The sequence below is a fragment of the Tasmannia lanceolata genome, unplaced genomic scaffold (assembly GCF_043159265.1).
Source record: "Tasmannia lanceolata isolate RefF3 unplaced genomic scaffold, GAP_Taslan_0.1 ptg000003l, whole genome shotgun sequence".
NCBI classification, from domain to species: Eukaryota; Viridiplantae; Streptophyta; class Magnoliopsida; order Canellales; family Winteraceae; genus Tasmannia; species Tasmannia lanceolata.
This window is the reverse complement of record NW_027518680.1, coordinates 4,837,467-4,892,737: the sequence shown is the minus strand read 5'-3', so window position 1 is coordinate 4,892,737 and position 55,271 is coordinate 4,837,467. Positions and strand designations below refer to the sequence as shown.

General features: G+C 38.3%; 1 protein-coding gene across 1 annotated transcript; it reads left to right on the top strand.

Moving 5' to 3' along the window:
* Nucleotides 1-10,107: 10,107 nt before the first annotated feature.
* LOC143848627 (putative linoleate 9S-lipoxygenase 5) lies at nucleotides 10,108-15,535 on the top strand. Its single transcript, XM_077357619.1, has 9 exons — nucleotides 10,108-10,513; nucleotides 11,256-11,545; nucleotides 12,097-12,337; nucleotides 12,791-13,129; nucleotides 13,216-13,301; nucleotides 13,389-13,496; nucleotides 13,656-13,960; nucleotides 14,080-14,343; nucleotides 14,674-15,535. Exons 1-9 carry the CDS (start codon nucleotides 10,315-10,317, stop codon nucleotides 15,440-15,442), a joined length of 2,601 nt encoding a protein of 866 aa, XP_077213734.1. The 5' UTR covers nucleotides 10,108-10,314; the 3' UTR covers nucleotides 15,443-15,535.
* Nucleotides 15,536-55,271: the final 39,736 nt, after the last annotated feature.

The following is a 55,271-nucleotide window of genomic DNA, read 5'->3' as shown; positions in this document are numbered from 1 at the left end:
GGACTTGGCAGAAGACATACTTTATGATAAAAATAAATTCAGAAATATTTAAAGATTCCATGATGATGATAATTCTAAAATACTATAAAGAACCATAAGACATGTTACCGTATCTTTTCCAATTGAACACCAAAAGGTGTCTTGTGTTAGTGGAAGGACATAAGTTCCTAATAGAACTGAAACTAATGATGAAACTCATGAAAAATGTTCATACTATTGATTGTAGGTGATTCTACAAAGGAATATATCTGTCATTGCAGGTACGTAATCTCGTACTACTTTACTGCTGCGATTTACCTTTCGAACACTATGCCATTGTTGATTGTGAATCCCAAACTCTCTGAATCTTTTGAGCCAGTGATAAACATTAGACTTAACTTGGGTCTTGCATGCTAGTTCCGTTATTGTTTGAAATCTATTGAATCTTATGGCAAAGAGACTCTTAATGAATGCTTTCTCAATATTTGAAACCTTTGTGAACCCATTTGTGATTCCTTCCCACTTATGAACTTTGACCATTGTGTGACCATCTACATTGAAAACCTTATGAAAAATCCATGTGAATTACTATCTTTGAATGTCGTATGAACTCTATTGAACCCTGTTACCTAGTACATATTTCAGATGGAATAATTTGGATTTGTGAAACCCCTTTCAACTTTTCTAACTATATGAATCTTTGAACTATCAGACATACTCTACTATATGAATCTACTTTGGAACCAATGTGAGACACCCACTTTGAACTTTGACCTTCTTTTGAACTGTGTGAACTTTGAACACCTATTGAGAGTCTTAGGTCATTTGAACTCAGAAAAGACCCCGTCAGTGGGGCATGGGCATTAGCCTATATGTGAACATAAGAACTGTGATCCCGCCAATGGGGGATAAACATTGGCCCTGTCGACATGTATGTGAACCCAGGAATTAGTTCTGACATCGTAGGTGGTCAGTGTAAGCAATAACTCGCTTTGTGGAACCGCGGGCAGTCGGGGTAAAAATAACTCGCTTTGTGGACCCGTGGGCAGTCGGGGTGAAAATAACTTACTTTTGGACTAAGCCGATGATATCAGGGTGGTATCGTAACCATATTAATTACCTTCAGTGATCCTTTGAATATTGTGACCTTCGATGTGATACTAGACTTGTGCCCTTATGAACCTTTGCTCCCTCCTTAATGAATTTGTGATAATCGCTTTACTTGTGGCTTATACCCTCTCTATGTAGTTGTGAACCTTCATTTTGTAGCATGCAATGATCCCACTTTTGTAGTGCGTTATTATGTACTGAGCTTTTCAGCTGACTGTGGTTATATTAATATTTTCAGAGTTTGATCATTGTGGAGTTGGCGAGGAGGCGCATAAGTGATCTCTGATTTATGATTTTCGTTATCTTTAGTACTTTTACATTATTTAGACAGTGAGTATTGTTAGGATTATTGAGACTGTATCATTTGATTCCGTACTTTGATTATTATTGGATTATGGGTTAGATGAGAGAAGTCGAGATTTTAACAATGGATTGGTGTAAGTCTTTTAAGTTCAGTTATTAGATTATTGCAGATGGTTTTGATTATTGCTTTGCTAGCCTTGTATGCTTGTGAAGCTTGCTTTGCAGGTGTACGGCGCTGTTGCACCCTTTAAGCCTTGTATTGTGAATATGAATGCGTGTGTGGCTTGGGGGCGTGACATTTACACTTGAGACAAAAAATAATATTTGTTCTGATGATTGTAATTGGTGGAAATTACCCCGCTAGAAGTCGTAAGTTGCTTCAAGCCTCACCCCAATAATGATGTTTGCTTCAAGTCTCTTATTCTAGAAGTTGTAAGTTGCTTCAAAAAATGATGTTTGCTTCAACGTTTACCCTGATATTTTTTGCTAGCATGTATAAGTGGGGGACTTTTGGATTGAACAGGCCTAAAAAATGAAACTTCGACAAAGAGGCAAAGTCAGAAGTTGAATTTTGGCGTGGGGGGAGAGGTGGGGCAGAACTTCTGGGATTTGCGAGTGTGAAACAACCAATTACTCCAAAGCCTTTGGAGATGGTGTTATGTAATCTTTTATACTTTAACACTCTCCCTCACATGTGGCTCCTCCTTTTAGGGTTGGTCTACACGTGGCACCTTTGGCCCTCTTTTGGGTTAGCCATTACATGTGGATTTTTAATGCCAAGGAGTTTTGAACTCAGGACCTTTGCTCTGATGCCCATGTGAAACAACCAATTATTCCAAAAGCTTAAGCCGTTTGAGATGAAGTTATTTAATCTTTTATACTTTTAACAGGGGAGAGTTATTTATTAAAGTTTTGAAAACCTTAGAATGTCCCTCGATTTCTTCCTCGAGCTGATTTGTGATGGGCTCCTTTGGTTCAAAAGCCTTATGTTCTTTTTATCATATATCACAAGATAAATTGTAGCGGGTTTTTTTTTTTCGAATAATTTTAGTTCTAAATTTTGCTTATTATCCTTTTTTTTGGTTGCTTGGTGGAAGAGATATCAGGTTATGGAGCTGAAATGTGGGGTTCCCATTTTTCTACTATAAACTTATTTGGTTTTATGTTTTGTTTGTTTATCTTTCGCTGGATTGCTTTCTGGACTAGGTATTAGTAGGCACATTTGAAGTGGTAATTGTCCAAAAAAAACTAAGTGGCTTTTTGCCGAGGTTGCTAATTTGATCAACACTTCTAGGTTCTTCATTCATCTAATATTTATTTTAAATATATATTTTTTTGTTTCTGTGTTTCATTAATGACTTTCCTGTGGTTTGTTTAACTTGCAACTATTTCTGCCTACTCTTTGTTAATAAATAACCACTTCTATGGAAGAATTAGAAAAAGGTCCACTTATTTTGTTGATTCTAAATCATTCATTTAGTGGTCTCCATTATAAATAGGTTATAGTACAAAAAACATTTTGAGAAGATGATTCTAGCTCTCTCATCTAATTGATGTAAAATGAAAGGTTTAGATTGGAACGACCAAAATTAATTGAAAGATAAACCAATTTTAAGTGTTTACTCTGAAGTAGTTTAATGCAAAATGGATTACCTCTTGGTATTACCCAGCTCAACGGATTCTAGAGTTTTCCTTTTGTTTATAGTTTATCTAGGCTAATGGGATAGATACTAGATAATGCTTTTATTTGTTAGGACTGTGGATGATAAGTTAGACTAGTTTGATTGTATTCGGTAACTTAGTTGTGGTAACCGTGCAAACAACCTGTGTATATATAAGCTGTGTATATATAAGCCTATGGCTACGAGAATAAAGTTTATCTTCCACGGTTTTCGAGATTGCAACTTCTTTCTCATTTTTTTATTCTTTCCTCTTGTTAGTTTTCAATTATTTTGTTATCTTATTCTTCCAAATTATCAAAGAAAGGTTTACAAGTGGTATCAGAGCAGGTGTTCGATCAGAATACCGGTTTGTTCTTGGATTTGCTTTGAGAGGGATATCGAAGTGGGAATACCGATTTATTCTTTGGTTGCTTCGAGGTGATAGCGGAAAATGTTGGTATGTTGGCGGGGATTGAAAAGCTCAACGATACCAATTACATATGTTGGAAGTCGTGCTTGGAGTCGTATCTTCAAGGCCAAGATCTATGGGAGATAGTGAATGGCAACGACACTGAGGTACCAGAAGAGGGAGCAGATACATTACGGAAGTGGAAGATCTGTGCCGGAAAAGCATTGTACGAATTGAAGGCATCGATACAGAAGGAGTTGATTGAGCATATTAAAGATGCAAAAACTCCAAAAGAAGCATGGGAGGCACTCTCATCTCTCTTTTCACGGGCGAACGATGCACGATTGCAGTATTTGGAGAACGAGATCGGCTCATTAACGCAAGGTAATTTACCTGTTTCTGATTATTTTATGAAAGCTAAAAACTTGTGTAATGAGATATCTCAATTAGACGAGGAGTCTAAGATTAGTGAAAGCTGGATGCGGGGAATGATTATCCGTGGCTTGAGGCCTGACTTTAGCGGATTTATCATCGTTATACGTGATTGGCCAACGCAACCGTCTATCTTGGAGTTGGAGAATCTCTTGATTAATTAAGAGATGTTGGCAAGGCAGAAGTGGAAGAAAAATTGTTTGTGAAAGAAAGTGATGAAGCGCTTGCGGTGAATAGTAAGCGGAAGTGGAAGAAAAATAAGAAGCCAAACGATGGCTATAAGAGAGATGATCGGGCTAATAACAACGAAAATTCACAAGAAAATTGTTATGGATGTGGGAAACCTGGTCATATCAGAAGAAATTGTCGTACTAGGATTGAGACCGATGATGGGAATTTTATCGTCGAATCCAAAGACAAGGAGGATGATGACGATGGTGAATGGGATATGCAAGCTTCTTTTGCTTGTGATGTGGCGGTGGAAGAGACTGCTACGGAATATGATTTTGAGGGGGAGGATTCTTTTGCACTGAATGTTGCGGAATCTCCTATTGTGAATAGTCATGATTGTTAAACAAATTTGGTTGGTGATCAAAAGACACTTACGGAAAAGTGCAATGTCTCAGAGGATCGTGAGTTGGAGGAGCCACTTACGGTAGATTGTAATGTCTCAGAGGAGATTACTGCCTTGAGGAAGAATGAAACGTGGGATCTTATCCCACCTCCACAGACGTAAAGCCTATTTCTTGTAGATGGGTATTCAAGGTGAAGGAAAAGGCGAATGATTCGATTGATCGATACAAGGCGAGGCTAGCGGCACAAGGTTTTTCCCAATAATATGGGATTGACTTTGATGAGACGTTTAGTCCGGTAGCGAAAATGACAACGGTTTGTGTGTTGATTGCAGTGGTGGCAAGCAAAGGATGGAAGTTGTGGCAGATGGATGTAAAGAATGTATTCTTACATGGTGAATTGGACCGAGAAATTATCATTGAGCAATCTAGGGGGTTCGAGAGTAGCAAGAATTTGCAATACGTGTGCAAGTTGTGGAAGGAGGCTCCGAAAGCGTGGTACAGTGAGATAGTGAAGTTTCATGATGCTTTTGAAGGGTTGAGCTACAAGAAGTTTGTGAAGTCTTGGAAGGAACTTAGCGTTGCTAGTGGAGAGTTAACTCTGAAGGGGAGTGCTAGAGTCATCACTTGATTCATGCACGACGTCAGAGGGGTCGGGCCAACGGGGTTTATTCACGACGGGTTTGAGTAGTTTGACGAGTCGGTGTTGAAGGGGAGAATTGTGAACGTGTCACCACCGACTCTTCATGAAGTATAGGTCCTTGAATTTTAGAAGTTGGTTTTAGTATCTATTTAAAGAGAATTTATATGGTGGGTGGCCGTGAAAACATGTGAAGCCTAAAAAAAAGTAGGTATGGCCCACTTTTTTTATGATCCAAACAGTTCATCTGTTTGGGCACAACGTAAATAGGTTGTGCCCAAAAAATCATTTCCATAGGTTGATCCTAATCCTCTGATCTGTAGAAGATTCCATAAATGATTTTTGAAAATCTTCGTATTCATATCAGTTCAGATCGGAGGGTTAGGATCATCCTATGGAAATGATTTTTTGGGCACAACCTATTTACGTTATGCCAAACAGATGAACGGTTTGGATCATAAAAAAAAGTGGGCCGTACCTACTTTTTTAGACTTCACATGTTTTCAAGGCCACCCATCATATAAATTCTCCTATTCAAAACCGGTTGGATAGCTACTGTTTAGAGCTTTCCTTTGGTTTATAGTTTATCTAGGCTAGTGGGATAGATATTAGATAATGCTTTTATTTGTTAGGACTGTGGATGATAAATCTTCCACAGTTTCCGAGATTGCAACTTCTTCATTTTTTATTCTTCCCTCTTGTTACTTTTCAATTATTTTGTTATCTTATTCTTCCAAACCATCAAAGAAAGGTTTACAATCACTGCCCAATGTTTGCCACCAACTTTAAAAAAACAGAGTGTCTTCCTGTATGGTTGGTTTATAAGTTTTTTCAGAGAAACAGAGAGGACACTGCTTCATAATTCATAAGTACGAAATCCTCCACCGACAGAATATGGCCACGTGACATTGCCTGGAAACCAACGTGGGTTACATGGAGTCACCACATTCAGCTTTTTTTTCTTGTCTTTTCTTGTTTGATAAGTTACTGTCTGCTATTCTTCAGCTTTTTTCTCGTATTTTTTCGTTTGATAAGATACTTTCTCCTATTCATAGTGCACATGTGTTTCACGCAACCAGGCATTATCCAATCTTATGTAATATTTGCAACTTTGAAGTCTTCCCAACACTAAAGTCCTCTAATCCGTAGCTTTTCCTTATTTTATCTTTCAATTATTCACAACCTAGCTAGAAGCCAATATCAACCCTACTCTATGGTCCTAAGCTTTAACAAGTAAAGAGACAAGATACAAGCTTATTTAATGTAGACCACACTGCATTTTTTGTTTTTGTTTTTTGTTCGCTATTACTTTCACATGTGCATGCGGATGCTTCATAAATTAAATGCTCAGATGATTGGCACTAAAGAGTAGTGAAAACGACCATCATTGACATATCCAAGGAAATTTTTTTGCATCATTCAATCCACTCCTTCCAAATTTTCGAGATTTTCATATACTTTCTTTCTTATTAGACTTTGGAATTCTATTTTTTATGCTTGTTTTCTATAATTTTCTTTTCTCTTGATGCAAATACTAACCCATCTAATGCTCACAAAGAAGAATAAAGAAAATGAAATCAACGCCATAAACGTGGGGTGCAAATGACATTGCATACAGACCCAATTGGGTCACATGGAATTTGTGTGTAAATCGTTTATAGAGTGTGGACAATTCATGTGCCCCACGAAAGTGACTTTATCTTACTGTTCTTCAATCAATACATTTTAAAGCTTTCAACATCTCTTCTTTAATTTATTATATATCTTTATTATTTGTATAGAGAGAAGGAAAGATAAGCAAAGTTTATCTCTTGGCCAAATGGTTGGCATCAGGTTGATTAAAAAATTTATGGACCTAACGTTTGAAAATTCATATTAGACTTCGTCTTGAAATCTTAAGATATGTTTGGCAACCATGGAATTTTTTCCTTGGAAAACAATTTTTTCAAGTTTTACTAGCCTCATTTCTTTCAAAGTTAAGCCTAAAACAAATTTTATGTCCATTTCCCATTTAAATTTTTTGTTTACGCACATTTTACTTAGAAAGAAATGGAGCCCGAGTTAAAATTTCAAAGTTAAGAAATTTTACACCCAATTACTTAGAAAGAAATTGGGTGTAAAATTTGTTTTACACCCAATTTACCTGAAATTTTGCTTGAAAATTTCTACCCAAAAAGCATTACCAAACCTTAGAAAAGTAGAGTTGATAAAGTCGTGACATTCAATATCTATCTCTATGACTGACTCGGGCGAGTCAATCCGATAGTATCGTTCCTTACGCTAAATGGTGGACAATTGACAGGTCGAAGTCCAACAAAAGCAAACAAGTTTACGTGTAAAAAAGAAACCCACGTTGGTTGGATTTTTTCAGTAGGTTTCGACAACGAATGGGAACTATTTTTTAAGGAATTTTTAGCGACAAATCCCTAATTAGGCCCTCTTTGTTAACGATTGTGACAACCGATTGTGGCCCCAAACCGATAATCAATGGACTCCAGTTTTCAATCATTATCGGTTTGGGGACCACAATCGGTTGTCACAACCTCAATATCTATTGAGTATTGACTATATACCAATTTTTTTTTTGGAAATATACCGATTAGTCATTTTAAATCATGATTTGTTCAAAATAATATTACTATTTTTAAAATATTTCCAATAAGTCCCCATATGTTAATAGAGATTTTTGCTAGGGACCATCGCAGAAAGCATTTTCGTGAGCGGGCTGTTGCATGAGAGAGCAGCCACCTCAGATGAATTAAATGAATAAGACAAAATCTGAGCCTCTGTCGCATTAATTTTGACATGTTAATGTCGTTTGTGTAACTCTAAAAGCATTAATTTTTTGTCCAAGATTTTTTACTTATTCATTTCTATGATAATGCAATCACTTCCCAAACAAAACAGCCCCTTCTTGCATTTCGTGATTCTCCGCTTTAGTCTGCGTCTTTTTTATAGCCGGGATCCAACGTTGATTAATGTCAGCTCCAGGTTTTGGGCGGCCCATCTAATTAGTTCAGCTATCACTGCTGGAAGAACCAGAATATCGAACCATAAATGAAGAAAGGCATGAGAGAAAAGCTGGCTAGTGATTGTGAGACCCCAATTCTTGACTGGAAGGGAGACCAAAGGCTTCTTTTGTTCTGTAGACCGCCTAGCAAAATGAAGATTCTTTTTCCATCACTAAAGCCAAGAATAGAGACCGTAGAACGGGAAGCGCCTTCTAAGGCACTCACAAGAAGGAAAGGGGCCTATGTATTTGCATGACCCCTGCACATTTGATCCTACCTACCGAGCTACCAACTCATTGATCGAGCAGATATGAGCAAGAGCCGACCGACCACATATGAGCGAGCTACCCCCAACCAATTGATTGGGCGAGCCACTCATATAAACAAGTCGACCAAATCCAAATTGAGCAAACAAAAGACTCTACCTTCACTTATTGACATTCGAACCAACAGGCACGATCTCTCTATTCGTGGGCACCTAAATTAAATTGAGAATTGTGTGATATTTTGATATTCTTGAATTTGACTTGAACAAACAAAAAACCAAAAATAATGGGGCCAAGTGGCCAACTCACAATGACTTTATAATTTAATTAACCTTACACTTCCCAAAAACCTGTCAGCAGGCAATTAAAAAAGAAAACACAAAGTGAGTTTGCTCCATTAACAAAACCTGGTAGCGCAAATATCGGTAGCTAAAAAATGATATACCTTTTTGTTCACGTTCATGATGTATTACGTTAATAATATTTTTATTCAAACATCCTGATGTATATATTGAATCTTATTTTGCCCTTAAAAAAATAAAATATTAGAGTGCAGTTTTCAACGGGCCACACACACACACACAGAGAGAGAGAGAGACGTGAAAAAACATAATTTAAATGCGTCCTTATCCGCAAATAACATTATTTAAATTTAACCACAGACATTATATAACTAATTTTTGGAGCTATTAGGACTATTGCTTTCAATTAATTATGTTAAACTTCAAAACGATTTGCACATCTCATTAATTATCTGCAAAAAACAATTTGAGAGGTATCTATGGACCATACATAAAACGATCCAGACCATTCATCCAACGGGCCTCTCCACAAAGGTGCATGTGATGGCCCACCATCTTGATGATCTAGAGAAAACTGTGAAGATTTCCTGATAAGAACTGTTTTTTAGGGCTATATCATTTTGATGGCAGCCCCTCAAAATAAAGGGTATTATCATGTTGAAATTCTGTGGGTCTACCCTGATGACTTTGCTTTTTGATTCATTATTTATAATTATTATACTTTTTAAAAGGGAAATTATACCGGATAAAATCCCCCCCCCCCCCCTTTAACGGTTTCTGTGAGAATGGTTCACTGCTTGAGGATAAATTCACCTCCATTAACATTTTTCGGGCCTTTAAAACTTAACAGATCAACGTTAAAGGGGGATTTTATCCGTCAGGGGGATATCATCCCCCCTTTTAAATCATAAAACCAAATTGTTTTGTGTGTCATAAACAAAATGGGTGAATAGTTTAACATTTTTAAAGCATTGTTTTGTAATTATAAATTTTTTTGTGCATCATTTTGTAATTAGTACCTTCGATGTGTAGATTTTGCCACATGATGGGGTAATTTCACTGTCCCCTTCCTTATTGGCCGTTCCTTTTTCATGGCCAATCCCAAAAAGGAATTCTTGATAGGGCAAGATAAGGCACTCCCACTTTAGCATAGTATGTAATCTAGCTCGTTGGACATGGACGGTCAAAACCTACTTTTAGGCAACAATTTACATTTAACAACAAAAGATACACGTTACTGAAGTTAGGAATGCATAGGAGATCCAAAGTAAAGCCTATCAAATAGACAGTTCAGATCATTCAAAGGTGGGGAAGCATTCACCTACTCCCATTTAAAGTATTTTAATAGAATCAAAAGCACATGTGAGACTTCAATAAAGTATGTAACACGAGGACTTGTTCTGGTACGTACGCCTATTTCGTTTATGCAAAAGGAGATAATGAAAATAAAAGGTTCCTAGAGGGAAACTAAGGGGAGGCTTTGCCTATAAGTAGCCATCACTTTCAAATCACAAACACCATCTCTCTCTCCTCGTTCTTTCTTGGGTTCTTCTTCTTATTCTCCTCTTTGAAGCCACTTTTATTTTCTGCTATTCTCTTGAGTTTTTATTCTTGTTTGATTGAGAAACCATGTTGCATAACTTTGTGGATGCCTTGACGGGGCGCCAAGGAAAAGGGAATGTTTTGAAGATCAAAGGGACTGTGGTTTTGATGAAAAAGAATGTTTTGGATTTCAATGACTTCAATGCATCCGTCCTTGATAGACTTGATGAGTTCGTTGGAAAAGGCGTGGCTTTTCAGCTCGTTAGTGCTGATAAAGGCAACCCAGGTGAGCTTAATCTCCTTCTTTTTGTTTAGTTTGCTTGGTTTCTTAGAGATGGAAAGAATTTGGATCTACTTGGAAAAAATAGAAAGAAAAAAAAATGTGAATTTCTTCCTAAGATAAATTGGGAGAAGAAAAAGAGAGATAGATATTGATTGTTAGGTGGAAAACAAGGAAGCATAAAGTTAGGCATGATTATTGGCTTATGGCTGCACGGATTGAATGGTAAAAGGCTAGGGAACCATATACTATTTTCCAAATAATTAAGTACTGAATGATTTCTTATTAGCAAATGGGTAGGACCCATTTTCCAAATTTTCCTTGCAAAGTAAGTTTTCCAGCATTTAGCTTTCATTTTCCATGGATTTTTTTCCACAACTCCATTCCTTTCGACATAAAATAGGGACTAAAACAAATTTTTTTGCAACCATGAATTTTTTTCAGTAAATATTAATTTGCCAAGGTGTAAGAAAGGGGTAGAAAGAGTGGGGGGAGGGAGAAAACTGACAAGGCAGTAGTAAGGAGTAAGGAGATGTTTTTGCTAAGTAGATGAAAAATAGGAAAAATTAAACTCTATTTTGAATATGGTTTTTATTTTCCCTGTTTTTCAACAACTTATCACAATCTACATGACCTTAATTTTTAATTTAACCCCTTCAAAGACATGGAGCTCAATCTGAGGCGGCCACGGAGCTTAGACCACCTCTTGATTTGAATTAATTATTTCTAATCAATTCATTTTCTTTAGATAATGGCGGGCAAGGAAAGGTGGGAGAAGCTGCCTACCTAGAAGATTGGATTACAAAGCTGACGTCGCTAAACGCGGGAGAGTCTACCTTCAATATTACGTTTGAATGGGACCAGAGTCTGGGGATTCCTGGGGCTTTCATTGTCAAGAACTTTCACCACTATGAATTCTTCCTAAAGACACTAACCCTTGAAGACTTTCCTGGAAAGGGCCGCATTCACTTCATCTGCAATTCCTATGTCTACCCTGCTGCTAATTACAACTATGATCGAGTCTTCTTTGCCAACCAGGTAACTAAGTCAATTTTATTAGCTAAACTAAACATACTTATGATCTATATTCACTGAACCTTTATATTGTGACAACATCATCTTAAACCTTGAAAGATTCATGGGGACTTCCTTTTAAAATCCCTTGGTAAAAAATTCATTAAACATGCATTAATGATCTGTCTTTTTCTCTTGTACTCTCAAATAATTAACTAAAAAAACATACATTAATGATGCACGCGCCTGTGTGACAACATCTCCTGTGTGTATTATTACCCTTCAATCAAAGATGGGAAGTGGGGCCCTACTTCATTTTAAGGATGGCATCAAGTGAGCTATATGCATGATTGAACCCAATTCGTTTAAGAAAGCCAAAACTGGAATCAAACTGCTTATCTTGCATGTTACTTTGTATTTTAGCTAGTTTTCACAAACTAGTGATCGTGGCTTTCTATTGTTTAGACAGGTTACTCCACCCAGTTCTCTCTTGTATCAGTTCACAAAATGTTACATACAATTATCTGAACACCATGAACAGGAAATAAAGATCATTTATATTGGTTTATTGGCAGAGTTACCTTCCTAGCGACACACCTGCACCTCTACGTAAGTACAGGGAAGATGAACTTGTTAATCTTAGAGGGAATGGAACAGGGGAGCGTAAGGAGTGGGATCGAGTCTATGACTATGCCTTCTACAATGATTTGGGGGCTCCCGACGATGGCCCTGATAAAGCACGCCCTGTTCTCGGCGGTTCGAAAGAGTATCCTTACCCTCGCAGGGGAAGAACAGGACGTAAACCCACAAAGACAGGTGAGACATTTCAAGACCCTCTTCCCATTTCCATCATTTCCTTCTTTTTTTCTTCTTTGCATTTCTTTGCTTTGCCAATTGGGCTTCAATTTAATTTTTCATTTTAAAGAGTTCGATGCTACAAACATGTACAGCCTTAGTTATATAGCCCCCTGTAACTGCTGTTTTCTTATAAATTCAATCCATGTGCAAAAACACCCAAGACTTTGATCCTTTACGACTAGTTTTCTGCTTTTTTTTGTTCCTTCCAATATTTGATTTCAGAGTTAGCAATAGCATCACACCTAAACCTAAAAATCCAAGTTACATTGGAGTATAGTCCTAATCTTATGGTGCTAGTGGGCTTAATTACACTCTCATCTACAGTGTAGGCTATGCATATTGGATGAGTTTTCTCTATGAATAATGCTAATGATTTAGCATCTTTCTAATCTCTCTACCACTGTCGAACAGATCCAAAAACAGAGAGCCGATTGTTTCTTCTGAGCTTAGACATTTACGTCCCAAGAGATGAACGTTTTGGACACATAAAGATGTCGGATTTCCTGGCATATGCTCTCAAGGCCTTGGTTCAGTTCTTGGTACCGGAGCTCAAGAGTCTGCTTGATGCCACACCCAGTGAGTTTGACACCTTGCAAGACGTACTAAATCTGTATGAGGGAGGGATAAAGTTACCCGAATGTCCTGCGGTTGATGCAATTAAGAATCTTATCCCCTTAGAGATGATCAAGGAACTAGTTCGCACAGATGGCGAGCGATTTCTCAAATTTCCCATGCCTCAAGTGATTCAGGGTATGTTTTTCACTGAATCTATACAATGGCACATTACTGAATTTCTGATCTCTTTTGGTGTTGTTCTCATACAATTATTTTGGCAGAGGATAAATCGGCTTGGAGGACAGATGAAGAATTTGCTCGAGAAATGCTTGCTGGAGTGAACCCTGTCATCATCAGCCGTCTCCAAGTAAATTAGAATTTTTTTTTTTTTTTGAATTTTAAGTCTTTGCTAATTGTTTGAAATCACTCTAAATAAATCATCTTTAATCTGCAGAAATTCCCTGCTGTTAGCAAGCTTGATCCACAAGCATATGGGAACCAAAACAGTTCGATAACCGCCAAACACATTGAGAAGAACCTACAAGGATTAACAGTAAATGAGGTATTTCTACTGTTCAATTGAAGCAAATATCAATGATTTGTCTTATTTTAAGCAATTTTTCTAGTAGTTTAAGAGCTCAGATGGAACCCATTTAGTTGTATTGTACATTAGTAATGTGCTTGTGATCAGTCCAACAATGGAAATTTGATTTCTCTGCAGGCACTTGAGAAGAACAAGCTCTTCATCTTAGATCATCATGACATGTTGATGCCATACGTGAAGCGGATCAATGCGACTTCCACAAAGATCTATGCCACAAGGACTCTCCTCTTCTTGAAAGATGATGGATCCTTGACCCCATTGGCAATTGAGCTGAGTTTGCCTCACCCTGATGGAGAGCAACTCGGCGCGGTTAGTCGAGTCTTCACTCCAGCTCATGAAGGTGTTGAGGGTTCTGTATGGCAATTGGCAAAAGCATACGCCGCTGTTAACGATTCTGGAGTTCATCAGTTAGTCAGCCATTGGTACGATATTTAGTTGTCTACATTTCCTCTACCAATCTTGATTTGATGCAGTAAATCATTTACCTGACCTGGGTTTCTGCAATTTGAAAGGTCTCTGATAGGTTTTGATTCCATTGCAGGTTGAACACACATGCTGTGATTGAGCCATTTGTGATTGCAACCAATAGACAGTTAAGCGTGCTTCATCCAATCCACAAGCTTTTAAACCCTCATTACCGGGATACAATGAACATAAATGCCTTAGCCCGGCAGATACTCATCAATGCCGGTGGGGTGCTCGAAAGCACTGTTTTCCCTGGAAAATATGCCATGGAAATGTCTTCTGTGGTTTATAAGAACTGGGTTTTCACTGAGCAGGGGCTTCCAGCAGATCTAATCAAGAGGTAACTCAAAAATCCAACACGCAAATTATGTTTGCTGAACAAATCATCCTCTTCCAAAATAAACCAGAATCTCCTTTTTGTGAAGCAACCAATCATTCCAAAAGCTTAAGTTGTTAGAGTTGGTGTTACTGAATCATTCATATTTCAACACTCTCCCTCACGTGTGGCCCCTCTTTTTTGAGTTGGCCCTAATATGAAGGAGTTGTTGGGTTTTAAGCTCAAGAACTGATGTGCGAAGATACCATGTGAAACATCCAATTACTCCAAAAGATTAAGTTGCTAGACTTATTGTTATTTAATCATTTATAATCCATCTTTCTCTTGTTTCAGAGGAATTGCAGTTCATGATCCAAACCAACCCCACAACCTCCGCCTACTGATCAAGGACTACCCATACGCCGTCGATGGTCTTGAAATCTGGTCGGCAATCGAAACTTGGGTGAACGACTACTGTGCAATCTACTACCCAACTGATGATTCAATCCGAGTTGACTCAGAACTCCAATCCTGGTGGACTGAGCTCCGCGAACAGGGTCACGGTGACAAGAAGGACGAGCCATGGTGGCCCAAAATGCAGACCCTGTCCGATCTGACCCAAACATGCACCACCATCATCTGGGTAGCTTCTGCCCTCCACGCAGCCGTAAATTTCGGACAATACCCTTATGCCGGCTACCTTCCGAACCGCCCAACCATAAGCCGCCGGTTCATGCCTACCCCTGGCTCGCCTGAATACGCTGAGCTCAAATCGAACCCTGACTTAGTCTTCTTAAAAACAATCACAGCCCAACTACAGACCCTTCTCGGCGTGTCACTGATAGAGATTTTGTCTAGACATTCTTCTGACGAGGTTTATCTCGGACAGCGAGATACGCCCGAGTGGACGACTGACTCGTCTGCGTTGGAAGCGTTCATGCGATTTGGGAAGAAGCTGGTGGAGATCGAGAAAAGAATCATAGAGATGAACAACGAAGAGGAGTGGAAGAACCGTTTGGGGCCTGTTAAGGTGCCCTACACTTTGCTCTATCCCAACACCTCTGATCATAGTGGTGTTGGCGGGCTCACCGGAAGGGGAATTCCCAACAGTGTCTCCATCTAAAGCATCCTCCTCCTTCCACTTCCCGGTCTTTCTCATTGTACTCTGCTATTACCTCTGCTTGTTTTGAAATAAAATTCTACTATTTGTTATGAATATGAATATCTGACAGTTGGTCTTTCCCATACTCTGCTATTACTGTAATACCCAGCCCTAGATGCGAGAGAAGGTTGTAGAGGGTTAACGATAACTCTTGAATTGTGTAGACACCCCATTTTGACGGTACCCTAAATCTCTTGAGGACCGTAGTGTAAACCAGAAAAGGGGAGGGGGGGGGGGGGGGGGGGGGTGCGGGGGGTGAATTTATCTTGAGCGGTTTAGATCGTGGTCCGAATGGGACACGAATCGAGTGTGCGATCATCAAATTCCGCGTGCCTTATAAAAAAACCGCGCGCTTATCAAATTGTAGTATCGATATCAGTGCCTTGTTTTTTGGAATAATCAAGATTTTCTATTTTGAGGAAACTGTTGGTGCGCTTAAGCTCACCAAGCTTATGTGTCCCACATTTTCTGTGGTGATCCAAACCATTCATTTGCAAGGCCCTATCGTAGATAGGGGGTGTACCAAAAATCAGCTCCATAAAATCATCTTAACCCCTCCATTTGTGGAGGACAAAACTGGGCAGATTTGTGGACAAACAATGTCTGTCCATTTTGACCTCCACAAATGGATGGGTTAGGATGATTTTATGGAGCTGATTTTTGGTACACCCCCTATCTATGTAAGGGCCTTTCAAATGAATGCTTTGGATCATCCTAACAAAGTGGGCCTCCATGTGATTGGGCGCTTAAGCGCACCAACAGTTTCCTCTTCTATTTTTTAGAGAGAGAAAGGGTGAGAGAACCAGAGAGAGAAACTAGATCTGAGTTGAAACCCTAATTCATTTTATTTTCCTTCTTCTCCGATCAACTCTAGCTAACTCCGGCAAACTCCGACCAATCCTTGATCTTCTCTAAACATCGCCTACTTCTCTGCAAGCTACTATATCTGTTAATTTTTTTGTTCTTCACCATTTTTCAAACCCGAGATCTACACTATCTTTTTTCTCATTTTTAATTTCAAAACTTTAAAATCTAGCTTTGAAATCTTGCTTATAACCAGGAAGTTTTTAGGTCTGGATTTTGTCCTTGAAGAGATGAAGAGCTATCTTTCCTAAATTAGATCAAGCGATTGAATCTGCAAAAAGAAGAGGGAAAAGTTTTGAGAAGATTTACTTAGAAGATTAAACCTTCATCAATAAGGTAAAAGTTGTTCTATTTCTTATTTACAGAGTTAATTTTAGTTTGTATGCATGCATAAATTAGTAGATTTGAGTGGAATAATATTTAGATTTGGTTGTTTTGTAAAAAAAATCTGATATCTGCAATATGTAGCATTTCGTATGGACTAGAATCAAGTTATTTCACATCAAATTTGGTATTAGCGCTGTGTGGTATTGATTATTACCCTGAGGTCTATTGTTTGACTTTCAGATGGGATATTAGTATAGCCTTATTATGTATACTGTGAGAAATTAGCTTGCTTTTCTTGTTCTGTTGATATCTGTGGTGTATAGGATGGAAATACTCATCATATTTTGTTGAATATCTGTTTGTTTATGATGCAAGTATTCGGATAATTTAATAGTGTTGTTTCTTCAATCTCTGATATTAATACCACTCTATTTTGATAAGAGCATTAGATCGGTTGGATGTTGTATGCTTAGGAAATGAGTTTTATTGGCTGAAGTATGTTTTTCTAACTTTCGTGGTTAAAAGCCAGCAATTGATTTTGTTCTATTCTTATTATCTAATTGGTTTAATATGAGTGATGCTTTCCCAAAAGTTTCAAGTTATCCATATCCTATCAATTTCCTTTTTTGTAACTTGATTTTCTTTGCGACTGAATTTTGGAATTCTCCTGATTATTTGTTATTTTGGGTATACTCATCTAGAAATTTATACTGTGCTTGTCCCTCAATGCTTTCCCCTATGATCTTCATGTCTTTGCATATATGAGCCTTATCTTTACAGATTGTAAGGGAATTTACTTTGTGCCATGTACTTGTTTATATGAATTGATCTTTGTCTCAAGCTGATTTGAAATTTTCCTTTAGATCCCATGCACTAGTATATGTATGAAGAGAAGAAAAGAGAACTGATTGTGGGATCATGTGAGCTATCTATTAAATCTAGGGGTACTCTTTTCTCATATGATTTGGGAATATCTATATGATCTCACTTCGTATTGGTAACAGGCAATGCTTATATCTTTAGGAATCGTGTCTAAATCCAGAATATTGAACCAGACATTTGATCCAAACCCCAAAGATCATGAAAGAGAAATTTGTTGACATACGTTTGAATGTCTAGTGGGAAAATCTTGAATATGTTTAGTCTGTGTCTTGAACTCTGAGTCTTTTGGCAACATCTTTTTAGTGTTGTATAGGTTCGGTCTGTGCTCTGAATTTTGGGTACTTTGTTTCATTTTTTTAAGGTAATAATAATATTGTGAGCTGCAAACACATAATTCGTATGCTTTGTATTTGTTATTTGCTGAAGTTGAAATTCCAATTGCATGATGCATAATTTATATGATAAGTACCATATTAGAGAAGTGTATTAGAGGTTACCTCTTTGAGTAACACCATCAGACACTGCATTTACAGCCATTACCTTTACCTATACTTTCATCTTCACCTTAACAGGTCTCATTTGAATCATTTTACTTGTGGCTTCATAATACCCAAAATTATTCTCCCAACACCATTTTCATCTTGCTTCCCTGAGAGACTACATTCTCATTAAACCAAAGCTTACAAACCTCATCTCTTTCATCCATGACCTTGACTTACATTATATCAATTTCTACCTCCAATTGATTTCCATTTCCCTCAACCCCTCTCTGTTTTCATTGGGAACCTGTAAAAGAAGAAAAGGGGAGTTAGAATTAAAAAAGAAGAAGACAGAATTTAGTTAAGGAGTTGATGTCCATTAGCTAGTGGTTTGAAGAAGAAGTTGAGAGAGGAGTTTGGATATGAAATATACATAGAGAAGTAAAGAGAAGGAAAGATTGAGAGATCATGAGGGAATTGAATGAGGTAAAGAAGATAATATAAGAGGTAAACATTCTTTTTGTTCTTTTGCTACCACTTATTTTCATGATCATCTTTTGCATATGAGTAATTTGTTAATAGTAGTTACATTTAATACTAGGTTGTTCCGAAATGATTTTGAACAGATTTTTTTTTTAGTGTTACTTAATTCATAAATTTTCTTGTCTTGCTTTGATCTCTATTTTCTGCTATACATTTTCTTGTAGATAATTGTGTTGAACTAAAAAGTTGCATTTTATATCCCTCTTTAATCCGGATTAAGTGAAGAGCTGTTTCAATTTCATAAGCATTATCGTTATCTCTTAGTGCTATATGTTGTATGAAGCTTGTTTTTTTTTATTCATATGGTTTATCTAATTTCATGGCATGTTGAAAGAAAGAATTGACCCAAATGATAGGTTAGTTGGTTGAATGTGAATGAGGAATCTGTTGATAATATATATGCCTTTACAGATGAGATAATTCCTTATTTTGCTGTTGAAGAAAATTGCCTTGGTACCTCTTTGAATTTGTATCTAGGTAACTCCTAGCATAGAAATCTTTTGAATTGTGACATGATAGTTTAGTTTATCATTGTGTGACTATTAATATATGTTGAGAATATAGAAAGAAATGTCTTTAGCTTCTGATTGGTTTAGGTAGGAGTAGCTAGTTTAGGTTAAATTTCGAAGACGAAATTTTTTTAAGGGGAGGGAGATGTAATACCCAGCCCTACACCTGTCTCTCGCATGCACCAGCACAATGCGAGAGAAGGTTGTAGAGGGTTAACGATTACTCTTGAATTGCTTTTAGTATTTTTTTTTTCTTATTACTGGTTTTGGTAAAAATGTCATAAGGTTGGTCAAAATTACAACTTTGCCATTCAGTCTATATAAGAAGCAGAGAACGAGTGAGGCTAAATTTGTTGTTGTATAAAGTCCCAGAGGTATATATCTAGCCCTTTTCTCCCTTTCTTAGACCCCAAATAATTACAAACACTTTTGCTTCCTTAGTTATAATTTGAGCCCTACACTGCCGCTGTACATCCCCCGCCAGGAAATTCAGGTAAGTTATATTATGTTTTGTATATATTTTTTTAGTTTATTTTCTTCACTCAAATACCTAAAAGTTAATGGGTCTTTGGGCATATTGATGATCAGTGGATGGATTTCTAAGATGGGATATTACGGGGGATTCATTTGTGTATTTAGCATTTGTGTATTTAGATAACTTAAGTGAAACCAGAGATTGTAAATTTCATGTTTTTGTTTGTGTGGGGTGTAGTTGAGCGTGACGAGTCACAGAAAGAGAAGGGAAAGTGTAGACACCCCCATTTTGCTCTGCTTTGATCAACAAAGAAATTAGGGTTTCGCTGTCAATTTTTCAGTATTTTCCATTCCCGTGTTCGTCCCTTACGCTTTCTCAAATCTTTCTGGTCATTCCTGCAATGTTCTGATTTTTTTTTCCGTTGAGTATTGAGAAGGGTTATTCATGAGAATCCGAGCAAAAGAGAATGTGGGACCCGCTGGTGTGGGACCCGTTTGTGTGGGACCCGCTGGTGTGGGACCTGCTAGTGTGGGACCTGCTAGTGTGGGACCCGTTTGTGTGGGACCCGCTGATGTGGGACCCGTTTGTGTGGGACCCGCTGATGTGGGACCCGCTTGTGTAGGGCCCGCTGATGTGGGGCCCGCTTGTGCGGAACCCACAAAGTGGGACTCACCATTAGCATGACTTAACTTTCTCTACCATTTCCACTAACTTCATTTTTCCCTTTAAAATAACACCATTATCTCCATTACCATTATATATTCCATTATCCCCACCACCATTATCTCCATTACCATTATATATTCCATTATCCCCACCACCATTCCCACCATTACCATTATATATTCCATTATCCCCACCACCATTCCCACCATTACCATTATATATTCCATTATTCCCACCACCATTCCCACCATTACCATTATATATTCCATTATTCCCACCACCATTCCCACCATTACCATTATATATTCCATTATTCTCCACCACACCCACCATTCTCATTTTTTATTTCCACCTCTCCACTAAGTTTTTCACTATATAAAGAGAGGTGATGAGAGGAAGAAAAGAGGAGAAAAACAACACATTGTTTTTGGATAGTTTTCTCTTTCTCTCCCTCAATATCTCCCTCCCTCAATATCTCTCACTCTCTCACTCTCACACTATCATTATCCACTTTCTCTCCTTATTTGTTTCTCCCCATCTCTCTCCCTTGTTCCATATAAAAAAAAATATAAAAGAAAATAAAACAAAGAAAAAGAGAAAGAAAGCGGAAGCGGATCAAGCGGCGGTGCGATTTTCGAATTTTTCGGCTCTCGGATTCGACGAGGATTTCGATCACAGGTAGGTACTTAATTTTTAGATTTTTCTAGAATTATTTGGTATATTTGCATGATTTTTAGTATTTAATTGGATTTAGTTGAAAATTAAATATGTATGCTCAAAATCATGATCTCCATGAGTGTTTCGAAAATAAAATATATACTAAATGAATTCCAAAATTAATGAAATTTCGTGGGAAACTAATATGATACCAGTACATTCTACCATGAAATTTTGAGAATTTGTAGAATTTGTTTGGTATATTATTTTATGCTTTCTTTGAAATTTACCAGCTTTTGAAGGAATTGTTACTGACATCAGATCACAACTAAAATTCTTAAAATTTTTACAGTAGTCTTCAATCTCACATTTCTAGTTACTGTAAAAGTTTCAAGTGATTTGGATCTGTTTTCATATGGGATGTAGGGTTAATTCATAATCTGGTCTGAAAATTAAAAAATCTGAAACTGATAGTAAATGGTTTCCAAAATTCATGAAAATTTCTCAGTATGTTATTTTTACTTATATCTTATTACTGTAGAAATTTCATTGAATTTAGATTCATATTTCTAGTGGTTTCTGTGTTATTTGTGCAATCTGGTCAATCAATTGTTAAATCGAAATTAAATATGAGCTTAATGTAAAAATCTGTAAAACTCTTCCCGTAAGCTACATTTCATCATATCTTGCTGCTGTAGAAATTTCAACTCATTTCGAATTTGTTTGCAATAATTTCACTTGTAAAATCACTCATATGCTTAAAATTGATAAAATCCATTGAAAATTCGAAATTAATTAAAAATCATTGTGAAAATTTCCAAAGAACCTTAAATTTTGTCACATGTTCACTCCTTAATCCATTGAAACAGAAATTTTAGGATCTTTAGATTTTCCTGGAAAAATGGCCAGTGCATCCATAATCGTATCCCAATTGCAACCGATCTTTGACAATTTGAATACTTAAGCTATAGCATGTTGTTGGCTCCGAGGTTACTGTCCACGGAAATCCTGAGATATGCCAGGCAATAAGATGTTATAACCTAAGTATTAAATTGCGCAAGGAAAGAACGCACGATTCCCTTCCTTGGATGCTATTCTGGGCCGAAATTGGTGAACCCTAGAACCATTGGTAATCCTCAAGTGTCCATAAATCGAAAATCCATGAAATCTGAAATTAATTAACTTCAAGAATTTGAATTGATTTGTCTCGAGTCTTTCGGAACCATTGGATTATGGTTTCCAATCTAAGAACCATTAGAGCCCAATTTAGGAACACTAGTGTTGTGTCGTGTCCTAAATTTTAGGGAGTCCTAGAGTTAGGAGTCCAGCCTCATCACGGACGCTTGCTATGTATAGCAACCGTACCATAGGTCTAGTTACACTAGTCACCCAATCTTTCCTTAAGACAAGCCTAGTAAACTAGGATGTAGGCAAACCTGCATTAGTCTAAGGGACAACTTGCATTCAGATAAGAATCATATAGCATCTTAGATGAAATCCTAAGATAATAAAATCCTCAACTTGAATTAAATAATTCCTCTTAAAACTGTTGAAACAGTCAAATCCGTCTAAGTCGGTGTCCTAGTTGAGTTAGGCATATATAGCTTAGCTTAGGTGCACCGAACTACGTCGACTCTGATCCCAGTAAGGCTTGGGTACGTAGGCAGCTTGGATGTCTGATGGCATACCACCCGCGAGTCGGCACCACAAACAAATTGTGGTGTTTTGTATATTAATTTTCTTGTAAATACTTAATCAAATCAGTTAGGGTTTTCCATGAAATTAGAATTCTAGGAGAACTTTCACTTAGAATGAATCCAGACAAATTAATAAATCAAGATACACATCTAGGATTCACATTGAAATTAGATTCTAGGATGCATGTCACTTAGTTCGCACATTAACATAGAGTTGAATGAGCCATTTAAAATAAATTTAAAAGAGTTAGCTTTTGGAATCGAAGACCGATTATCGGACAAGAATGGTGCATGTGGTGGATAACTCCCCATACCTTCCATTCTCGTAACCAGGTAGCGAGTCTAGATTTCTGGTTAATTATGGGTCCTAGATCCCACATCTAGGTGGCGACTCTGTCAGTCTCTTTCGTGTGGAATTCGGATTGCCTTAGTGATCCCAAGTTCACAGGAAAGACGAATCAATAATAAAATGCACACGCCAATCGCGTGGGTACGAGAGACCAAAGGAGAGCGCGCGGCGGCTCGCGCCCCACGCCCCTCTCGCGGGATCATGTCCCACAGTCTGGCGACTCTGCTGGGGACCACCTAACTTCATTACAATTCCAAAGGATAACTCATTTGAATCTATTTTAACTGGCTCATGAAAACTCTATCTCTTTTATGCTTGTTAGATTAGTTTGTATGCTTTATTTTCTCATCACATATACTCAAACTTAATCTAACAAAACCTGAAGGCATCATATATTGCGCGAACTTATTGCACACACTTACATCACTTTCATCTAAACCCCTGCATCTCACATGCACCCACGTCCTATTTTAGGAACCCGGAGTGTTATCTAGCATGGTTGACTGGGATTTCATCACCTGGTGCCTCTGTGCTAGAGAAGCATTCCACCCTTAGCCTAGTACCTTTATGGTACGTAAACGGATCTCTTGTTCACGTACTGATACGCCGGACACTGGTACAGTATATCGAACAGGGATTCGCGCTAAGGGAACTCTTGGCCTTACCCCTAGATTAACCCACACATGCATGTAGTATACGAACACATGTGCATCACGTGTGTGAGCCTAGTTTAGGATATCCTACCTATTTGTGTCTAGATTAGGCCGTAGACCATCTTCTAATGGCTACGATCGGTCCTAGGTACACAAACAAAGTCATGAGTCGAGATCCTCTCTCCACTCCGCTAGATTAGGATTAGGGTTGATGCCTTCAGGTAACACTGATAAAATGTGCAAAGATTAAAAAACTTTCCCTTTGGGGTTAGGATTTAAATCCCATTCATTTCCAAAGATCTCATAGGATTAGTCATTCATGATCCATCCGTTGAAAGCAATCTTATGCTATCTCATCTCATCTCGATCGTACGATTTTTAATCTTATATTATCTGATTCGATCGAGTATCCATACTTCCTTTATATTGGTAGGAACTCATCCTAATCTCATGTTCATGTAATCCTGATTATCCCTGTATCCTTTCTCCTGGCTTACAGACACCATGTCTACTCGTACAATTCTTGATTGGATCCGTGGTACATTAAGAGAATCCCATATCTATGCCATAAGTGAGCAAGAGAAAAATCTCTTCGGTTACGTGGCCACCATCAAGCTCGATTGGGGATTACTCTATGCTGCATCAGAGTGTTGGGATCCCGATCATCATGTCTTCCGTTTTGGCAACCAAGAAATGTGTCCCACCTTTGAAGAATGGTGTGCCTTATTGGAATATCCTGTAGATGGCCCTCTGGTGAAGCCATCTTACGTGTCGGATTATCGTCCTTTGTTCCTTCGCTTGATGAATAATCCAGATGAATCCATGAACTCTTTCATCAAAGACCAGGAAGTGTCCATGCAACAACTGATTGACATTTACCCTCCTGTTGGGCATATTGGTGCTGTTGATATTCAAAAAGCCCGAGGTCGCGCTCTGAGATTCTGCTCCTTTGCTAGGTTCCTCACTGTCCAGCCTTCTCGCTGTGCGTCAGCTGTTCTCTTGGACCTCGTTGATCAGATGGATCGTGGCGCCAATCCAATTCCTACTATGCTTGCAGAAACCTTCAATGGATTGGATGAGATGGCTCGTCTTCGTGCCAGCTCAGGTCCAGGCTCTTATGTTCGATCTTTTGTTGGGTCCTTCTCAGGATGTCCTGCATTACTTCACGTGTGGTTATGCCACAAGCTAAAAATTGCAGCTCCTGTGCATTTTGATCATACGTTATACACCTTCAGTGAATGGCGTCATGATGTTTCTTTCAATCATAAAGGCGATTGGGCTGAGTGGTTGAGTTCTCGCCATGAAGATCAGATTTATTGGCAAATCCCTGGAATCCAAGAAGCTGTCTTCAATACTGGAGAAGCTAACTACGTTCGCCTTCTTGGCCTCAAAAAGACTTCCTTTTATATTCCTGCCAGGATTCAGCGTCAGTATGGAAGGGAGCAATCCATTGTGCCTCCCCTTCGTCATTTCTATCCGCCTGAGGATCTCAAGCCCAAGATTGTCAAAGCCGTTTCATCTGCTTGGGATGTTCGAGTCATCAAATCTTTCAAGGAGTCAGTTGAGGAAGATAGTCGTCCAAAGAAGAAGTCTAGAAAGAGTGCTTAATGTCATGTTTTCTCTTATCAGTCTATCTTTGAAAGATCGAACCATGTACTCAAGCTTTAATGATCTATCAATAAAAGTTCACCTTTTTCTTTCAGTATCTTCGTCTATGCATACATCAGTGTCTACTTCTTTCTGATTTTAAATATGTCTTTCAAATATTACAGGGCCGTAGACACCATAGCTAACCCTAATACTCCTTGGGTTCGGGTCTCTTCTCGATTACAGAGGAAATCTGTATCCCCGCCACCTTCTCTGAGAACCCCAGCATCTCATTCTTTCCCGTCCTCATCCTCACCAATGGCAGAAAACCAGGACAGTCCTCCACTCGCTGCTATCACCGATACTCTTACCTTGATTCTCCGGCAGCTTCAAGAACTCAAGGAAGAGAACCAAGTTATCAAGGCTCAACTTTCTGAGAAGTTCGGACAATCGTTGTCCAAGGATAAAGGGCCTGTGCACCAAGCAGCTACTTCAGCAGCACCTGTCCAGCCAGTGTTCATCAATATCCATGATAAAACCGAAGAAGATTTGGAAAAAGAGCAGTATAGCGAGAATCGCAGTAGACCTTCTCAGTCCATGGTTGATAAGTCTGTTATGGAGAAATTAGAGACTCTTACCAGAAAAGTTCAAGACATTCAGTTTCAAGACCAGGGTAGTTTCAATCCCAGTGATCTTACTCTATTTCCCGAAATCCGCCTTCCTGCTAATTTTCAAATGCCCGATTTCGACAAATATGATGGTGTGGGTTGTCCAATCACACATTTACAAATGTTCACCATCATGTGTCAGCCTCAAGGCTTATCTCCTGAGCAAATGGCTCAATTGTTCCCAGTTTCCCTAACCAAGGTTGCTAGGAGATGGTTCATGGTCTTGGACAAGACTCGTTACAGGACATGGAAGGATATCGGCGAGCAATTCATCAGGCAGTTCAAATATGATGATGGGACAGAAATCACCAGAAAGGATTTAGAGAGAACAAAACAAGACTCGAGAGAATCCTTTCTGATTTTTGTGAAAAGATGGAGGAGAATAGCAGCTCAGATGATGGAGCGCCCGTCTGAGGAGGAGCAAGTCCAGATAATCATGAAAAATATTTCCCCCCAGCTCCAGTATCACATGTCATTGCAATACTATCCAGACTTCAAACACTTCATTGTGGCTGGCACCCAGATAGAGGAGGCTATGGCTCAAGGTGTATTCAACCGTAGCAACCCAAATCCTAGAGATTTCAAAAAATCCCCACCAGCCCAAGTCAGTAGTATCTCCCATTCCAATGCTCAATCCTCTAAATCCCAGGAACCTCTAGTAATGGACTATGCTCAACCTGCGACCGCACCTCGGCAACAAGCCCGGGTAGAATTTACTCCTCTTCCCATTCCATCTTCGGAGGTGCTTAAGCAGTGTCTGGCTTCAGGTCGCATAACCCTACCTGCCACCCGGCCTCCCCCCAATCCTTTACCTGCCAATTGGCGAGCCGACCTACACTGTGAGTATCACAGGGGTCCTGGTCATCTTACAGACAATTGCATCGCCTTGAAATTCAGAATCCAGAAACTTATTGATGAGAAAGTCATTGCATTCCAACCAAGACCCAATGTTACCCAAAACCCGCTACCTGGTCATGCTAATCCTCCCGCTGCCGTTAATGCCATAACCATAGGAGATCCTGAGTTTGACCCTCTCACCCTCATATGTGCTTTAGAACCCATTTCTGAACCCGAAATCATCTTCTGTGATGAATCATACCTGAGGGAGTCTGTACCTCCCTTGGTAATCACCTATGAGCCACAAGTCCCTCAAATTATCACCTATGGTGAGCCAGAATTGGATGAAGTCAGACATGTGACAAGGGGTGGAAGAATTTTCAAACCTGCTGAATTAAGAGTCGAAAATCCAGGGGCATTGGCTCGAGGAGAGGACCCGCAATACGTGAAGGACCCAGATGATGAAGTTGTTCAGCAGTTGAAGAAAACTCAGGCTGTCATATCTGTTTGGGGGTTGTTGATAGCATCGAAGAAACACAGAGAGGCTGTGTTGAAAGAACTGAATACCACACAGGTGTCCTCAGAAATATCTCCAGAGCAACTAGCTGAAGTTGTCGCTCTGACACACGCCACCAGGGCCATTAGTTTCTCAGACCAGGAGCTGCCTCCTCAAGGTCGGAATCATGCTAGAGCTCTTCATGTCACTGTTGTTTGCGAATGCAAGAAAGTACCGTCTGTGCTGGTAGATAATGGATCCGCGTTGAATGTATGTCCATTAAGAACTGCCATTACCTTGGGTTTCGGTCCCACTGATTTTGCCGAATCAACCCTTGGTATCCTCGCATATGACAATACCCGCAGAAATGTGGTCGGAGTCCTTACCACCAGGATCGTTATAGGCGGTCAAGAATTTGAGGTGGAATTTCAAGTTATTGATATCAAAGCCTCGTTCAATATACTTCTGGGACGACCCTGGTTGCATAAGGAAGGTGTTGTTGCCTCAACCCTTCATCAAAAACTGAAGTTCATTAAAGAAGGAAAATTGATCACTGTCAGAGGCGACGAAGAGCCAGAAATAGGGCAGATAACAGGAGAAACTCGGATTCTTCCAGTTACAAAAGCAGATGATTACAACTTGAATGGTTTCGCATTCGATGTTACTGCTATTTCCTATGAAGATGCCTCTCGGGAGGAGTTGTATTTGCCTTTTGCCATCAGTCCTGTGGTTGCCAAGATGATGAGAAAAATGAACTACTTTCCGGGTATGAATTTAGGCCGTGATCCAAGCAAAGCGTCTCACTGGCGCCCAATCAAAGCAAACTCTGGAGCTTTCGGTCTTGGGTATATACCTACTGAGGAGGAGGAGGAATCCATGAAAGAATTGTTGAAATTGAAGGAAGAAATCCGCCGCACTGGAAGGATACTCCCGATGACTCCATATTCCTTATCAATGAATGGTCACTTTATCAAAGAAGGTGAGACTTCTCCATACTATGGGTTTTCTGAACCATGGTATGACTCAGTAACAGGGATCATGATACCGGGTTTTGAAATATTCAGTGGCCTTGCTCTCCCAGAAACAGAACCGCCGGTATATTGTGTTGAAAAAACTGTTGAGGATTGGATAGTCTGCCTTGAGCCAGATATGTTGGGGTCTTTGTTCGAAGAAGATGTGCCTGATGTTGTTTGTCAGGAGTTGCCCGTTTTAGATCATTCTAAAAAGCAAGAAGAGACTGACTGTGAAGATGTGCTGGTGGCAGTTATTCAGAGTAATGATACCTTTACTGAACCTCAGAGTCAGATTGCACCTGCAACAGAAAATCTTTCAAACTGGAGTTCTGATGTTTTTCCACCTTATTATATTGCTAAGTCAAGTCTAGTCAAGTCGAGTGAATCGGTGTCAGTGCCTAGTCCAGGCGAGTCATTTTCTGAGTTTATTTACTATGTGAATCCTGAGCCTGTTCAGGATGAGTCCAATGATAATGATGTAACTTCTTTCAATTCAATGAAATCTGATTCTCAGTATGTCTCTGTGTTTGCTTCTGACTTTAATAATAATGATAACACTCCCTCCTCAGACGAGGAAGAGGGGATCGACGAAACTCCCTTTGAATTACAGCATATGCTCAAACAAGAGGAGGAGCGCCGAGCCCAGCCTCTTAAAGATGAAATCGAAATTATAAACATCGGAACAGAAGATTTAATACAGGAAATACGAATTGGAAATACTCTATCATCTGAAGAGCGCGATGAATTAATAAACCTACTTAAGGAACATAAAGAAGTTTTTGCCTGGTCCTACAAAGATATGCCCGGGTTGAGCGAAGACATTGTTCAACACAAGCTACCTTTGTTGCCTGGGATTAAACCTAAAAAGCAGAAGCTAAGGAGAATGAAGCCTGAGTGGGTCCTGAAAGTAGAAGAAGAGGTTACTAAGCAGTTGAATGCTGGATTTCTGCAAGTGGTGGAATATCCAGAATGGCTCGCAAATATAGTACCTGTACCGAAGAAAGATGGAAAGGTGAGAATGTGTGTAGATTTTAGGGATTTGAACAAGGCAAGTCCAAAAGATGATTTCCCTCTACCACATATCGATATCTTGGTGGACAATACGGCCGGGCATGAATTACTATCTTTCATGGATGGTTTCTCGGGCTACAATCAAATTAAGATGGCACCCGAGGACATGGCTAAGACCTCGTTCATTACACAATGGGGGACATATTGCTATCGGGTAATGCCATTTGGTCTTAAGAATGCTGGTGCGACGTATCAAAGAGCAGCTACAGCCTTACTCCATGACATGATACATAGAGAAGTCGAAGTTTATGTCGATGATATGATTGTAAAAGCTAGGGAAAGGAGGGATCACATCCCGAACCTCAAGAAGTTCTTTGAAAGAATACTCAAATACCAGCTTCGCCTGAATCCTAGCAAGTGTGTATTCGGGGTTACCTCTGGTAAGTTGTTAGGATTCATGGTGAGTCAAAGGGGTATAGAGGTGGATCCTCAGAAGATTAAGGCTATCCAGGAGATGCCGCCGCCTAGAACCGAGAAGGAAATTCGGGGATTCCTAGGAAGGATACAGTTCCTAAGGCGATTCATCGCTCATCTGACATCAACTTGTGAACCTATCTTTAAGCTCTTAAAGAAGAACTCTTCCAAAGAATGGACAGAGGAATGTCAGCAGGCCTTTGAAAAGATAAAGCAAAGTTTGTCTGAACCACCGATAGTAGCACCAGTGATACCGGGACATCCATTGCTGCTTTATTTGTCAGTAACAGAAACCACAATGGGTTGTATGTTAGCGCAGCAAGATCCAGAAACCAAGCATGAAAAGGCTGTGTATTATCTTAGCAAGAAGATGTTGGAGTATGAACAGAAGTATACTGTCCTAGAAAAAACCTGCTTAGCCTTGGTTTGGGCTACTCAGCGACTCAGGCATTACATTTTATCACATAAGGTCTTGCTCCTGTCAAGGATGGATCCTCTGAAATATCTCTTTGAAAAACCAGCCTTGACAGGCAGGACTGCCAGATGGTTATTGTTGTTGTCTGAGTTTGACATCACCCATGTAACCCAAAAATCAGTAAAGGGCCGAGTCATTGCTGAACAATTGGCAGAAGCACCCCGAGAAGAAAATCAGCCTTTCAAGACGATGTTCCCAGATGAAGAGATCATGATGGTAGAAGATGAATATCCAGAAACTGGTTGGACCCTCTATTTTGATGGAGCAGCAAACCAAACAGGGCAAGGAGTAGGGGCATTGCTTGTGTCACCCCGAAATGAGCATGTTCCCCTTGCAGTTAAGTTACAATTCAATTGCACCAACAATATGGCAGAGTATGAAGCATGCATTGTTGGGCTTGAGGCAGCATTGGCCTTAGGCATAGAGAATCTTGACGTATATGGAGATTCAATGTTAATCATTTGCCAAACCCAAGGAGAATGGAGAACCAAAGAAGAAAAGTTGCTGCCATATCATGAATACTTGGATATTCTCGCTAAGCAATTCCAGCACATCACTTTCAGTTATTTGCCAAGGTTGAAGAATAGATTCGCCGATGCCTTAGCGACGTTAGCTTCTATGATTGACATACCTCACAATATGAAAATGAGGCCCATCACGGTTCAAGAGCAATGGGCTCCTGCATATGTTGATGCTATAGAGATAGCTGCAAGATGTCCCGATGGTAAACCATGGTATACGGACATAAAGAACTACATCTCGGGCCAGGGGCATCCCAATGAGGCGTCGAATAAGGAGATAAGGACTTTGCAGAGATTGGCGGCTAACTTTGTCATTTGTGGAGGAGAGCTGTATCGACGGTCCTTCGACGGAATTCAACTCTTATGTGTCACTGAAGATCAGGCAGAAGAAATTCTCGCAGATGTTCATGAAGGGGTGTGTGGACCTCATATGAATGGGAAGATGTTGTCAAAGAAGATCCTACGTCTGGGGTACTATTGGCCAACATTGGAAGCAGATTGTCACACATTTGTGAAGAAATGCTATAAATGTCAGATACATGCGAATCTCATCCATGTACCACCTACCGAATTGCATTCTCTTACTTCTCCTTGGCCGTTTTCGGTTTGGGGAATTGACATTATTGGCAAAATTTCCCCTAAGTCATCCAGTGGTCACGAGTACATACTCGTTGCAATTGACTACTTCACTAAGTGGGTTGAGGCCGCTTCTTATGCAAAGCTTACATCCGCATCAGTTGCTAAATTCATACGAACCAACATCATATGCAGATATGGGATTCCCCATGAACTTATCTCAGATAACGGATCTCATTTCAAGAAAGAAGTTATCATTCTTTGCGAAGAGTTCAAGATTAAGCATCACAAATCCTCACCTTATCGGCCGCAGACAAATGGAGCAGTGGAAGCTGCAAACAAAAATGTCAAGACTATCATTAGCAAGATGTCAGAAACTTATAAGGATTGGTCGAATAAGTTGCCGTACGCCTTGTGGGCTTACAGAACATCAATTAGAGCTTCAACTGGGGCAACCCCTTACTCTCTTGTTTATGGTATGGAAGCAGTGCTACCTGTAGAGATTCGTGTACCTTCGCTCCGAGTATTGGCTGAAGTCAAGTTGCCAGAAAATGAATGGGCAGACGCCAGATATAAAGAGCTGAATATGCTAGATGAAAAGAGGTTAAAAGCGCTTTACCATGTGCAGGGTTATCAGCGCAGAATAGCCCGGGCTTTTAATAAAAAGGTTAAAATCAGAGATCTCGAAGAAGGCAACCTTGTTCTAAAAGAAAACCGAGCACCAGTGTTTGACCCAAGAGGCAAATTCAAGCCTAATTGGTCAGGGCCATACATCGTGGACCAAATCTTACCTGGAAAAGCCGTCAAGCTCCGTAATTTAAATGGAGAAATATTGCCGGAACCAACAAATCTTGATCAACTCAAGAGGTTCTATGCTTGAACACCAGAAGGCCGTCTTTTGGCCGAATAAAACCCAAATTCATAACCCAAAATCAAAAAATATATAACCTTTTGCAAACCCTTTTGAGCCTACATAAAATTTTCCTTCAAAACCCAATGTACTAGGGGCATTCCCCTGAACTACGCATGACCTGATTCCTACACTGGGATACGTAGGCAACCTGTTCACAGGTTCGGTTGAAACTCTTGCAAAACCTTAAGCCATTTTTTGAAAAGCTCTACCTCACCTGTAAAGTCCTTTTGGTGTTCAAGTAAAAAAAAAAAAAAAAAAAAAAAAAAAGAGAATGGAGCTTGAAGATCCGCTAGATTGAAAACCTGAAAAGGCGATCTAGGCAAAATTTAGGATCATTCCCCTGCTAAGTTGAAAACCTGAAAAGGCAGCTTAGGCAAAAGTTAAGGGGGTAGCCTGCTGAGTCAAAAACCTGAAAAGGCGATTCAGGCAAAAGTTAAGGTTGAACGGTCCGCCAAGTTGAAAATCTAAAAAGGAATACTTGGTCGTGGTAAGATGGGGTTCACGCCAGAAGAATTACATCGACCTCTGAACTCTCAGTAGGTCAGGCAAAAATAACAATGATTCCCGAAACTAAGGGCATTAATTTCAAAACAATCCGAAAGTTGATAGAAGGATATATGAAGTATCACTGTCTTAAAAAATAAGTTAAGATGTTTATCAGTGGAGAAACATTCTTTAAAAGAGGCTAACCTAACCCAAAAGAAAATACTGATAAGTCAGAAGCATCACGAGATCACTTGAGTAATCTTTCTTATTTTGTCTTTTTATTACCAATGTCTGTGGTTCTATTTTTAGAAAAATTTACAAATGCTATTTTAAAGAATTGTTGTAGGGTGCAATTACTCTGAAGGCAGGTTCATTAACAGATTCCGAGAAACTTGGAAAAGGTGCGACTGTCATGAATGGTGAAAAATCGTTGCAAGAATGATCTCTGGTCAATGAATAGAAGAAGGTTAGAAGGCCTTAAACTGGGGCAGGTTGCTAATGAAGTGGCATCTCATGTTCAAGCCTTGAAAGACCTTTGCTGCATGGTGGTATGGAATCATTTGCTTCCAAAGTTGTTAATTAGAGATTTCAGTTCCTTTTCTCTGATAATCTATGTCAAAGCTCAAATTATCTCTGAATTCATTTGAAAATGGTCTCTTCTCTTTAAGCATCATATAAATGTGATGTCTCATTTCTTGGAATTCGTATAAATACGATAGTCCATTGTCCTTGAGTTAACTTTGAGCATCATATAAATATGGTGTCTCATTTGTTTGAAATCCGTATAAATACGTTATTTCATTCATTCTGAGTCCATTCAAAAATGTTCTCTTATTCTCTTTGAGCATCATACAAATAGGATACCTCATTTCCTTGGAACTCCGTAAAAATACGGTATTCCATTATCTTCTGAGTCCATTCAAAAATGTTCTCTTATTCTCTTTGAGCATCATACAAATATGATACCTCATTTCCTTGGAACTCCATAAAAATACGGTATTCCATTCCCTTCTGAGTCCATTCAAAAATGTTCTCTTTGAGCATCATACAAATATGATACCTCATTTCCTTGGAATTCCGTAATTCATCAAATCCAATTCTACGTTAAATTCAAATTCCCGAAATTCATCAAGTCCAATTCTACGTCAAATTCAAATTCCCAAAATTCATCAAGTCCAATTCTACGTTAAATTCAAATTCCCAAAATTCATCAAGTCCAATTCTACGTCAAATTCAAATTCCCAAAATTCATCAAATCCAATTCTACGTCAAATTCAAATTCCCCAAATTCATCAAATCCAATTCTACGTCAAATTCAAATTCATGAAAAAATCTCCAAATTCTTCATTGTCAAATTCATTAATTCATCTCAACCGAAGATTGAAGCCGTAAAAATACGGTATTTCATTCTGAGTCCATTCAAAAATGTTCTCTTATTCCCTTTGAGCATCATACAAATATGATACCTCATTTCCTTGGAACTCCGTAAAAATACGGTGTTCCATTCTCTTCGAGTCCATACAACTACGTTCTCTTATTCTCTTTGAGCATCATACAAATATGATACCTCATTTGCTTGGAACTCCGTAAAAATACGGTATTCCATTCTCTTCAAATCCATACAACTATGGTTTCTTACTCTCTTTGAGCATCATACAAATGTGATGTTTCATTTCCTTGGAAACCGTAAAAATATGGTATTTCATTCTGAGTCCATTCAAAAATGGTCTTTTCTCTTTGAACATCATATAAATGTGATGTCGAGCGGCACCGCAGCGGGATTTTGTTTTTTATTATTATTGCATTCCAATTCTAGGACTTCGTTTAGGGTCTTGCATTAGGTAGTAAATGTTTGCGTCTAAGTTCCGTTTTGTGTAGAGTCTTTTGTCGATTAAAGCTACGTAAAATGGTTCTGTCATTTTAACTTTGGTATTTGATGACTACGTCATCTTTACCAAAGAGGGGCATCTGTAGACACCCCCATTTTGCTCTGCTTTGATCAACAAAGAAATTAGGGTTTCGCTGTCAATTTTTCAGTATTTTCCATTCCCGTGTTCGTCCCTTACGCTTTCTCAAATCTTTCTGGTCATTCCTGCAATGTTCTGATTTTTTTTTCCGTTGAGTATTGAGAAGGGTTATTCATGAGAATCCGAGCAAAAGAGAATGTGGGACCCGCTGGTGTGGGACCCGTTTGTGTGGGACCCGCTGGTGTGGGACCTGCTAGTGTGGGACCTGCTAGTGTGGGACCCGTTTGTGTGGGACCCGCTGATGTGGGACCCGTTTGTGTGGGACCCGCTGATGTGGGACCCGCTTGTGTAGGGCCCGCTGATGTGGGGCCCGCTTGTGCGGAACCCACAAAGTGGGACTCACCATTAGCATGACTTAACTTTCTCTACCATTTCCACTAACTTCATTTTTCCCTTTAAAATAACACCATTATCTCCATTACCATTATATATTCCATTATCCCCACCACCATTATCTCCATTACCATTATATATTCCATTATCCCCACCACCATTCCCACCATTACCATTATATATTCCATTATCCCCACCACCATTCCCACCATTACCATTATATATTCCATTATTCCCACCACCATTCCCACCATTACCATTATATATTCCATTATTCCCACCACCATTCCCACCATTACCATTATATATTCCATTATTCTCCACCACACCCACCATTCTCATTTTTTATTTCCACCTCTCCACTAAGTTTTTCACTATATAAAGAGAGGTGATGAGAGGAAGAAAAGAGGAGAAAAACAACACATTGTTTTTGGATAGTTTTCTCTTTCTCTCCCTCAATATCTCCCTCCCTCAATATCTCTCACTCTCTCACTCTCACACTATCATTATCCACTTTCTCTCCTTATTTGTTTCTCCCCATCTCTCTCCCTTGTTCCATATAAAAAAAAATATAAAAGAAAATAAAACAAAGAAAAAGAGAAAGAAAGCGGAAGCGGATCAAGCGGCGGTGCGATTTTCGAATTTTTCGGCTCTCGGATTCGACGAGGATTTCGATCACAGGTAGGTACTTAATTTTTAGATTTTTCTAGAATTATTTGGTATATTTGCATGATTTTTAGTATTTAATTGGATTTAGTTGAAAATTAAATATGTATGCTCAAAATCATGATCTCCATGAGTGTTTCGAAAATAAAATATATACTAAATGAATTCCAAAATTAATGAAATTTCGTGGGAAACTAATATGATACCAGTACATTCTACCATGAAATTTTGAGAATTTGTAGAATTTGTTTGGTATATTATTTTATGCTTTCTTTGAAATTTACCAGCTTTTGAAGGAATTGTTACTGACATCAGATCACAACTAAAATTCTTAAAATTTTTACAGTAGTCTTCAATCTCACATTTCTAGTTACTGTAAAAGTTTCAAGTGATTTGGATCTGTTTTCATATGGGATGTAGGGTTAATTCATAATCTGGTCTGAAAATTAAAAAATCTGAAACTGATAGTAAATGGTTTCCAAAATTCATGAAAATTTCTCAGTATGTTATTTTTACTTATATCTTATTACTGTAGAAATTTCATTGAATTTAGATTCATATTTCTAGTGGTTTCTGTGTTATTTGTGCAATCTGGTCAATCAATTGTTAAATCGAAATTAAATATGAGCTTAATGTAAAAATCTGTAAAACTCTTCCCGTAAGCTACATTTCATCATATCTTGCTGCTGTAGAAATTTCAACTCATTTCGAATTTGTTTGCAATAATTTCACTTGTAAAATCACTCATATGCTTAAAATTGATAAAATCCATTGAAAATTCGAAATTAATTAAAAATCATTGTGAAAATTTCCAAAGAACCTTAAATTTTGTCACATGTTCACTCCTTAATCCATTGAAACAGAAATTTTAGGATCTTTAGATTTTCCTGGAAAAATGGCCAGTGCATCCATAATCGTATCCCAATTGCAACCGATCTTTGACAATTTGAATACTTAAGCTATAGCATGTTGTTGGCTCCGAGGTTACTGTCCACGGAAATCCTGAGATATGCCAGGCAATAAGATGTTATAACCTAAGTATTAAATTGCGCAAGGAAAGAACGCACGATTCCCTTCCTTGGATGCTATTCTGGGCCGAAATTGGTGAACCCTAGAACCATTGGTAATCCTCAAGTGTCCATAAATCGAAAATCCATGAAATCTGAAATTAATTAACTTCAAGAATTTGAATTGATTTGTCTCGAGTCTTTCGGAACCATTGGATTATGGTTTCCAATCTAAGAACCATTAGAGCCCAATTTAGGAACACTAGTGTTGTGTCGTGTCCTAAATTTTAGGGAGTCCTAGAGTTAGGAGTCCAGCCTCATCACGGACGCTTGCTATGTATAGCAACCGTACCATAGGTCTAGTTACACTAGTCACCCAATCTTTCCTTAAGACAAGCCTAGTAAACTAGGATGTAGGCAAACCTGCATTAGTCTAAGGGACAACTTGCATTCAGATAAGAATCATATAGCATCTTAGATGAAATCCTAAGATAATAAAATCCTCAACTTGAATTAAATAATTCCTCTTAAAACTGTTGAAACAGTCAAATCCGTCTAAGTCGGTGTCCTAGTTGAGTTAGGCATATATAGCTTAGCTTAGGTGCACCGAACTACGTCGACTCTGATCCCAGTAAGGCTTGGGTACGTAGGCAGCTTGGATGTCTGATGGCATACCACCCGCGAGTCGGCACCACAAACAAATTGTGGTGTTTTGTATATTAATTTTCTTGTAAATACTTAATCAAATCAGTTAGGGTTTTCCATGAAATTAGAATTCTAGGAGAACTTTCACTTAGAATGAATCCAGACAAATTAATAAATCAAGATACACATCTAGGATTCACATTGAAATTAGATTCTAGGATGCATGTCACTTAGTTCGCACATTAACATAGAGTTGAATGAGCCATTTAAAATAAATTTAAAAGAGTTAGCTTTTGGAATCGAAGACCGATTATCGGACAAGAATGGTGCATGTGGTGGATAACTCCCCATACCTTCCATTCTCGTAACCAGGTAGCGAGTCTAGATTTCTGGTTAATTATGGGTCCTAGATCCCACATCTAGGTGGCGACTCTGTCAGTCTCTTTCGTGTGGAATTCGGATTGCCTTAGTGATCCCAAGTTCACAGGAAAGACGAATCAATAATAAAATGCACACGCCAATCGCGTGGGTACGAGAGACCAAAGGAGAGCGCGCGGCGGCTCGCGCCCCACGCCCCTCTCGCGGGATCATGTCCCACAGAAAGGCCGTGGCAGGTAAGTGATATGATGCACCTTTAGCGTGTTCTGTGTGTGCATTTCATATTGAGACCGTAAAATTTGCATTGTTTTTAGCATGATTTGATAAATTGTTTTTATCAGTAATAATAAATTGTTTTCTATGCATTGCTGGGTATATCTGTAATTGCACGATATCGGTATTTGTAAATACCACTCGTGGTTTGGCTCAAGATGGATGGTACGTGTTTGTAGGCCCGCCAATGGGATAAAAATTCGTTGGCCCTCTTATGTCAATGAAGGTAAAATAATTGAACCTGTCGACTTGTATCAAATATCAGACTGCGAGAATGCAGTGTTTGTTGACGACCATGCCTATTACATGAGCCTATGTTCATATTTTGCCTATTCCTTCCGATAGCATGATCAGTATTTTGATATTGTGATAGCAAAGTATTTAAGTTTGCATCCTATGATATATACCTAATAAATTGTAGTTTATGATTTGATAATTGTATTTGTTCTTAGTTTACAAAACCGCATAGACTATGTTTTAGTAGTGTTATATTACTTACCGGCTTTCAAGCTGATATGTGGTTAATAAAAAATTTTCAGATCCCAAGTTTGATTTTGCCTAAAATCAGAGGGAGAGACAAGCATGTCGAGGAATTTAGTTGTGGACTTCTTGTCATTTTGTGGATGGTGAGTATGTATAGTCGTAGAAAGACTAGTGTAGTTTGAATAGTTTAGTTGCTCTGCATATTGCTCAGGTGTATGGTAAATGAACTTTTAGAATTATATGAATGTTCAGAAAGAAAGCCTTGCGTACTTGTGAAATTTATTTTGCAGGTAATTGGCGCCTGTCATGCCCTTGGTTCGGGGTGTGACAATTACCTCTGCTTGTTTTGAAATAAAATTCTACTATTTGTTATGAATATGAATATCTGACAGTTGGATCATGCATTGCTAGATAAAGCAACTAGGTAGATTATTATATTAGTCTAGATTAGGATAATCTCTATTTAGGTATTTTCATGTGTATCCTGATGGTTGTTCTTTTGAGTGCTCTATATAAATATTCATTAGGGCGCTTTGTAATCAATTCAATAATTCAAGATTTAGCATGTCGTGATTAAAAAAATGTGTGGACTTTGTACTGTGTTTATTCCTCTAAAGGTTAGCTCTTAATCTTAATAACTTAGCATGTCGTGATTAAAAAAATGACCACTGGACCAGCCAAATGATGTTATTCTGATCAAACCCTTCAATTGCTAGGCCCCATTGTGGAGATAACAAGCCAATAAAATAGGTATTCGTATTTTCGATTCATTTCCTAACACATACAAACATTTTTAAATGAAGATTTCCTTTCTTACAAGCTCATTCAAACTTAGCCATTTTTTTCCATATAATCGGTGGTGTGCCCTCCATTCAAGAAGAATACGGAGGAAGAATACATGGTGCAGTTTCTGTTGTGACACTGGTGTTGGACGCCATCACAGTGGCTTGAACTGAGTCAAATTCCGTAAATGCGATGGTTCTCTCGCCATGAATAGCCCATGAGACAGAGGGTTCACCGTTCACGGAAAGCGGAGGAGGAAAGCGAGATCAACTCCGGAACGAACTACTGCAGAGATTTCTGAACTTTTTTCCCTTTTGTTTTCAGGGATTTCTCATGATCTGTTTTCACATTTTTTTGGTTACGGATCTAATTGCTATTGCATGGGTCTCTAATTTATCTCAATAAATGAAGTACTATACATGTTTTTGTTATTGGTTCTATTTTAGTTTTTGTTATCTGATTGGGTACTGGATTCTTACGTAATGTATTTTAGGCAAATGATTGCGAAATTATTGAATTGAGTACATGTATGATTTATTGTTGCATCTGCAATATGTCACCAATTTATTTCCCCATTTTTGAATCAGTTTATCACTCTGAATAAGAACCCCTTCCTCTTTTGTTATTGTTATTCTTGATAGGGAGATGGTATTGCCCCACTCGTTTTTTTATAGTGAAATGGTATTGGCTAACAACAGTAACAATTTAGTTTTTCTTTGTCATTTTATTAGTTTTGCTTTGTTGCAGGTTATTCTCTTCCTGTTGAAATGCTTTTAAAATTTGTCTTTTCATGAGAACCGTTAATAGAAAGCTTAGTTATAAGAAAGGCAGACTTATCTAAAAGGATGTTCTTACCAGCTTTGTTTTTCACCTTCGTTCGCTTGGCGCCAAGAGATTTTACTTTTATTATTCTTTATTCCTTTCTATTAGTTTATGTTTGTTCATAGTTTTTCATATCTATTAGTAGTTCATCTCCAGGTGCTTGAATCAAAGTCTTCGATTCATGGGTTTCAAGTTTTTCCTGATACTACTTTTGTTCTAATCATGATTTCCACAAAGAGAAGCTTCGATTGGGATTAGAAGTGACAAGAAAAGAGTATTTCTGATCTCTGCACCCAATATTAGAACTGCGATTGGATCGCCATCGCAGTCTCCAGGCGCTTTAATCAAAGTCTGCAATTCATGCATTTTTTAGTATTTTTTGATACTTCTTTTGTTCTAATCAGGATTTGTATCACTTTGAAGAACGAGAAGATTCAATTGGGATTAGAATCAACAAGAACAAGGCATGGCATCTCTCCAATCATTGGATAAATAATTTGTTGGGAAGTATCATTTGTAGCTCAAATCTCTTCCCACACCTCAAATCTCCTCCATCGGTCACTGCTCCTACCAAGCCTCAAATCTCTTCCACCTGCTTCCTCTCTTAATCTCGCAAGCTCTAATGCTTTAGTTGGCTTCTAATTTATTTTCTTTTTAGTTTTTACTTTCAATTTACTATTTCTAATGGCGGCAATAATCCTGGACATTGTGCGGATGGCCGTATATGTAGACCATCATGACAAGTTGCGCTATACTGTATTTGGTACTTAATGGATTTTGCGCTATAGTGTATGTATCTCTATGTTTCTCTTTTTCCCATTTTTCGTTCTCTTCATTTGATTTTTTGTTTTTCTTTGTCTTTTCGTAATGGATAGGCCTGTTTTTCTTTATTTTATAAAAGTTTTAAATTATATTTTTTTCCTCGCTCCGTGCATCGCACGAGTCTGCAACTAGTATACTATATAGTAGAAGAGAAAAGAAGAGAGTTTTTTGATTTTTTTTAAAATTCTATGAGAATTACACATCACTTTTTTTGACTTTTTTTAACAAATGCACCCATTCAACCCACATCTTTTCAATCATACCCCCTCATTTATGCTTTTTAACAAAGGTACCCATTAAAGCCACATAATTTCAATCTTACCCCCCATCCTTTATGCTTTTTTAATAAAAAATCTATAGGGTGATCTTAACCATCCGATTGAAGAGGAATTATGGAAACCTCTATAGATTGGAGGGCTAGGATCAGCCTATGGAAATGATTTTTTGGGGCACAACCTATTTATGTTGTGTTCCATCACATGGACGGTTTAGATCAACCTATGATGTAGTCCGTACAGTTCTTTGTCGGCCCGTGCATCGCATCCTATCTATAATAGGACCTTGTAAATGAATGGTTTGGATCACCACAAAAAATGTGAGACCCATGTGTTTAGGCCCTCAAGCTCATATAAGCTATATGAGCTTCAAGCTCACAAATATATATATATATATACACACACACACGCACACACACACACACACACACACACATATGAGAATAGAGTTCCTAAGATGTCACCTCATATAGCTTATATGAGGTGGCGCTTAAAAACATAAGGGGCCCACTTTGTTTGGATGATCCAAAGCATTCATATGATAGGCCCTCACATAGATAGGTTGTGCCCAAAAAATCAATTTCATAGGATCATCCTAACCCTTCCATTGGTGGAGGTTGAAATGGATGGGTATAAACCTCCATAAATCTGCCCATTTTTAATCTCCATAAATGGAAGGGTTAGGATGATCCTATGGACCTGATTTTTTGTATGCACCATATCCATCTAAGGGCCTTTCAAATGAGTGGTTTCGATCACCCCAAAAATGTGGGCACCTTATGTTTTGTGAGTGCCACCTCATATAAGCTATATGAGGTGACACCTTAGGAACTCTATTCTCTCTCTCTCTCTCTCTCTCTCTCTCTCTCTCTCTATATATATATATATATATATATATATATATATATATATATACACACACACTAGTATTCCTGCCCCATGCTATGCATGGGTTTAAAATGGTGGGCCCCATCCCCACCAAAATATGAGATGCAAAAACGATGGGCCCTAGCTGATATGTAGTTTTGGATGTGAACTGCTGCCTGCATGTAATTATGAAATTCCCATTCTCTAACACATAAAATGGGACATTATTGGACTTTTCTACAATTCAAGATCTTTGAAATAAACGTTTCACATAAGCCCTTTGTTCGTATTTGAGGGGCGCATCAACTCAATGTAATATAAAGCTTCCGATTAATAATTTAACTAAACATTGAATGTCTTGCTATAGACCAAGGCTTCAAGTTTCCGAGAGAGTTCACATGGGGCATGTAGAATCACATACACTCGTTTTCCACCTTATCTGCAGGAATTCCCAAAATATAACAGTGACCTTTCCAATCTATACTTTCTAATCAGTTAATTATTTTCCCTTTAAAAACTAAAGAAGCCCCATTGGTCAGGAGACAAAGCTACTGGTTGTAAGCAGTGTTTAAAAACTCCTTGACTCGGCAAGGAACTCGCCCGAGTCGACTCCTTTTTACCTCGGCTGCATTCCGCGTTTCACCACATCCGCGTTCCGCGTTTTGCCTTACAGAGTCAATAAACTCCTTTGACTCTCCCGAGTTATGACCTTGTCAACCGTGTTAACCGCGTTCTTGGCCGTGTTCCGCGTCAAATCCGCGTTTTTAAACACTGGTTGTAAGGGAAAAATCAGCAACTCCATAGTTGCCATGGACTTTCTGCGAGAAAAAAGTTCAAGAAAAAGCAAAGAGAGGGAGAGAGTAATAAATAAGCATAGAAGAGAATGAAAAGAGAGAGTACATTTTCCAAAACTAATGGACTCTTTGTAAAGGGTGTTGTTTCATTTAATTGGCAAATGGAAAGAGGTATCTGCACTAGGAAAGGTCCTGCATATTGGTTTCGAAAGGGAAGACACAACAAAATAAATTGACTATTTGTGTATTCGTTTTGAGGTTGATTAAAAAGGAAATGGCAAAATCAGTGGACCGTTTTGCATATGATTGGTTTGGCAAAGGCAGATACTTTTCTAAATAACTGAATTTTAAGGAGGAAAACCGAATTAGTAGGATATCTTGATTAATCTCAAACCGATTTAGCAAGTAAATCCAAAATTATAGGGGCGATTTAAATTTCAAATTTCAATTTTGGAGAACGTACGATTTTGAAGGGGAAAAAAGGTTTCCAGAAAAACTTATTCTGGAAAAAAGACGAATGACAACGGAAAGTTAGCTGCTTAATATATTATATCTAATATTATATAGCAGAAGAGAAAAGGGAGAATTATTGTCCATTTAACCCGTCAATGGGATGATTTTTACCATTTTTGCCCTCGCCACATATCTGTACATACTATCTATGTGAGGGTAAATTCGTAATCTACATACGAAAATTACCGACACGGGTACCTGTCTATGACAATTACGGAAAAAAATTACCGAGAAGAGGTAAAGACATATGACAATGACGAAAGAACTACTTTATATTACTCATGCAGGACAGTTGCAAAATATTGACGGATTCCGGGCACCTGAAGAGGAACAACAATTATGGAAATCTCTATCGATTGGAGGGCTAGGATCAACCTATATCGATTGGAGGGCTAGGATCAACCTATGGAAATGATTTTACGGGCTCAACCAATTGATGTTGTGTTCCATCACATGGACGGTTTGGATAAACCTATAAAGCCACATAATTTCAATCTTACCCTCCTCCTTTATGCTTTTTTAATAAAAAATCTATAGGGTGATCTTAACCATCTTGTTAAAAGGAACAACATATTATGGAAACCTCTATAGATTGGAGGGCTAGGATCAGCCTATGGAAATGATTTTTGGGGCACAACCTATTTATGTTGTGTTCCATCACATGGACGGTTTGGATCAACCTATGATGTGGTATGTACAGTTCTTTGTCGGCCCGTGCATCGCACGGGTTTTTTTACTAGTATATATATATATATATATGAAAAATGTTTCCACCCAATCAAGTAGATAAGTTATCTACTCTATCAGCCCAAAACACAGTGGGCCCACATTGTTTGGATGATCCAAAGCATTCATTTGATGAACCCCTACTATAGATAAGGTGTGCTAAAAAAATCAGCTCCATTTGATCACCATAACCCTTCGATTTGTGGAGTTTAAAACGGACATATTTGTGGAGGTTTAACCCGTCCATGAACATGGCAGTTTCTCTCAAAATATAGACAGTTACTAATTTTGACTATTTATTAACACTCTTTGCTTTGACTTCTGTACCTATGTGTCTTATGTTTGTGTGTTCTTTGCTTCCATTTTTTACATTTAGGATTTTACTGTCCTTGTTTTTCACCCTCCATGACTCAAATCTAACGTTTTGGCCTTGGATCGAAGGTTGTGGGCCCTATATTGATGTGGACATCCCCACATCTAGGATAAAAAATAAACATGTAAATCAAATAACTATAAATAAAGTACTTCTAGGGCTGTTGGATCGCATCAAAATGCTATAAGAAAAAACACACGTTAAAACAGGCACAGAGATGTAAACATCAAAATCATGTTTAATCACAGAAAGCCAAAAAAAAAGGTGATATCATATGGAAACTAGAAAGAAAGATGTTTCATTTTATTTTATTGATCTTGCACGCACAATTTCTCATACAAGACCCAATTTTGAGAAAACATGAAACTGGGAAACAAACAAAAGGTATAACAACCCCAATGCAAAATTTCTTGCGGATGGGCTGGAATTAAAGATGGACCGACACACGGGTGGAAAAAAATAAGAGAGTAACATGACGACAACTCATAAAAACATTTATCATCAAAAAACATACTCCTAAAAAAAAAAAAAAAAAAAAACTCATAAAATCATAAACCACGTTTATTTAAAGAAAGACAATTCATTTTATTTTATTGATCTTGCACGCACCATTTCTCATAAAAGGCCTCAATTTTGTGAAAATATTAAACTGGGAAATAAACAAAATGAATTCCAACCCGCCAAAAAAATATCATGCGGATGGGTTGCAATTAAAGATGGAAAGAATTAGAAAAAAGGTCCACTTATTTTGTTGATTCTAAATCATTCATTTAGTGGTCTCCATTATAAATAGGTTATAGTACAAAAAACATTTTGAGAAGATGGTTCTAGCTCTCTCATCTAATTGATGTAAAATGAAAGGTTTAGATTGGAACGACCAAAATTAAGTGAAAGATAAACCAATTTTAAGTTGTTTACTCTAAAGTAGTTTAATGCAAAATGGATTACCTCTTGGTATTACCCAGCTCTAAGGGTGTCAATTTTGGCTCGGGCTCGGAAGCTCGCTCGAAAAAAGCTCGGCTCGAATCTTTAAAGAGCCGAGCCGAGCCGGCTCTCCAGGCTCGTTAAGCTTAACGAGCCGAGCCCGATTTAGGCCAGGCTCGGCTCGTTAAGGCTCGATAATAATTTAATATATATATATATATATATATATATATATATATTTTTTTTTTTGAGAGAAGTGTTTCTGCGCAGCTGTGTACAGCTGTAGGGAGCTATCGGTAGCTTGTAATTGTCATATGTTAGAACACCTATTTGGTATTTTCTTTGTAATTGTCATGCTTTGTTACCCTTTTTCAGTAATTTTTCATTTAATAGTAATTTTTCATTTAATGTCACAAATCTAATAAACCGTAATGATTACGATTTTTTTTCTACTTTTTGCTAGCAACCTTTGCACCCATTTACTTCTTGAAATCTTTGCATCTGGACGGGCCACAAGCCAAGCAAGTGGAATGTTATCAGCACTACTGTATTTTGATGAGGGCACTCTTACTTTATTAAAAGTACGGCCGCACCAGGATGATCCAAACCGTCCATTAGATGGGCCAACACCCATATAGGTTGTGCCCCAAAAATCATTTCCGTAAGTTGATCCTAACCCTCCGATCTGAAAGTTAGAGGGTTGATCCTAACACTATATAGGGCTGTCCGGGGAAGATGAGGGGTGTGAAAAAAAGCTCGGTAAGGCTCGCGAGCCTGGCCGAGCCTGACCGAGCTGAGCCGAGCCCGAGCCTGATTCGAGCCCGAGCCTAGCTTTTGAGCTTAACGAGCCGAGCCGAGCCTGGCCAAGCTCGGCTCGGCTCGGCTCGGCTCGTTTACACCCCTACCCAGCTCAACGGATTCTAGACCTGCTGAAAATGACAGATATACCCTACTTTCGTACAAATGACAGTATTGACAGTATTTGAGAGCATGTTCGGCAGTGATAAATGGACCACCTAATATCTTAAATCGAACCCTCAACTCTCTCTCTCTCTCTCTCTCTCTCTCTCTCTCTCTCTCTCTCTCTCTCTCTCTCTCTCTCTCAGCACTACCCTATATGGGGTCCATTTATCACTGTGAACGTGTCACCACCGACTTTACATGGAGTCCCGTTTACTACAGGTCTTTGAGTTTTAGAAGTGGTTTTAGTATCTATTAAAAACCGGTTGGATAACTACTATTTAGAGTTTTCCTTTTGTTTATAGTTTATCTAAGCTAATGGGATAGATATTAGATAATGCTTTTATTTGTTAGGACTGTGGATGATGAGTCAGACTAGTTTGATTGTATTTGGTAACTTAGTTGTGGTAACCGTGCAAACAACCTATGTATATATAAGCCTATGGCTACGAGAATAAAGTTTATCTTCCACGGTTTCCGAGATTGCAACTTCTTTCTCATTTTTTAATTCTTTCCTCTTATTACTTTTCAATTATTTTGTTATCTTATTCTTCCAAATTATCAAAGAAAGGTTTACAAGTGGCATCAGAGCAGGTGTTCGATCGGAAAACCGGTTTGTTCTTGGATTTGCTTCGAGGGGAATATCGAAGTGGGAATACCGGTTTGTTCTTTGGTTGCTTCGAGGTGATATCGAGGTTGGAAGAAGAGATGGTGGAAAGTGTTGGTATGTTAGCTGGGATTGAAAAGCTCAACAATACTAATTACATCCATTCATTTTTAAGGTCCTCACATAGATAGGGTGTCCACAAAAAATTAGATCCATAGGATCATCCTAACCATTCGAACTGTGGAGGCAAAAAATGGACTAATTTGTGAAGGTTTAAAGACATCAATTTTACCTCCACAAATCGTAGAGTTGGGATGATCCTATGGATCTAATTTTTTGTAGACACCCTATCTATGTGAGGGCCTTTAAAATGGATGGCTTGGATCACCCAAACAATGTGGGCCCCCACTGTATTTTAAGCTAGCGTGTAGAGAACTCTCTACACATATGTGTAGGAACCGTTTTCTCTCTCTCTCTCTCTCTCTCTCTCTCTCTCTATATATATATATATATATATATATATATATATATATATATATATAATTTCTTGTATGAGATGAAACAAAAACACTTTTTGTATAGAGAGAAGGAAAGATAAACAAAGTTTATCTCTTGGCCAAATCGTCGGCATCAGGTTGATTACAAAATTTATGGACCTAACGTTTGAAAATTCATATTAGGCTTCGTCTTGAATTCTTAAGATATGTTTGGCAACCATGGAATTTTTTCAAGTTTTACTAGCCTCATTTCTTTCAAAGTTTTACTAGCGAAAGAAAATAGAGTTGATAAAGTCGTGACATTCAATATCTATCTATATGACTGACTCGGGCGAGTCAGTCCGATACGTATAGTTCCTTACGATATGTTTACGTGTAAAAAAGTCCAACAAAAGCAAACAAGTTTACGTGTAAAAAAGAAACCCACGTTGGTTGAATTTTTTCAGTCAGTTTCGACAACGAATGGGAACTATTTTTTAAGGAATTTTTAGCTACAAATCCCTAATCAGGCCCTCTTCGTTTAAGATTGTGACAACCGATTGTGGCCCCAAACCGATAATCATTGGACTCGAGTTTTCAACATACCATTATCGGTTTGGGGACCACAATCGGTTGTCACAACCTCAATATCTATTGAGTATTGACTATATACCAATTTTTTTTGTGGGTGATAACCAAATGCTCATTTCGAGGTGAGCTGTCCGAACCATCCTATTGTGATTGTTGATGAAGTGATAGCTGAACTAATCAGATGGGCCGCCCAAAACCTGGAGCTGACATTAATCAACGTTGGATCCCGGCAATTAGAAAAACGCAGACTAAAGCGGAGAATCACGAAATGCAAGAAGGGGCTGTTTTGTTTGGGAAGTGATTGCATTATCACAGAAATGAATAAATAAAAAATCTTGGAGAAAAAATTAATGCTTTTGGAAAGGCTGTGGTTCACGTGATGGGAGCGCTCTGCCCTTGATATTTGATCCAACAATACCCATCTTGTTCGAAAGGCTGTGGTTCGATCTAATATCAAAGACCGCACCAATGTCAAGCCCCGTTACGTGCACGAAGATGGAAATATTATATGAACACCATATAATTTTACATATTTTCAATGGCATTTAGTATATTGGATGGAAATATTCACTTAAGAGACTGGTAATTGCCACCCTAAAATTAGTCACCTCCACCCTTGTTAGTTTATCGTGTGACCTCTGTGCCGTGATGTTTTCCTTAAAATAGGACCAACTAAGATGGTGGCATTGCCTATTTTTAAGGGTTGTAATAGCATATGCCCCTGTCGGCTAGCAAGTTATGGTCCCCGTTCGCGACAAGACATTTCAATAAAAATATTTCATCCTTCCCCATTATTAACGTAATACATTATGCACGTGAACAATAATGGTACATCATTTTTTAGCTACCGATATTTGCGCTACCAGGTTTTGTTAATGGAGCAAACTCACTTTGTGTTTTCTTTTTTAATTGGCTGCTGAGAGGTTTTTGGGAAGTGTAATAGCCTTTGACACAAGGTTAATTAAATTATAAAGTCATGGTGAGTTGGCCACTTGGCCCCATTATTTTAGGTTTTTTGTTTGTTTTAAGTCAAATTCAAGAATATCAAAATATCACACAATCCTCAATTTAATTTAGGTGCCGACGAATAGAGTCTTTTGTTTGCTCAATCTCGATTTGGCCGAGTTGGGGAAGGATGAAATATTTTTATTCAAACATCCTGATGTATATATTGAATCTTATTTTGCCCTTAAAAAAATAAAATATTAGAGTGCGGTTTTCAACGGGCCACACAGAGAGAGAGAGAGAGAGAGAGACGTGAAAAAACATAATTTAAATGCGTCCTTATCTGCAAATAACATTATTTAAATTTAACCACAGACATTATATAACTAATTTTTGGAGCTATTAGAACTATTGCTTTCAATTAATTATGTTAAACTTCAAAACAATTTGCACATGTCATTAATTATCTGCAAAAAAAAATTTGAGAGGTATCTATGGACCATTCATCCAACGGGCCTCTCCACAAAGATGCATGTGATGGCCCACCATCTAGATGATCTAGAGAAAACTGTGAAGATTTCTTGATAAGAACTGTTTTTTAGGGCTATATCATTTTGATGGCAGCCCCTCAAAATAAAGGGTATTATCATGTTGAAATTCTGTGGGTCTACCCCGATGACTTTTGAAGAGGCAAAAGACATCAAGGAGTGACAAATCGCTATGGGCGAGGAGATCACTGTCTTGAGGAAGAATGAAACGTGGGATCTTATCCCACCTCCACCAAACGTAAAGCCTATTTCTTGGAGATGGGTATTCAAGGTGAAGCAAAAGGCGAATGGTTCGATTGATCGATACAAGGCGAGACTAGTGGCACGAAGTTTTTCCCAACAATATGGGATTGACTTTGATGAGACGTTTAGTCCGGTAGCGAAAATCACAACGGTTCGTGTGTTGAATGCATTGGCGGCAAACAAAGGATGGGAGTTGTGGTAGATGGACGTAAATAATGTATTCTCACATGGTGAATTGGATCGAGAAATTTTCATTGAACAATCTAGGGGATTCAAGAGTAGCAAGAATCTGCAATACGTGTGCAAGTTCCTGGCTCCGCCCCTGATGCGGATGCTTCATAAATAAAATGCTCAAATGATTGACACGGAAGAATAGTGAAAACGACCATTAATGACATGTCCAATGTTAGAAACCGAGGACCCATTTTCATCAACGACCATCATTGACATGTCCAAAGAAAATTTCTTGCATCATTCAATCCACTCCTTCCAAATTTTCGAGATTTTCATACAGTTTCCTTCTTATTATCTTACCCATTCAATTTGAAAGGTAAAATCTGGTCCTCAATTTTACATTCCCTTTCTTATTTTTTTTCCTTTCACACCATATATAATTTATTGTATGAGATGAAACAAAAACACTTTTTTCATGGAAAATGAATTTCTCAGTGTTTGTTAAACTCACAATATTCCATGGAATTTTTTTCTAAAATCAAAACTTTTCGTTGTTTTAAAATAAAAATAAAAACCTTGCAAACCTACTAGCTATTAGACCTTGGAATTTTATTTTTTATGCTTGTTTTCTATAATTTTCTTTTCTCTTGATGCAAATACTAACCCATCTAATGCTCACAAAGAAGAATAAAGAAAATGAAATCAACACCATAAACGTGGGGTGCATACATAAATTATGAAAACTCATCGCCAAATATTATCTGACAAATGGCATTGCATAGGGACGCAATTGGGTCACATGGGATTTGTGTGTAAATCGTTTAAAGTGTGGACAATTCATGTGAGCCACGAATTGTGAGGAAGGATGAAATATTTTTATTGAAATGTCTTGTCGCGAAATGTCTTGTCGCGAACGGGGACCACGACTTGCTAGCCGACAGGGGCATCACAGAGGTCACACGATAAACTCGCAAGGGCGGAGGTGACTAATTTTAGGGTGGCAACAACCAGTAGAAAGCCCATTTTTTTGGTCATTTCCCATTTTTTAAATTGTTTCCTCTCGTTACTTTTCAATTATTTTGTTATCTCAATCTTCCAAATTATCAAAGAAAGGTTTACAAGTCCTCTAATCAGGATCTTTTCCTTATTTTATCTTTGAATTATTCACAACCTAGAAGCCAATATCAACCTACTCTATGGTCTAAACATTAAGAGTAAAGAGAGAAGATACATGCTTATTTAATGTAGACCACACTGCATCTTTTTTTGTTTTCTCTCTCTCTCTCTCCCCACAACAGGAACAATTGAGGGGCCCCCAAAATTCTCCTCCTTGGTGAGTTGGTGCCCAAATCCAACCCACTATGACGGTGTACCGTCCAGACCATAGGATGATCCAAGCAGTCCATTTGATAGGCCACATCGTAAATAGGTTGTGTCCCAAAAAACCATTTCCATATGACGATCCTAGCCCTCAGATATAAAGAGAAATTGCTTATTATAGAAACCTCTATACATTGGAGGGTTGTGATCATCCTATGCAAATGATTTTTGGGGCACACGCCACTAATGTTATGGCCCATCAAATGGACGGCTCGGATCATCCTATGGTCTGGATGGTACACTTCATTTTAAAAATATGGGCAATGTTACTGTACGAACCACACCATAGGATAATCCAAACCATGGATAGCTTGGATCATCCTATGTTGTGGACGGTACGCTTTAATTTGAAAAATATAGGGGGGGCCAACGATTGGGTCTTAATGTTACCGTACGGCCAACTCTATAGGATTATCCAAACCATGGACGGCTTGGATTATCCTATATTGTGGACGGGCCTTAATGTTACTGTACGACCAACTCCATAGGATGATCCAAACCATTCATTTGATGGGCCACAATGTAAATAGGTTGTGCCCCAAATATCATTTCCATAGGATGATCACAACCCTACAATCTATAGAGGTTGCATAAGATGTAGTTTCTATTTAGAACGAAGGGCTAGGATCAGCCTATCGAAATGATATTTTGGGACGCAACCTATTTACGTTTATGGCCCATCTAATGGACGGTTTGGATCATCCTATGGTGTGGTATGGGTGGGGCCTACATTGTGCAAAGATGGGCCCACCATTCCACCAACAGTTTCTGTTGGGCCCATCATCTTTGAACATGTAGGCCCCACCCATACCACACCATAGGATGATCCAAACCGTCCATTAGATAAGCCATAATGCAAATAGGTTGTGCCTAAAAAATCATTTTCAGAGGGTGATCTAATGAAATACAATGCAAATAGTATTGTACGGGTCACACCTGAAGGTCGACATTTTTACATTCTTCGCAAACAGGTGCGAATTTGCTAGACCTGCAGGTTGACCTTTATAGCATATGTACAAACAGGTGGGAATTTGCCTTGATAGGACGACCTTTTCACCATTTGACCAAATAGGTAGGAAGACCAATTACAGGTTGACCTTTCCACCATTCCGTCAGAAAGGTGTAAAACATGTGAAAATGTATAATTAGTGGTTCCTAGGTATAATTAGTGGTTCCGAGTGTTTAAAATCCAATAAATACAGTCATTCTCACTTTTTATAGTGGTTTTGACTGCATAACTATTTCAATCTCACAATTTAAACTCTCGGAACGGAACAAGTATTAGGCCATCTAAACTATGAACCACTATAAGATCTAACTGTTTAGACATCTATTTAACACATTGTTCATACATTAATTGCAACTTTGATATCCACTGAAGTAATATTAGATTGTGTGAAGCAATATTTCTACCTTGGAACCACTATTTATACCTTGGAACCACTAAATACTAGTAAATAGTGGTTCCTAGGTATAATTAGTGGTTCATAGTATTTAAAATCCAATAAATAGAGTCATTCTCACTTTTTATAGTGGTTTTGACTGTATAACTATTTCAATCTCACAATTTAAACTCTCGGAGCGGAACAAGTATTAGGCCATCTAAACTATGAACCACTATAAGATCTGATTGTTTAGACAACTATTTAGCCCATCGTTCATACATTCATTGCAACTTTGACTTCCACTGAAGTAATATTAGATTGTGTGAAGCAATATTTCTACCTTGGAACTACTATTTATACCTTGGAACCACTAAATACTGGTAAATAGTGGTTCATAAGTATAATTAGTGGTTTCTAGGTCTAATTAGTGGTTCCGAGTGTTTAAAATCTAATAAATACAGTCATTCTCACTTTTTATGGTGGTTTTGACTGCATAACTATTTCAATCTCACAATTTAAACTCTCGGAACCGAAGAAGTATTAGGCCATCTAAACTATGAACCACGATAAGATATAAGATAGAGTTTTACCTTATTAGCTATTATGATAGCTTAGGAACGTCATCACGTTATTTTTATTTCTTTCTTGTATTCCAACACTATTTTCTTCTCGAAAGGTGGTTGACAATGTGTCTGTTCTCTCCTTCAAAAGCTATCTGGGAAATTGCCTAGCAAATCCCATTAGAGATGGATTGGTAGATAGATAAACATGGACAGATCATAGATATATAGATGCGTGTCTTCATTGAGAATGACTTTCTAATTAAAAGCAAATGACTTGTAACCTAACAAAATAAATGTGGGGAGACATATAACATTAATGGAATCAAGACAACTGACTGCACGGTTTGAAATACTTTACGAGCCTATGGTTTCATCCGCTGTTAAAAGTAACTATACATCATAAGAAACCACTTGGAAGAACCAACTTGGAGATCAAGACTACCCATCGGCAACCAACACCGAAACCTTTTTTTCATGCAAAAATATACGGGTTTGTATGACTACTTTTGATATTGGAAAAATAAAGTCAGAGCTTTAAAATGCAAGGTATTCAATAGCTTGGCATGCGATGAGAGGAGAGAGATAGGTGCAACTCGGGTGAAATTTTGGAAATTTTAGTTGAGCATTTACTATAAAATGGGGTCGGGTTTGGGTTAATTCCAATTCACTTTCTTTTGCAAAAGCTGAACCAGGCATGCCAATAAACAGCCACCAAAACATGGGCATAAAACTATGTGAAATTTAAATTCGTCATTATCAGCAAATAAAATTATTTAAATTTAAACATAGACATTAAGGCCACTTTGGTTTACATTATATACCTAATTTTTGGAGCTAGTAGAACTATTGCTTTCAATTAATTATGTTAAGCTTCAAAACGATTTGCACTTGTCATTAATTATCTGCAAAATAAAATTTGAGAGGTATCTATGGACCATACATAAATCGATCCAGACCATTCATCCAACGGGCCTCTCCACAAAGATGCATGTGATGGCCCACCATCTAGATGATCTAGAGAAAACTGTGAAGATTTCCTGATAAGAACTGTTTTGGGGCTATATCATTTTGATGGCAGCCCCTCAAAATAAAGGGTATTATCATGTTGAAATTCTGTGGGTCTACCCTGATGACTTTGCTTTTTGAGTCATTATTTATAATTATTATACTTTTTAAAAGGGAAATGATACACCCCTCTTAAATGGATAAAATCCCCTCCTTTAACGGTTTCTGTGAGAATGGGTCACTGCTTGAGGATAAATTCACCTCCATTAACATTTTTCTTTGCCTTTAAAACTTAACAGATAACGTTAAAGGGGGATTTTATCCGTCTGGGGGGTGATATTCCCCCTTTTAAATCATAAAACCAAATTGTTTTGTGTGTCATAAACAAAATAGGTGAATAGTTTAACATTTTTAAAGCATTGTTTTGTAATTATAAAATTTTTTTGTGCATCATTTTGTAATCAGTAGCTTTGATGTGTAGATTTTAGTAAAATATTTTAACCATATTTAGATAGAAATAGAAAAGATCCATATCTAGTCACGTTGCTTTTACTTGGTAATCTCACTGTCCCATTCCTTATTGGCCGTTCCTTGGGTTGTCAATGGATCCAGACGGTCCAATGGACCATCCGAATCCGAACTTTAATGAACGGGATATAAGCATACCAATAGGGTCCATGGGCATATTTCGGATTTCCAATCATATGATCTGAAAATTTTCGGATCGGATCCAGGCATGTTGCGAAAGTCCTTAGGGACAGTCACGATCCGAAATCATCTTACAGTAATACCCTCAAAATCATTACAACATCAATGTTAAGTGGGGGTATTCTCGTCAAAATAGTCATATTCTTTTAGTAGTTACCGGTTTCCATCTTTATCGAATGAAATCTCCTTTTCAAAATAAATCTCCTATTCCTTCCCGCGTAAGTAACCCCTCCCCATTTGTGGAACGAACATCTCATCTTCCTATCTGTAATCATAACCCATCTACTCCATGTTCTTTCCCTAGTCATTCCTGTCACCCTTGCCATCGCTAGTCAT

What these genes read in the sequence shown, in the direction of transcription:
- LOC143848627 (XM_077357619.1), top strand. Translation starts at nt 10,315, where the DNA reads ATGTTGCATAACTTTGTGGATGCCTTGACGGGGCGCCAAGGAAAAGGG. An exon ending in CATGCCTCAAGTGATTCAGG is followed by an intron (nt 13,130 to 13,215) that starts GTATGTTTTTCA and finishes TTATTTTGGCAG; the next exon opens with AGGATAAATCGGCTTGGAGG. An exon ending in TCATCATCAGCCGTCTCCAA is followed by an intron (nt 13,302 to 13,388) that starts GTAAATTAGAAT and finishes TTTAATCTGCAG; the next exon opens with AAATTCCCTGCTGTTAGCAA.